General features: G+C 47.3%; 1 long non-coding RNA gene across 1 annotated transcript; it reads right to left on the reverse strand.

The window, feature by feature from the left end:
• Positions 1 to 25,395: 25,395 nt before the first annotated feature.
• On the reverse strand, positions 25,396 to 50,024 carry LOC119628062 (uncharacterized). Its single transcript, XR_005244355.1, has 3 exons — positions 49,849 to 50,024; positions 35,857 to 36,107; positions 25,396 to 25,685 (listed from the first exon to the last, which is right to left on the reverse strand). It is a non-coding gene; the product is annotated as an uncharacterized lncRNA (long non-coding RNA).
• Between the last annotated feature and the right edge of the window lie 22,065 nt (positions 50,025 to 72,089).

Here is a 72,089-nt window from a genome sequence, read left to right on the forward strand (position 1 = left end):
GTTTTAAAGAAAGGTACAAGACATAGCAGATAGACAGCGTCAAGCACAGTGCTGAGAACTTAGGTGTTCCATGGATGTTCCTTTTCTTCCTTCCTCTCCAGTCCTTTCTCAATTATTGACTTAGATCATCTTCTCCCAGTTTTCTTCTCTCCAGGCTGCCAGGTGCAGATTTGGGTGCTGATCTTAGCAACAGTGGCTCCACTTTTGATTATTTCATGTCAGTTTCTGGGTCCCCGTGTATAGCTCAGACTCATCCTTCTCACTCCTCCCTATCCAGAGTGTGACTGGGCATGGGGGGTTGAAACCACCCCTCCCAGAGCCAATTCCAAGGCCAGGCAAGCCAAGTGCTCTCTACTGTACTCTTTCTTCTGGGTGCAGACTCTGTGAGGGGAGTTTTGGTTTTGCCAGCCACCACCAGGCCAGCCCCTCCCTTGTCTGGCTTTTGTTAGATTGTGTTACAACCTTACTGTTACTTAACTGTAGAGGACTTTGGGGTGTGCGTGCTGTGCGTGTGTGAGAGTCTGTGTGTTAATAGTAACTTGTGATAGATGCCTTTGGCGCCCACACATTCAATAACACCCACACTCACAAAAAAAGAAGGGGGGAGGGGAGTCGTTTTTATGGGAGATAACATAACTGCTTGCAATTTGGCTATTCATTGTATCTTTGGCATTTTATGTACTGCATTAGCGGAGGCAATTTCATGCATATGGATATAATGCATTAAGTGGAGGCATTTAAATATAGTGAAACTAATTTTATGATGATTAGTTGAAGGAAAACATTGCATTCGTATCATCTATATAGAAGCCAATTTGCATGAAAATGCCCAAAGTTGCTATGCCAACATTTTCTGTGCTGCTGGTCGGGGTCGTCTCCGAGTCAAGACTTTGTATTAAAAATCGGTCTCCAGTGCCCATGTCTTTTAATTCATTGCAAGCTGTAGGCCATTTGCTCACAAAGCGCTCGCAGTAAAACAAATGAATAGCTAAAATACTCATTTGCATGATTCCCATTTGAAAACGATTCCCCTGAAATTAAAAAAGCGTGTTACTCGGTTGTGAAGATGGATGGGCCAGTGAGGCGGGCAATTAATATTTTCAGCGTTCTCTTTAAAGCCCTCCCAAGACTGAGAACAGCACATGCTAGACAAATTGGGCCCCACAACAGTTTCAGGGCCTCGGCGGCAGCAGCTTGCTTCCACTGTCTCTCCTTTATTGTCTCACTTACATTATGCAGTAATTAAAACTATTTACCATTCCTACTTATCCGCCATCTGCCACCACGGAAGGTTCCTCTTCTTTAGAAAGCCTTCTTAAAGAGCAGCAAGAACAGGGGAAGGCTTGGCGCTGACTGTGGAAGGGGTCTCCGGGGTGTTTTCCTGCCCCTGCCATGCCCACCCATCCCTCCATGAAGCGAAGGTGTCAGGAGGTCATGGTGTGTGAAGCTGAGTTTCTGAGTGAGTTGGTTGTATGTGGGGTGGGGGTGTTAGAACACAGCTTCCTCCACCTTTGGGAAGGAATCTTGGCTTAGATCTGGGGTTATCTTTATGTCAAGGGAGAGCCTAGGCCTGGATCCTCCCACAGGTGACAGCTGAAAGGGGTCTGGGAGCTGTGGCCATGCAGCTGGCCATCAAAGCCACCAATTACAGTTGTACAGGTTGTTCACTGTACAAGCATAACCAACCCAGGGCATTGTGAAGGCTGAAGTCCATCCTGTGATCTGTTCATCCATCTGAGGTCCTTGTGGAGTAGGTCTGCCCCAAGGGGCCACCTTCAAATGCACATAAAAGGCGTCCTATGACCTAGCTGGAGCCTTGTTTGAGGGATGCCATTTTGAAAGCAAACAAGTCTCTGCCACCTTTTCTGTGACAAATGGTATCTCCCAGAGTGGTCATTCTACAGTGGGACCTAGCTTTGCACAGGCTTAGCATTTGCTTGCAGAGGCTGAGCCAGGCTGTCCAAAGAGCAGCCTCCTCTGTGGCCTTTTCTACTACCTCCTGCACCCAGCCCCCAAAGCCAGCACAGACCGTGTAAGAAGCCAAACGCAGTCAGAAATGGGAACTAGCTCTCACCAGGACGCAGTTGCCAGCCTGGAGCTCGCAGACTTGTAGCAGCTGGCAGGCTCTGGGAGGACAGGGCCTGTTTCGAGAGTGGTTTCTGCTTCCTCTTCTTTTCAGAGCCCACCCCAGTGCTGGGCACACAGCACGTTTCTCAAAGTAATTGTTGAATTAAGTGGGCAGCGAAGTTTGCAGCCTTCCCTTCACTGTCCAGCTTTGAAGCCTCCTCTGAAACTTTATCCAGTAGACACTCTCAGCTCACATCTTCCCATTTTAGTGATCCTTTCCTGGTACAGAGCCAAAGGGTTTGTATTTGCCTAGAACTGATCCTCTTAGCTGTGACCTTTCTGGCTGCATTCCTCAGCCCATGCCTCAAAGCCATGCATAGCTGTGTTTGCCGTGTCTGCCCAAGGTGCTATGTCTGCCCAAGGCCTGGAACGCCCCTTCCCTGTCTTCTCATCTCTGACACTTCATTTCTGTTTCTCCATCCTCCTGGGAAATGGGACCTTGCTTGCCCAGGCCCACAGACTCAGCTCTCTTGGCCTCAGCTAACTTATGTGGGTTTGAGTTGGTACTTGGTATGACTGGCGCACCCTCCATCACCAGGGGGCTCTGGAACCTCCTGGCCTTGGGCAGTTCGGGGATGATGTCTGGCCATTCATAATGAAGTGATAATGCTTTATTGAAGATATTGGCTTGGGTTCCACACCGGGATAGACAAATTTCAAACAAGAGCTTTGTCCGTCAATGGTGAGGACCCCATCTCTGGAGTGAGTTAGTGAGTCCCATGTTGTTGTCACTAAGGATGTGGTGGCATTTGAGAGTCACACAGAAGATTCTCCACCCCTAACTAACACAAAGGCCCCTGCTGAGCACTGAGGGCTATCCTGCTGCCTAGGCGAACCGGAAACTTATTCTCACTAATGGGTCAGAGAAGGAACATTCTTGGACCATGCGGGTCATAGAAGTAAAACAGATAAACACATATGTGGGGAAGAGGCAAGACTTAACTTAAAGAACAGTCCTCTCTAAGGCCTGGCCATGGGCACAGAGGGCTCGGGGGTACTTGTATAGCATTTCAAACGATGTCACATCAGCAGCTGCTTATACCATCACCAGGAAACACACTTCCCACACAAGACTCACCACCGTCCACCCAAGCTCCTGCAGACTGGCTAGGGCACCAGAGGCTACCAGTTCACTGGAAAGTACACTGACCTTGGAGTCCACAGCCCTGGGTTGGAATCTCCCCTCTGCCATCGACTATCCATCTGATTCTAGGTCAGTCATTGAAACTCTGTGCTACTCTCAGTTTTCTCATTCATGAAATGGGCTTCCATGCCTGCCCATCTTGAGACAGGTTGTCATGTGTCCATGAGTAAATAAATAAGATTCCAGGGCCCACCCTGTATCCCTAGAGCAGGTGTATGTCCTCCCGGAGCAGATGGAAACACGTTTGTATGCTGAGAGAGTCTCTGTCTGCAGATCTAAGATGACAGTTGCTCTTAGCTTGCACCTGAGTATAGTCCAGTTCTGCAATTCAGAGTCGGGCACTTGAAAAGCTAGGCCTGCCCCTGCTGAGGAGGGACAAGACAACTAAGGTCATCCCCAACATTGCTTAACAGCCACTCTATACCTAGCCCTGTGCTAAACTCCCAGCAGCAACTCTTAAGGTCGTTGTTCTACTGATGAGAAAATTGGGTCTCAGAGGATCCCAGAGGAGGAAAACGGGGGCTTAGAGAATCCCAGAGGATCTTAGAGGAGTCCTGGAGTCCAGTGCACTTCCTAACTCACTGTGTGACCTCAGGCAAGTCGTTTGCCCTCTCTGAGTTTCCATCTCCTCATTTCCACCCCACATCTGCTGCGGTTCCCCAACCCACACTGCCTTTCAAATCCTCTCCTGGCTGTTAAGCTTGCCTCTCCTGGCAAAGCATGACAATAATTATTATGAAGCTTTGTTATTAAGATGTGAGTGAGAGAGAAACATTCCTGGTTGCTGAGGAAGACATTAGTAAAAGTAAACCAGGAAGCAGGAATCTGAAATGGAAGGGAAAGAATGAGCAGAAAATTCAAAATCAACCCCACGAAAACCTGCACCTGTTTGTATTGGGAAGGAACTGGCTACAGGAAAAGAAGGGGGAAAAAGCTAACAACCCACTTAGCAACTACCACTAAAGATCAAAATAGAATCCCATGTAGGAAGCGATCTAGCTTCACAGCTCTGGAAAGAAAAAGCAAAAAAAAAAAAAAAAAAAAGTTAACATAGAGAAGCCATTTAAAGCAGAAAAAATATTTGTATGTAAAAGGAAATATTTAGGTAGGAGTTGAATACCAAATGATTTTGGGTCTCTGTGGGGAGTAATGAGGCATGGCAAACACACAATTCTATATGCATGTAATATTATCATCGCACGCCTCGGAAAGCTTTTAAATCACAGAAATGCAGTTAGGGACCATTGTACAAAATAAACATCCCACTTGGTGTCTTGCTTGCCCTAAGTTCCTTGATCTAGAGCAGCACTGCCAGATTTTTACAGCCCCGTAAATTAACGTGGTGCTGATTTGATTGAGCTAAATTAATAAGACTTGTGCTTTGTTGCAAAATAACTATTACAGTATGTTGTGGGGACGTACTGCCGATAAGGAAATTGCCGCCTTTAACAATCCCACTGAAGTTTCATGGAGGATTTCAAAACCAATTTTAATTAAAACAAAAGCCGATGTGTGGCAATAATGTGGGTGTTAAGGAGAGAAAATGCAAAATGTCTTTTTAAATCCATTTTAATATGTCTTAAGGACTGGATGATCGATGTGGTAAGAGCCAGCGGCTGACACTGAGCTGGGAGGCTGCCCGTGCGCCTCGCTCCAGTGACAATGGCACCGTGGGCTTGCCCGGTGGGCCTCTGCGCTGGCTCTCAACTTCCAGACCTGAGGTCATCTCCCAAGTTGAAGCTCCGGGGAAGGACCCCTTTTCTCAGTCCAGGGGACTGTGGCAGAAGCTGAACTTCATCCTGCCGGCCACACAGGCTGGAGCAGAGGTAGACAGAGCCTCGGCCTCCGGGCCTGGCTCCAGCTTCAATGACAGGTTCTCCCCAACTCCCCACCCACCTGTGACCAGCTCCCTGGCTGCTGCCAGCACTTAAGGCACCTTCTGGAAAGCCTGGGGGTGGGGAGGATTTTGAATGAGAAACATCTGGAGTGCACTAGCAAGAGGAAGGGCTGGTGCCCTGAGGACAGCGGGGCAGAGCAGTGAGGATGGAAAACCTGCAGACCGGGCAGAAGAGACCCTAGACCCACAGTGAGGGAGGGCCCCGGAGGCTTGAAGCTGGAGCTACTGGGGGCCTAGGGGGCAGAGAAGACCCCAGAGCGGGGCAGGAGTGTGAGTTTGGTTGAGACTTAAGAAACTCTCTCTTAAGTCTCAACCTCCCTCACCTCAGTTTCCTCAGCTGTAAAATGGAAACAGTAATAGAATTTATATCACATAGCTGCTATGAGGATTAAATGAGGTTGACACACAAATGCCTAAAAATGATAGTCATTGATATAAAAAGAACAGCAACAACAATATGACCTTCTTTTTACCTGTCATGTTTTCAATCAGGGACAGCTCTTATTTGAGGTCCTGCCGTATGATATGGACAATGATAACATGAACAGGTACCAATATTTAGAGGTCCTAGGATGTCTCAGGTGCTGTTCTGAGCAACTTGTTCACAAGTACTGTCTCATCAGTTCTCACAGCAGCCTGTGAGGGGAAGGAAGTGTCACACGATGTAGGAAGTGATGGAGCTGGGATTTGAACCAAACATGCGTGACTTCAAATGCTTGCTCTTGACCATTTGGAAGGTCAGTGGCCTTCAAAATTCTTTGAACACAACCCACAGTAAAAAAACAAAACACAAACAAACAAACAAAACAACAACAACAAAAAATTTTTCCACAAGACCCAGGATCATACACATACACACCACACACACACACACACACACACACAGAGTTATTAGTAGGTTCCACAAAATGATACTCTTATTACCTATGATGCATATAATGTTTTATTCTGTTCTATTTCCTTTTTCAAAGAAATTATTCATGACCCACTCCATTGTAATCCAGCTTTGAGACTCCCATTTTGGAAAATGCTGCCTGCACCCACCGCCGTGTGAGAAAGTCTCTGTGTGCCTTCTCATTTGACCATCCCCCCTACCCCGGAAGGCGGGTAGCGGTGTGCCAAGGTACAGGTGAGGAACTGAGATTCAGGGTGGGGCAGTGATTTGGCCCTGGCCCCCGCACATCCCCATGCTAGCACTGACCACGCAGCTCGTGAGTGCTCAGGTCTCAGCTGTCCCTCTGCCCCCATAAGCTCCATGAGGGGAAGCCCCACATTGGCCTTGGCTCTCCGTGACGGGGTGACCTTAGGCAAGTTATTTCAGTGTTCTGAGTCTTAGCTTACCTGTCTATAAATCGTGATAATTCAGGTTGTCCCCTTCTTCTTGCTGCAGCCCAGAGGGGTCCGGAGGGCGGAGAGGGGAGTGCCTTGCAAGGGGCTCTCACTCCCTGCAGGAGCCCTCCAGACTCTTCTCTGTGGTCTGATGTTGACTGGATTTTCCCTCTTTGTTCCCTAATTTTGTCTTAAAGTCACCTCTCTCTTTCCATCCTCCTTTTTTTTTTTTTGAGACGGAGTCTTGCAGTGTCGCCCAGGCTGGCGTGCAGTGGCATGATCTCAGCTCACTGCAACCTCCGCCTCCCTGGTTCAAGCAATTCTCCTGCCTCAGCCTCCCAAGTAGCTGGGACTACAGGCACGCGCCACCACACCCAGCTAATTTTTTGTATTTTTAGTAGAGATGGGGTTTCACTACGTTGGCCAGGCTGGTCTCAAACTCCTGACCTCGTGATCTGCCCACCTTGACCTCCCAAAGTGCTAGGATTACAGGCGTGAGCCACTGCGCCCGGCCTCTTCCTCTTATTTTTAGGTTTGTATTATCTACCTATTTTTTTTTTTTATCTCACATTCCTATTTGGATCCCTTTTAATCAATCATCACATTTTTTATACTTTAAAAAAGTATTTTATTATCATTTTAACATTTTGAATGGGAGAAACCCTTTTAGTTGCTTCAAGTGAATCCTTCTCACTTTACGTATTTTTATGTAAAACCAGCATGGGGATGTTTGGGGACTGGGGCCAAATCACTACTTCAATTCCTCACCTGTACAGTGGCACACCACTACCCGCCTTCCGGGGCAGGGAGGATGGTCAAATGAGAAGGCACACAGAGGCTTTCTCACATGGTGGTGTGAGCAGGCAGTGTTTTCCAAAACAGAGACTGAGTCTCAAAAATGGGTTACAATTTAGTGGGTCATGAATAACTTCTTTTAAAAAGGAAGTAGAACAGAATAAAAATATTATAGGCCAGGCATGGTGGCTCATGCCTGTAATCCTGGCACTTTGGGAGGCCGAGGCAGGTGGATCACTTGAGTCCAGGAGTTCGAGACCAGCCTGGGCAACATGGTGAAACCCTGTCTTTGCTAAAAATACAAAAATTAGCCAGGCATGGTGGCACATGCCTGTAATTCCAGCTACTTGGGAGCCTGAGGCGTAAGAATCACTTAAACCCGGGAGGCAGACGTTGCAGTGAGCTGAGATTGTGCCACTGTACTCCAGCTTGGGTGACAGAGCGAGACTGTGTCTCAGAAAAAAAAAATGAATAAAAATATATGCATCATATATAAGGGTGTTATTTTATGAAACCTACTAATAACTGTGTATTTTTATTTCACAGGTTCTTTTTTTAGATTAAATGGAGTTTATTATTTATAAACTCACTATTTTCTACTCTTGAATTATTTGTAACGTGTTTTTGGAAAATTTTTCATCTTATTCTCATTCTTTATTTTGACCTTTTACAATTCTCTTATCCTATCTTTGTCATCTGACTCTGCTGTCTTTTTTTCAGAGATGGTGTCTTGCTGTGTTGCCCAGGCTGAAGTGTCATGGCACAATCATGGTTCACTGCAGCCTTGAACCCCTGGGCTCAAGTGATCCTGTGCCTCAGCCTCCCAAGCAGCTGGGAATACAGGTGCATGCCACTATGCCCAGCCATCTGACTCTGTTCCTTGTTTTCCCCTTCTCTTATTCCCTTTTTGTGATTCTTTCCACCTGGGAGTGGGCATTTACCACAAGAAACAGGATGAAAGGATGCAAAGGAAGTCATAAGAAGGGCCCCATTCATACCTCAGGATAATGGGGCACCTTGGCCCCCTATATTTGTAGTTGTCAATCTGGCATGCCCATTTAAGGAAAGGGCTTCAAATCCCTCACCCAGGCAGTCTCACAGTGAGCTCTCCCCAAGCCACAGTTCTCAGTGTGGCCACAGGATTGATCCATTGAACTGGAGTTACCTCCTGGCCATTTATGTCAACTGAGCCTCAAGAAGACCTGACCTCTTAAACCTGCAGTCTTCACTGTATCAAGTTCATGGGGAATGATCGTGTCAACAGGGTGATGCTTGTTGGTGTCACCTCCTAATGTTACTCAATTTGCCCACTTCTTTCCCCCTCCCAGTTTCCAGTTCAAGTTCACCTTGATTGAGATTCAGGTTGGAATGGTGATTTGGCCCCAGCCCTGAGACATTGCCATGCTAGCGCTGACTATGCCAACTTGTGAAGGCTTGTATCTCAGCTGACTTGAGCAACAGCTTCTGGACTTTTCCACCCAAGTCCACTGTCTTCAATTTCTCTTCACTCAGCAGCTGAAGCCATCTTTTTTGGAGCTCCATCTGATTTCATTTGCCTGCTTAAAAGCCTCCAAACTTTGGCCTTAAGCCCTTCTCCCCTCCTCCCTCCAACTTCACGCTGTTTCCTCCCATTATGTCTCCTGCTGTGTCTCTCTCAGGACCCTCTGAGTGCCTGGCACTGGGCTGGGCATTGGAAATGCAATGAACACTCAAGGAGACTGCTCAGAGCCAAGCCCAGAGTTGGCCACTGCAAGGCCAGAGAGGAATCAGACTGAAGCTACACCTTCAAGGGGCCCCACAGTCCCAGGGAAAGATGTACCCTCCTCCATAGCCTCCAGGGACAAGGAGAAGAGATGAGGGACATCCTGCTACCAACAGGCAGCTCCATGGTGCTGAGGACTTTCAAGGTGCTAAGGGCTCAGGGCCAGCAGAAGAACTCTAACTAGAGATGGAGACCTGAGGCCAGACATGTGCTGGAAGCTGACGTCAGAGTACAGGGTAGGAATAGGGGCCAGGAAGAGGAATGAGGATGGAGAAAAGTGAGGCAAGTGGCCACTAAGCCAAGGTGAGTGAGGCCAGGCAAAACAACTGGAGGTCAGGACAGTCAGGACCATCCTCCCTGGAGAATGCGAACCAACTACATAGGTGCATGGGCGAGGCTCATGTACACTGGGTAAGGCCCCACCATCCTCAGCAGGAGGGTTTGCCCAACAACCACCTCTCCATTGCTCACTCTATCCAAGACACTGGACTGTACCACCTCCTGTTTTAGTTTCTGCAACAGAGGAACACACTTACCTAGGATTATGGAAAAAGCATTCAGCAGACTGCCATTTCCAGTAATATGGCAAATTGGGTTACTTAGACCAACCTTCATGGTAGAGACAACAGAAATGGTGAATAAAATTTAAAATGTCTTCTTAAAAGCATTTAGGGGCTACAAGATAGTAAGACGTTACCAGGCCGAAAGCTAAGTGAAAGTAGGGACTCTGAGAGCACCGAAGCTACTTGTGCCCTGTGGGCATTTGTTTAACCAGCAAACCTGAGCTTCAGTTTTGATACCATGGAGGGCTTTGGGGAAGAGAAGATAAAACCCAGTACTCAGCAAAGATGAGGAATCTAATAGGACATCCTCCTTCATAAAGGTGGGACTGCAAAGGGAAAGTCTCAGGTAAGTGTGAACCAGAAAGAAGACTACCTCACCCCTCCCACACCCAGGGGCTTCAAGAAAAGTTATCAGAAGAACAGGAAGGAAAATAGCCATTCATGAAAATTAGATTTACAGCCCAAATTTACATCACCTCAGTGGTCAGAATAACCATTATGATTAATTTAATTTAAAGTAGTCTTGGACTGTCTTTAGGGTACATGGCAGAAGGTACTCAGATCTTTTCAACCCAAACCTCAAAGAAGTACCAAAAATAATTTTCCTGAGGAAAATTAACAAACAACTCGGGCCAAAAGTAACCAAGAACTTGAGTACACAAGGAAACAAGGCTCCAAGTGAGAACAGCAGAAATAACAGCAGAAACATCTGCAAGATTTAAGATATTGGAATTATCAGGTACAGAATATAAAGCAATGATGCTTACTATTCAGAAGGAGGAAAAAGACAAGATTGATAATATCTACAGGGAACAGAAAAGTGTTTAAGAGAGAGAGAGAGACTTAGCAGATTCTAAAAAGAAGGAAATATCACATCTAGAAATGATAAATAATCAAAGGAAACACTCAATGGATAAGTAAAACAGCATATTAGATATAGCTAAAGAGAGAATCAGTGGACTAGATGAATCCAACAAAGAAAGAAAATGAGATAGGGAATGTGAAAAAAAGTTAAGAGATATGGGAGATAAAAATGAAAAGATATAATATACATCAAATTAGAACTCCAGAAGAAGAAGAAGAGTGAGAGAACTGGACAGAGTTAATAATTCAGAAAATAATGGCTAAGAATTTCCAGATCTGAAGAAAGAAACCAATTTATAATTTTAAGATCAATAAATCCTGTAAAGGTTAAATAAATGAAATACACATGTAGATTTGTCAGAGTGAAACTGGAGAACACCAAACACAAACAGAAATGTTGTTTTCTACAAGAAATTGATTTATTTCTACAGGATATATAACAGTGCATATAGGGCTCACATTTTTTTTCTTAATATATAGGACTAAGAAGATTCAAATATTTTTAAAACTGTCAGTGAAAGGGAAAAGCTAGATTACAACATATTCAAAAGATAAAAGCTAGATTAGCAGGTTACTTTCAAAAGCAACAGTTGGGAGCCAGAAGACAAAATTTTAGCATGTGTTGAGCAAAAATAACCACTGACCTAGAATTCTGTAGCTAGTGATAGTGTCTTTCAAGAACGAAGTAAAATTAAGGCTCTCAGATAAAAAGGAAGAAGAAAATTTTCACCAGAAGTGCCTCAGGAAAGGCAATGCCAAAGTTTGGACTAAAGGGAGAAGGAAAATGATTCCAGGATGAGGAGCTGAAGTATAAAAGCAAACAAAGAACAGGAGAACTGGGAACTACGTAGAAAAGACTAAGTAAGCATTAACTGCTTTAAACACTACTAATAATGTTATGTGGAATTAAAAGAAAAGATAGAATCTAAAATATGAAAACATCAACACATAAGTCAGGGGTTAAATGGATTTAAAGTGCTCTAAGTCCTTTTTATAGTTTAGGAGAAAGAGAAGGGTATTGATTTATATTAGCTATTGATAAGTTTTGAATACATGTGTTGTAATTTCTAGGTGAACTATTAAAATAATAGAAATAGAAAATATATCTTTCAAATTGAGGAAGTCATTCTGAATGGTCAAAAATATTTCATTAATATAAAAAAGGCAAAAAAAGAGAGCAAAAGAAACATAGGCAAGGTGAGTCATGTAGAAAGCACAAAATAATGTAGAAGAAATAAATGCAAATATACCAAGAATTACATTAAATGTAACTGGATTAAATGTTCCTGTTTAAAACATCCAGATTGTCGAACTGGGGGTTGAGGATCTTTTTCCAGGGAAATTCACCCTCTTAGCTATTGGCTGAAGGCCTAAGTTCTTCACCCCATGAGCCTCTCCACTGGCCAACTGAGTGTCCTCAAGACATGGCTTCCCTCAGAGCAAGAGATCAAGATAAAAGAATGAGGAAGTCACAGTGCCTTTTACAGATGTTGGCATTGCCTCTCTGGGTCTCAGTTTTCTCACCTGCATAGCAGATAAGTTGGACAGATTATGAATGGCAAGTGGGCTTCATCTTGTCATAGAAATACATTGGTGCAGTTAGAAGGGTTCTTAGACTGAACCTAAAGTCAGAGTTATAAAGTGCAGCAATTGATTAGCAGGGGAGCAGGAGCCTGGCAGCTTACTTCCCATGTGTATTTTACCCAGACTGAAGGAAGGATCATGAAACCCAGGGGAAAGCATCTCAGTTTCCCTCCTTGACTAGACAGAATTCTTTTGTCAACCCAAGCTCCTTACCTCATCAGTGGCAAAAGCAGCCACTCTCCTTCTAACACAGGGGCCTTGTCGTCCCAAGCCCTCATGTTTGACATCACTTAACTAAGGAGCATTGACCAGGGCTCTGGGGATAAACCTGGGTTCAGATCTTGTTTCTCACTTCACATCTGTGTGACCTCCTGCAATTTATTTCATCTGTAAGCCTCAGCTTTCTCAGCTATAAAATGGAGATTTCTCCAACTGAATGAAACATGGCAACTAGCCAACCAGTGCATCAAGAGTCACTGGCTCACACACCATGAGCCTGCCCTTGAGCTAGTGGTGTTTTGGAGGATAGAAAGAAATGGCCTAGAGTCCCTGCCTTTGGGGAACTTGCTGTCTATTTCAGGAGACAAGCTATATGACACTATCAGAGAACATTTCAAGCAAGTACAAGTAACAAGCACAGTGCCTAACGATCTGGGGCAACTGGATATGCTCTAGGGATTCTGAAAGGGGGGTCCCCAGATCAGCCTCACCTGGGAACAGGTGAGATATGCAAATTTTCAGGCCTTCCCTGAGACCTCTGAATCTACCACTCTAGGACCGTGTCATAACATGCCCTCTCAGAGACTCTCATGCATGCTCAAGTTTGGGAAGCACTACGCTGGGAATTTAGGACACAGAGGGACCAGGAAAGGCCTACTGGAGGATCTGGAATTTGATTCATAAAGAATGCCTGGTTGGATGGACAGAAGAAAGAGCAAAGGCAATTTCAGGGAAAAGCAACAGCCTGAGCAGCGGTAAGGAGGCAGGACAACTCGGCATGCGCTGGGCACAGCGAGGGAACCAGCTGTATGGAACAGAAAACAAATGTCAGGAAAAGTAGCAGCTCACACTGAATAGGGAGGCCCTCAAATGCCCAGGAAGGAGCTTGGCCTTGACAGGGCAGACCATGAGGAGTCAGGACAGGTTTTTCAGGAGAAGAGTGACAATAATCTAGTACCTCTTCAACAGCCAGCAGCCACAGTCCTTTCCCAGGTCTTACTGCAATCCTAACTCAGACAAATACCTCTATTCACTGGCATCCTCCCAAGAGACCTCAGCCACTCGGCAACGAGACCGCGAGTCAGGGAGGCCGGTTTAGCCCTCCTCCCTCCCGCAGAGGGCCTCCGAAGCCCCAGCCCAGCACAGGCCTGAGCTGCTCCAGCAACCACCGGCCGTGAGCAGGTATTGAATTATGAATGGATGTTGCCCAGAAATAATTGCAAACATTATTGCCCCCCACACATGTGTGTCCTCCGCGGGGCTACAGCAATAGATTTTGTTGCTTTAACACTCCAGGGTCATTATAAATTAGAGCTAACACATTAGCAGTGGGTCAGGGGACATGGGGAGAGGGAATCCCGTCTGCAAGCTCTAAAAGGGACAGATCCCTCAACGGCGTACGTTGGTTACTCTCAACTGTTCCTTTCTTTTGATCTATGCCACCCATCCCTATTAAATAACTAATTATTTAACATCTTTTAAAGCTTTGTTATATATTAGAACAGGCAGGACACAAATGAGTGCTTTTAATAATATAAAAGCCCATTAGCTTCATTTACTGTTAATGTTAAAATAAACATGAGGCAATTTAGATATACTATTCCAATTTCACGGAAACTTTGATGTTTTTCTTCTCTAGTCACATAATTAAGGGAAAAACTACTAATGATATTAAGTTTGTACAGTGTTAATGACAGAAACAGGCACAAGCTGAAATTGCAGCCATTAATATGAAAAAATAAAATATTTAACAGGGTAGATAGATGAGTGCAATTTTAATAAGCCAAAATGAAGAAAATTAATTTTAGAGAGTTCCACAGTCTTTCACATGCTACCATTACACCAGTTGTCTAATGTATTATTTTTGTGGTCTGGATTATTTATTGATGGTCCGGAGGAATGCCCTGGTTTTTGCACATTGTTTTGTGGATGGTGAAGATTTTGCCTTTATTTGTTTAATTCTCTTCCTATTTCCTTCACTCTACCACCAGTCCCCAAACTGCAGTGGTTCTCTTACAGTGTGTGCTTTGACAGTGGGCCCTTGCCAATAACATGTAGGTGAGACACAAGGGATGGGGCAAAGTAACCTCCTGAGGGGGCCCAACAGGGGCTGGGTGGTCACAGGGGCTGAAATGTTGGGGTTGCCTCAGAGGTGACAGTGGCTACCCTGAGTCCAAATGGGGACAGCCACTGCTTTGTCTTCAGCTTGTCTTTACGGATCATCAAGGAGTCTCTTGGGAGGCAGGGTCCTGCTCTCCAACTTGCCACGTGTTATGTGTTAACAGTGTTTGCCGAAAATGTATGTCCACTCAGGACCTCAGAAAGCGACCTTATTTAGACACAAGGTCTTTGCAGGTACAATGCAGGTAAGAATTGAGGTGTGATCATACTGGATGAGAGTGGGCCCTAAGTCCAATGAGAGTGTCCTCGTCGGAGACAGAAAGGACACCCAGTGACACAGAGAGAAGATGGAGCCAGAGATTGAAGTGATGCTGCCACAAGCCAAGGAACTTTCCCGAGGCCGCCAGACGCTGGCACAGGCAAGGAAACATTCTTCCCTAGAGCCTTCAGAGGGAGCACGGCCCTGCTGACACCTTGATGCCAGACTTCTGGCCTCCAGAACCATGAGACAGTACATTTGTGTTGTTTTAAGCCATCAAGTCTGCTGCAGAGTAGCCCCACAGAAATGAGCATCCCTGGCCGTCTCATGAAGGCCATGAAAAGGCTCAAGGAGCAGAAAGAGGAACAAAACTGTTGAAAAGAGAGAGAATGCAGAAGCAGAACTAGAGCCAGCTTTAAGAAGAGGAAGTCCAGCTGGCGGCAGGACATGGCACCCGTAGCACGCACAGCATGAGGCTACAAAGCCGTAGCAACAGGAAATTACTCAGGCAACCTGAAGACATCAAGAACGACCAACCCAGAGAAACAGGGAGGAGCTGTGGGGCCCAGGAGTAGGTACTAAGCAGGTTATCGAGCTGGTGGTTTGAGCCCAGGGAGGTAAGGTGCAGAGCCTGGCTCTCTCTGTGAGGCACAGGGTGCAACTGGGTTTTTTTGGGTGGAGCATTCAAAGCCTGTTTGTCAGAAAAGCAGCATGCAAGTTGATGGCCAATAACGGTAGCTAAAAGAATACTTACTGTGTGTGAAGCAGGCCTAGCATCAGCACAACCTAAAGAGACAACTGGTTTTTTGTTTGTTTGTTTGTTTTTCAAGACAGGGTCTCACTCTACTAAGGCTGGAGTGCGGTGGCATGATCTTGGCTCACTGCAGCCTCAAACTCCTGGGCTCAAGAGATTCTCCTGCCTTGGCCTCCTGAGAAGCTGGAACTACAGGCACATGCCACCATGCCCAACTAATTTTTTTATTTTTATTTTTTGTAGAGACGAGGTCTCCCTGTTTCACCCAGGGTGGTCTTGAAATCCTGGACTCAAACGATCCTTCTGCCTCAACCTCCCAAGGTGCTGGAATTACAGGCGTGAGTCACTGTGTCTCTGGCCCAGATAACTGGTTTTGATACCCTTACATTGTAGATGAAGAAACGGAGGATAGGAGAAGTGAAAACTGGCCTGAATTAGTATGCTGAGGCAGGGAGCAGATACTTACGCCCAGGAATCTGAGCCAGGGTCCCAGTCCCTCAAGACCACACTAGCTGTGAGGGGGGCTTCAGTTCAATCTGATTAATGTTGACCAATGTAGCAGCCCTGTGCACGACACTGTGGGGGACAAGAGCTGAATATGATAAGGCTGTGTCAGTACAGAGGCTGGTTCATAAAAGAAAAGCAGACCAGGAACAAGCAGCTCACACAGGGAGATATCTACTTTCTCCCATGCCAAGAAACCAAAGTCAGGCAGCTCCATGCGTTTTTAGTTCAATGCTTAGTGATGACTTCCATGATTCAGGCACTCTCCATCTGTGTCAGTTACTGGGCTGTTATCTCAGTTCCAAACTCACCCTTCAACACTGCTTTGTGACACAAGGACTGGGACTCCACAAACCACATTTTTGCTTTGCCAGCTGCTCCATGTTAAATCCTGGCAATATGGGGAGCTGGATCCCTCCAGCACGGCTGGAGGAGGGAGAGGGACTTCCTGTGCCTTCCTAAGGGTTTTACTCTTCCTGTCAGCATTGCTCCAGCAATGCTTCTTCACCTCGGCAGAGGCAATTCCTCCTGATAGAAGGCTAAATCTAATCTGTTGCTTTTTCAACACACAGCCTCATTGCACACTGCCTCAGAGTCTGGGTCTGCCCTGCTGGGCTCATCCTCTAAGCTCAGGGACACCTACACCAACCGTGCAGCACCTCCTTCTCAGAGGTCTCCTTCTCTAAGTAAGTGTTAGTGACTCCCACCCTTTTCTTGTTTCTCCCAGCCCTACAAGTAGCATCTGCTTCTTGCAGTTGCTACCTCCCTTTTCACCCAGCCAGTTACCTAGTTGACATGCTTTGTCCCTAGTTAACGTGATTCATAATAAATTCTCCTTGTTAACATAACTGGTACGGCTTCTGACCCCTGCCTGGTTCTGCCCTCCCCAATAAGCTGGTGACATCACACCTCATGGTCACATGGTGGCTGCAGCAATCCCAATGGACCAACGTTGAACAGGTCCAGAGGCAGAATATTACCTCTTTCCTCTTGCCCCATGTCTTTTTAAGCACAAAAGAAACACTCCTGCAAGTTATCCTAGCAAATTTCCCCTCACATTTCACCTGCCAGAATCAGATCTCATGCCCTCTCCTCAGTCAATCCCTAGCAAGGGGAATGAGAAACTGTGATCAGCTTAGACAAATCAGGATCCATCTCCCTGGGGCTGGGGCTGTGGTCACTCCCATGGCCAGGCAGAAGGGGACCAGCTGAACAGGCTGGTCAGGCTCTGCAAGAAAGGAAGAAAGATCGAGGATGGGGACGGGTCTGATCTGCTGTGACTGCTCCACCATCCCGCCCTCTAGTGGGAGACGTTGGCACCTACAGATCCTGGTGTTAGGTGCTAGGATGGGCTAGGAGCAGAGGACCGGGCATGAGCTCTGCAGGAGATTCAGGAAGGTCTCACAGATCAGGTGGGGTGTGAACTGACACTCCAAGCCTGGGTAGACTTTCCCAGGCAACAGGTGAGGTAAGACTTTCCAGATAAAAGATAAGGCCTGTGTGAAGTCACAGGTGGGTGGTGAGAATGTGACACAACTGGGAACAGAAGGTGGTTGAGTGTGATTTGAGCAGAGTGGGACACAGGGGATGTGGCCTTCCGAGTCAGCAGGGATGGAACAAGGAAGGCCCGGTAGGGCATATGGAGGCCTTGGTGGGTGGCTACAGCTCCTGCTTCAGGTCTGTAGAGGATGGAGCCAGGGTTGTGGATCTGGAATAAGGGCCTATGGGAGTTGAGCACCTTGGGGGCAGAGAACATAAGGACCCCATAGCCCCCATCTCTGATCCTATCCCTTCCTTCCTCCCTCCCTCCCCTTCTCTTCACACAGGCATTGCCTTTGTTGATATCACCAAACAGAAACCAAAGACGTAGGAAGTATAGGCTCTGCCCACAAGGAGCTTAATGCCTTTTTCTCCTTCATTTTTTTTTTATTATGGTAAAAAATACATATGATGCATCATCATAATCATTTTTAAGTATACATTTCATTGACATTAAGCATATTCACATTATTATGCAACCGTCACCTCCATACATCTCCAGAACTTTTTCATCCTCCCAGACTGAAACTCAGTACCCATTAAGTACAAACTCCCCAACCCCTCTTCCGCCATCCTCTGGCAACCACTACCATCCTACTTTCTGCTCTGTGAGTTTGACTACTTTGTGGACCTAATATGAGTGGAACCATACCATATTTATCCCCTTGTGTTTGGCTCATTTCCCTTAGTGTAATGCCCCCAAGGTTCACCCTTGTTGCAGCCTGTGTCAGAATTTCCTCCTTTTTAAGGCTGAATAATATTCCACTGTATGGATATGCCACATCTTGTTCATTAATCCGTCTATGGACACGGGTTGCTTCTGTCTTTTGACTGCTGTGAATAATGCTGCTATGAACATGGGTGCACATATACCTGTTTGAGTCCCTGCTTTCCATTCTTTTGTATATATACTAAGAAGTGGAGTTGCTGGATTGTATGGAAATTCCATGTTTAATTTCTTGAGGAACCAACATCCTGTTCTCCACAGCAGCCACACCATTTCACATTCCTATTGGCAATGCACAAGCGTTCCAATTTCTCCACATCCTCATCAACATTTATCTTCTGTTGTTTTGATAATAGCCATCCTAATGGGCATGCGCGGTACAGTTTAGCTTTTGCGCCAAGGCAAAGCCATGGGAAAATGAACCAATAATAAAGCAGTTAAAATATCAGCAACCATGAGGGGGAGACAGGGACTGAGCAGATAATGGAAAAGAGGCGTGTGGGAGGGGTGAAGGATGCCTCAGATCCTGGAGGACATGGTATCCCATAGCAACCTTGGGGGAAAGCTCAACTTTGGTCACTGCCTGGTAGAAGGGGGCATGTGGCCAAGAAAGGGGAGGGCAGGTCATGGGTGTTGTGTGCCGGTGGGGAAGGCCATGAATTCACAGACGAAGCCTGGCCCCAGGGCTTGTCAAAACAGATCAATATTCCCAACCAACTCTTGCCCAACCTGCAGACCCTTTCCAAGGTCTTGCTTTCTAGGGCCTCTTCCACATCCTCCTTTCTCTCTCTTCCTCAGTTACAGTCCCAGGGCCTCCATCAGAGTCTGGCACACATCAGGACCTTAGGGAATCATTATTAATGGAAGGAAGAAAAGATACGTGAAAGATGGTGTTAGCCCCCATTTCACAGACAGGGAAACTGAGGGTGGAGCTGATCTCATTCCACGGAATTGCCGCCCAGCCTGGGTTTTCGTGATGCTCCCTGAGCTCTGAGCTCACTGCTGGCTACAAGGAGAGGAAGCATCCCCTTCAGACGTCTGTTGCACAAATGCTGCTCACAGGTAGTGCCCCAAACCATTCTACTTCCCTCTCTGCCCACTCTCTCCCTGGGCCATGCCAACTGGTTGCAACATTTCAAATGAAACTCCCCATGCAGAGACAGGATGCTATGATTTTCCACCTACCCACCCATTACAGAATATACTTACAGAATTAATTAAATAATTACAGGAATTAATAGAATAAATTCCTTTCACTTGTATGGAACCACTTGTTTTGGGGCTCCACATATGCATGCGTGTGTGAGAGTGTGAGAGAGAGCCCCCCACAGCTCAAACGGTGGACATAGTCATCTGTTGGCTTCCTCGACTCTGCTGGCCAGGAATCAAGCCTTCACCTGGAGAGCAGGATTCCACTGGCCTCACCCAGGCATTTAGGCTGTAATGTATGACAGGCCATGCGTGATATCCCCGATCTCCACTGAGATGGATCCACAGGCCAAAGGGAAATGCATGAACTACTTTAACTGTCTGGGAATCCAGCATAATGAACATCCAAAAGTGTTTTATTCCTAGCTCACTGTTGCTTGCCTTTTCTTATTTGACATTTAATTTTTTCTTACATTAATTCTTGCGTGGGAATGTTTCCATAATTTCAGGTCCGAGGAAAGGGCTAAGTCTCTCTGTCAGCAAAGGGCTCAAAGTTTCACAGATTTGAGCCAGGCACAGTGGCTCACACCTGTAATCCTAGCGCTTTGGGAGTCTGAGGCAGGAGGATCACTTGAGCCCACAAGTTTGAGGCTGCAGTGAAGCACGATCATGCCACAGCACTCCAGCCTGCGGTGACAGACCAAGACTCTATCACCAAAAAAAAAAAAAAAAAAGTAGATTGAAACCATTTGGTATTTTTCATGACATGTTCACTTCTGCTTATTAAACCATGTCAAGGAGGATGGGCAAGGATAATTTTGAGATTTGACAACCTGGGTGATGAGGTATGAGGGGCATAGTGGCAGAAAGAGCCCGAGTTGATGAGTCCAGCTTCTCTTTTCCAGCTGTTGTTAATTCTTGGTGTGACCCAGACAGAGTCACTTCACCCACTGATACGGATTGGCTGTGTCCTCACCCAAATCTCACCTTGAATTGTAGCTCCCATAATTCCTACATGTTGCGGGAGGGATCTGGTAGAGATAACTGAATCACGGAGGTGGTTCCCACATATTGTTTTCGTGGTAGCGAATAAGTCACATGAGATTTGATGGTTTTATAAGGGGAAATGCCTTTCACTTTGCTCTCATTTTCTCTCATCTGCTGCCATGTAAGACACGCCTTTTGCCTTCCGCCATGATTGTGAGGCCTCCCCAGCCACGTGGAACTGGGAGTTTATTAAACCCCTTTTTCTCTACAAATTACCCAGTCTCAGGTATGTCTTTATCAGCAGTGTGAAAATGGATTAATACACCCACTTTGGGTCCTGGTTTTTGTAGCAGACGTTATCAGTGCCCCATGAATATCCCCTGTGTTTCTCAACCAGGCACTATTGACACCAGGGGCCGAATAATCCTTTGCTGTGGCCCTTTCTTGTAAACTGGAGGATATTTAGCAGCATCTGTGGCCGTCAGATGCCAGCCAGACCCCTGTCCATGCCATGTCCTCAACTTAGCTCCACGGCAAGGCTAAAACTACTTAAGTACAATTGAGTGCTATTGCCCTCTCAATGCATGGCCACAGCCAAGCTCAGCAAGGGTTTGTTCACTCACCAATTGCCTCAACAGGGAAAGCAAAGCAACAGGGGCAGGGAGTATCTAACCCAGTGACCCAGGGGAGCACCCAGTGGGTATAGCAAAGTGGAGAATGGAAACCAACACTTACTGAGCATTAAACTTACATTAGGCACATAACATATATCATCCAACTTCATCCTCAGGATAATTTTTTGGGACCTCTGTTTATAATCTCATCTGACAAATAGGCAGTAGCGACTCAGAGATATTAAGCGACTTATACAAGGTCACACAGATAGTAAGGCACTGAGCTGGGATTTGAACATTCATCCGTCTGGCTTCAAGATTCATGTTTGTTCAACTATGCCATCAATCAGTCTCAGAAAATCTGTACTTGTGGTTGTGTGATATAAGTCAACGTGAGGTTAAGATTTATCAAGCTAAAGATAATTTCAAAGTCATCTAGTCCAGCTACTCATTTTTACTGCTAGTAAACTGAAGCCCACAGCAGAAAAATGACTTGCCCAAGGTTGTGGTGGAGCCAAGACCAGCCCTTGGCTCTGGGTGACATCAAGGCCCAACCCCTTTCCTCTGTACCATACTCCAGGGAGAAGAGAGGTCGTGGACTTGGGAAATCAGGGGAGCTCATCCAGAAGGGAAGAACTCTGGCCTAGTTAGGGAAGGGAAGGGAAGGGAAGTCTCCAGGATACAAACTTTGTTGGGGCACAGAGAACAATTCCACAAAGCATGACTTTTTGGCACGCTGAGCACTTTGCAGTAAGAAAAATAGGAAGGCCTTAATAGCTGCCTAACTTTCTAACCTTCTCTTGTTTCTCTTCCCACAACCCCAGTGCAGAGGGAGGCTGTTTCTGAAATTTTCTTATCTGACTAAGGAAACTTCTTTCCAAAAGAAATGCAATTGTCTTAAGACCCCCTCCCCAGGAATCTCATCAAATAACCAGGAAAGATTAACCACTGGAGAAGAAACCAAAAGTTATCACCAGGCCCAAACAGGCTTTTCATCTGTTCTTCTGAAGGCACCTCCAAAAGGCTACCTGGGAGTCTTTATCTGCATGATGAGACAATCTCTGCTCACAGTGAAGTCATGCCCCTCACTTTCCTGCCACCTCCCCCAGAGCTCAGATGAACTGTGTCTCAGGCCATTGTCCTTTGGGCTCATCCATTTCCCCCTGAAAATCATTTACCATCCCTCACAATCACCTACATTCCCCCCATTTCTTTCTCCCCTATCAAGAGGGTGTTGAAGCCTCAACCATCTGGGTCTTCTTTGAATCTCACATTTTCAGGACTGCTATGTTCACATACATGTAAATAAATTGTTAAGCCTTTTTTTTCCTATTTGTCTGCTGTCAGAAAGTTCAGCAAAACATCAGAAAAGACAGAAAGAAGCTTTCCCTCTGCCCCATGACTTCATGCCAGGTAACAAATATATGCTATCTCATTTAACCCTCTCACAGGCTCTTCAGATTGCCCCTATTGTAAAATTGTAGGAAAAGATATGACGGTTTTTGAAATGAGAAAGAAGAAAAGAAAGAAAGAAAGAGACAGAGAGAGAGACAAGAAAGAAAGAAAGAAAGGAAAGAAAGAAAGAAAGAAAGAAAGAAAGAAAGAAAGAAAGAAAGAAAGAAAGAAAAGAAAAGAAAGAGGAAGGAAGAAAGGAAGAAGAAAGAAAGAAAGAAAGAAAGAAAGAAAGAAAGAAAGAAAGAAAGAAAGAAAGAAAGAAAGAAAGAAAGAAAAGAAAGAAAGAGGAAGAAAGAAAGGAAGAAGAAAGAAAGAACGAAAGAAAGAAAGAAAGAAAGAAAGAAAAGAAAGAAAGAAAGAGGAAGGAAGAAAGGAAGAAAAAAGAAAGAAGGAAAGAAAGAAAGAAAGAAAGAAAGAAAGAAAGAAAAGAAAGGAAGGAAGGAAGGAGGAAAGAAAGAAGAAAGAAAAAGAAAAGAAAGAGGGAGAAAAGAAAGATTACTGGATGTCTTGAATAGTAGACTTTTCTGGGTTATCTGTACCTTTTTGTCTCTGAGCCATTTTACAACTCTATACATTGTAGAAAACTAATGATAATAAAAATGTTCTTGTCCATAAAGAAGCAAATAAATGTTGTTTGTTGGAATGCAATTGATTATCGCCCTAAGGATACTGGCCAATTTTGCAACTATTTATGGATTCATTTCAAATTTCCTATATGTGTGTATGTGTGCTCTTTTGTATTCTCCTTTGGACTAGTTTTTAACACCTTACTGGTTCCTTCATTAATTAGTGAGTTAAATAAAATCTTTTTGACACTTATTCATCTTTATATTTGTATTAAAGTGACTTCTTTACCATATTAGTCTATTCTCATGCTGCTATAAAGGACTGGCTGAGACTGGGTAATTTATGAAGGAGAGAAGTTTGATTGACTCACAGTGCTGCATGGCTGGGGAGGCCTCAGGAAAATTACAATCATGGTGGAAGGGGAAGCAAGCACGTACTTCTTCACATGGCAGCAGCAAGGAGAAATGCTGAGCAAAAGGGAGAAAAGTTCCTTATAAAACCATCAGATCGCATGAGAACTAATTGATTATCATGAGAAGAGGATGGGAGAAACTGTCCCCATGATTCAATTATCTCCACGTGGTCCCTCCCACAACATGTGGGGATTATGGGAACTACAGTCAAGATATTTGGGTGGGGACACAATTATCCTTTAACATAGATGCCAAAACTTAAAATTTAAACCAGGTGCAGTGGCTCATGCCTATACTCCCAGCTACTCAAGAAGCTGAGGCAAGAGGACTCCTTGAGCCCAGAAGTTTGAGGTCAACCTGGACAACATAGCGAGACTCCATTTAAAAGACAAACAAACAAACAAACCTTAAAGTTTAAGTACCTTGCCCAGAGTCATAGCTTGTAAAAGCTACAGACTAAGTCCCAACATCCTGTTCTTTCTGCTCTCTGCCCCATACCCAGCTTTACAGCCTTCCTTCTTATAGCTTCTGATTCGCAAGGGTTATGACTGTGTGGTCATAACTCACTAATTAGTGAAGGAACCAGTAAGGTGTTAAAAGCTAATTCAAAGGAGAATTTAAAAGAGTTTTGGTTTCCTAAGTTTTTAACTGAGGACTCAAAACCTAACCCTGCTCAGCTCAGTTATTCATGTAGAGTCCTGTATATGGACGTACTTTGAGAAGAGTGAAAGCCCCATGCATGACTAAGTGTATTGTGATAAAGGAGACCCACGGGGCTGTGGACTTGGAATTAGAAGATCTGAGGGCAAATTCTAGCCCCACCACTTAGCAGCCCTGTGACCTTCATGAAATCACTCAATCCTGTCTTGGACTCTCAGTCGCCTTTGCTGTCAAACGGGGACCCCATCTGACAGTTATGCTGCCAATATCCCAGAGATATTTTAAGGACGGAGCAAGATAATGGATGTGCAAGTGCATTATAGACTGTAGAACGCAATAGTGAGGTTAAGCATTAGTGTGATTATTACTGTTGTTAATGTCCTCACTCCAACTACTGCAGAGGGGAGGGGTAAGGAAGTTTGAATGCAGGAGCTCCTGGCCCCTCTCCCTGTGGCCTACTTCTCTGGGGACAAACCAGGGCTGCTAAGAGCAGGGGCTCCCACCTTGGACTCCCTGCCCCTCACCCTCCTCTCCACAGCCCTCAGCCAAGCCAGCAGCAGTGGTCAAGTCCACCTTCATCTGGAGGTGCTTTCCCAGTGAAACCTGGGCCAGGGATACATTTTCCCAGGTCCCGCAGACACTGCTAAGCCAGTCCAGATGTTCAATGAGAAGACCATTCACAAAACCCTCGCATCAGCTCATCCATGCTTCCCAGTTACTCACAGCTGCATGATTTCTGAGCCCTGTCCACCTGGATATTTCCCTGAGATGACTTTTCCAGGTGTGAGCTCACTCAAGCCCAGCCAGCCGGGCAGGTGTGGAGTTCCTACCCAGTGCTGGTAAGAAGAGAGGGAGGAGGCCTGGCCTCCCACCCTCACCCTCCACCAGGAGAGAGCATCACAGAACTTCAGGGGCAAAGACAGGCAGAGGTGATCAAGGCCAAAGGACTCCAGCTCCAGCTGCTAGGTATCAAAATTACCTGCAAGAGCTTTCAAAAATTCAGATTAGGCCAGGCATGGTGACTCATGTCTGTAACCCAGCACTCTGAGAGGCCGAGGTGGACGGATCACTTGAGCTCAGGAGTTCATGACCAGCTAAACCCATACGGTGAAACCCCGTCTCTACTAAAAATACAAAAATTAGTTAGGCATGGTGGCGCACGCCTGTAATTCCAGCTACTCAGGAGGCTGAGGCAGGAGAATCGCTTGAACCCAGAGGTGGAGGTTGCAGTGAGCCGAGATTGCGCCACTACACTCCAACCTGGGCGAAAGAGTAAGACTCTGTCTCAAAACAAAAACAAAAACAAACAAACAAACAAAAAACACAATCAGATTAGAGAGCCCACACCCTGTAAGTCAGAAAGTGAAATGGTGAGGCCAATAAGATTTATTTTTCAAATCTTCCCAAGGCTTCTAGTGCCCAGCAGGCTGGTTTGCAAACCAGCCTTCTAAAGCAATCTTCTTTCTATTATTAAGAAGGAGCCCATGACACAGAGGTGTTAAGTTCAAGGTCTCTTGGGTCAGCTTTTGGATCCACTGTTCCAAAGGGACAGGTTCTTAGGGGGCTGGCATTTTCTCGGAGTGAAGCAGGAGCTGCTGCAGGGGCTGAGAAAGCGGGAAGGAGCTTTTTGCTGCATTCCAGAGCAAATCTGGCTGTGAACAAACGAGAAAGAGCTTTAGTGTAAGCCGGGCTGAATGGATAATTAAACAGATAGCAAAATGGAATGCAGTTGCACACACCTCCCGGGAGCTGGCTGGGGGGAGATAATATGCTTTCCTGTCGTCAGAAGGCACAGGAGGAAAAACAACTGGGCCTGGCCGTTGGCCATTTAACAATATTGCTTTTGTAAACAAGTTGAAAAATCCAATAACTGTAAAACTTATGGCATGTCCTTAAAAGCCTGTTGCTGTTTTCCCTATAAACGGATGAGCATTTCCGACTGAAGGTGTTCTAATTAAACAGTTCGCATCCCCAGGAGCTGCGAGGTCATCCTAGGGAAGGAGGATCTGATCCCTCCTCGTGGCCTCAGGACCACAGGTGGGTGTGGCCAGCTCGGGTTGCAGCCAGGCAGCGTTTTGTTTGCTTTGTTAGTCACTGTGCTGGATTGTAGCTGAACAGCTCTCTTCCTTCCTGTTGTCTACAAGGACTCCAAAGAGCAATCCAGCACAAACTCAAAGAAACAAACTCTTACGATAGAAGCAGGGCAGTGAGTGTCCACCAAAGAGGCAGTCCTTCAGGCTGGGAAGAGAGAGAAGTCTGGATCCGTTCATCAGGAAACACTTTGGTGGTGCAAGTAACAGAAAGGTAGAAAGTCTGGTTCTAGGCCTAGAGGAGCTCACAGTCCTGATGGGAAGAGAATGCACTCACACATGCACACTCACGCACACTCTCACACATACACCTTCACACATGCACTCACACACGCTCATACATGCAGACTCAAGCACATGCTCACATATGTTCTCACACACATGCACAGGTTCACACGCTCTCACACATACTCATGCACATGCTTGCACGTGGTCACACTCACACTTAGGCACAGGCTCACACACACTCTTCCACATGCACACTCATGCACATGCTCACACGATCACACTCATGCACATGCTTCAAACTCATGCCTATGTTCACATGCTCTCACACACATGCACACTCATGCACACACTCACACATGCTTATGCACATGCATATGCTCACACACGCTCACACACAAACTCACACATTCACACACACTCACAATGCTCACACACGCATATGCTCACACATGTTCACAAACTCACACATGCACACTCATGCACACACTCGCACATGCTCACACACATGTATTTACACTCATACACATGGTCACACACTCACACATGCACACTCATGTACATGGTCACACACATGCTCACATATACACACACACAGAGTCACACACGCTCCCACTCACACATTCATGTTCACTCACACACTCATGCTCACTCACACACACACACTCACACATTCATTCATACACACACACATCCTAAAAAGGGAATCAAGGGGAAGGAGCCCAGCACTGGTAAGTGGAACAGATAGGTGGTGGTGGGCAGGGGGCAGGGCTCCAGAGCTGGGGGGTCTTTGTAAAGGAATGACAGAAACTCAGGGCTGGGTGGGATTCCAAAGGCCACTTGGTGCAAAAGTCAGCTCTCACTTTCTTCCTCCCCTTTTCTTATCTACGTGGAGCATGGCCACACTTCACAGGTAATGGGCACAGTCCTCTACAAGACTGTCCTCACTCCAGACATCAGCTGCAAGCTCACAGGTTCCCCAGGCCACCCACGCTCTAACCAGTTGGCTACAAATTTAGGGGTTCCCATGATTACCCTCAGGTTTGATCATTAGCTAGAAAGACTCACAGGACTCAGAAAGGCACTATATTTAAGATTATAATTTTTTAAATTGTAGTAACATACACATAGCACAAAATTTACCATCTTAGCCATTTTTAAGTGTCCAGTTCAGCAGTGCTAAGCACACTTGCATTGTTGTGCAACCAATCTTCGGAACGCTTGTCACTTTCCAAAACCAAAACTCTGTACCCATCAAACAACCATTCCCCATCCCTCCTTCCAGCTCCTGGCAACCACCCTGGAACAAGCAGTTTCAGTGTCTATAAATTTGACCCTCTCAGTGCCTCGTATAAGTGGAATCCTACAGCATTTGTCTTTTTGGCCATTGTAGTGTTATTATAGCAGAAGGTTACAAATCAGAGCCAACCAGAGAGAGAGACATGTACGCAAGGTATGGGTGGATTTCAAATGCAAAGCACCCACCACACACTCAGGGACACATCACCCTCTCAACTTTGAATGTGACCAACTCAGAAGACTGCTGACCAGGGCAGCTCACCCAAGCTTCAGTGTCCAGAGTTTTTACTGGAGTTTCACATACCATAATTGATGGAATCACTGCCCATATGATGGAATTCAGTCTCTAGCACACTTCCCCTCCCCAGAGGTCAGGCTGATATGCTATGACTCAAAGCCCCAGCTCTCTAATGCCATGACTGCTTTTCCTGATAGAGCTAATCCTTATCCTGAATTATCTCATTAGTGTAAATGATGGAGGGGTCCACCGTGAGTCACCTCATCAGCAGAAGCTATCAAGTGTGGTCTAAGAGGTTCACAGTGAATAGAAACAATAGGGCCCTATAAACCTCATGGGGGATCAGGGATGTTTTTCTAACAGCCCATCGGCCCTACTGCCTTGGTCGAAGGGTGACCCCCAAATATATTCCCACATCCAGGAATCTGTGAATGTGAGTTTATTTGGAACAAAAGATCTTCTCAGATGTAATTAAGTTGAGGATCATGCACGCACTCACACATATGCTCGCACACATGCACAGGCTCACATGCTCACACACACCCTTATGCACAGGCTCACCCACTCTCACACATGCAGACTCATGCACATGCTCACACATGCTCACACTCGCACACACGCACAGGCTCACATGCTCACACCATGGGAAGACAGAGACAGGAGTGATGCTGCCACAAGCCAAGATGCCTAGGGCCACCGGAAGCTGGGGGAGTGAAGGAAGGATTCTCCTCTAGAGCCTTCAGAGGGATTCCAGCCCTGCCAGCCTTGATTTGGGGCTTCTGGCCTCCAGAACCATGAGAGAATCAATTTCTGTGCTTTAAGCCACCCAGTTTGTGGCGATTTGTTACAGCAGCCACAGGAAATGAACACAGAGAGCCTAAATGATACCCCACACGTGCCATGGCCTCCCCTCAAGACAGACCAAAAGAGGGACTAAAGGGACACTGAGGCAGGCACCCAGGCAGAAGGGGCGTGAGAGGCTGGGGCAGATGGTGGCAGCGCAGCCCACAGGCTTCTCCATCTTCTCCTTGGCAAGAGAAGCCCCCGGCCTGTGTTGCAGACTCTCCTCTGCACAGCCACCCACTGTGGGAAGGGCTCCATTCTGGTTAGTGAAAGCTATTCATGGTAAACCTGCCTCCTTTGCCAGTGATGAGTTAAGGGATGGCATATGTCCTGGTCAGTGAAATGTGAGAGGAAAGATTTCCTGGTTTTTACAAAGGGGTGTTGGGGAGGAGACAGTTCCTTCTTCTCTCCTGGACCTGTCAGGGTGGATGGAGCCACAGCAGCCACGTTGTGACCATGAGGGCAGAAAGCTGGCTCACTGAGGAGGGCCGAGGGCAAAACAGGAAAGAACTTGACTCCCTGATGATGCTGTCCAGCCCCTGATTCACCAGCCCCGCCCCCCGGACTTCTTGTAGTAGAGATAATTCATTCCTTCTTTTGGGGCCTTTTGGGCCCTGGACTTCTTGTAATGATGATAATTAATTCCTTCTTTGGGGTCCTTTTGGGTCAGACTTTTCCGCTACTTGTGGCCAAAGCACCTTTACTCAATGGTTTTCAAACATTTTCAACCAAATCTCATTGTGCAAATATTTTACCTTGGAATCCAGGTCCATACAGAGAACTGAAACAAATAATTCACAAAAAAGTATATACAACACATTCGGATATTTTGTATCTATTTTTTTTTTCCTTTTTTTAGTTACTGGTCACAACCTAGCATTTGTTGATTGATTTCATGATCCACAAGTAGTCATGACACACAACTTGAAAAGCACAATCTGGAAAAAAAACCAGAAATATTTGCCAGTGAGAGAGAGAAGTAAGTTGCCCCAGTGCAGGCAAAATCATACAGATCCTGCCCCAGACACTGAGATGGTGTTTTCGGGCACTGGTTAGGCACAAAGAAAGACAAAAGTAGAGAGGGACACAGGGGGTGAGTCAGAGAAACAGGGAGACGGAGATGGAGGAAGAGCCCTGCTTAGCCGGAGCTGCACACCCACAGATGCTGACATGGTCCCCCAAGAAGGGCAGAGTGGAAGGCAGGCAGAATCAAGTGGAAAACACAGAAACCCAGGGTTGGGAAGGAAAAGACAACGAGATACAGGAAATTAAAAGTGAAATGCAGAGACAGAAGAGCAAGCAGGCTGGAAAAGTGGAGATTCTAAGGCCAAGACCCAAAGGAGACACATCCCATTCTAAGCCGGAGCATGAGGGGCCAGTGCATGGGCCAGAGTCTTAGTGACCAGAGTCCAGCTGCAGGACTGGGCTCAGCCACTGATGAGCCTGTGGCCTTGGTCAAGTCACTTCACCTTTCAGCCTCTGCTTCCTTCTCTGGGACACCCAGCTAGCAGTCCCTCCTTCGCACGAGTGTGGAGAAAGTCAGGCTGCAATGCGAGCCCCAGGACTTGACAGCCTGTAAAGGATGGATGGATGTCCGTCAGGAAGGGCGGTCCACACAGACCCCTGCCCTTGGCCGGACAGAGAGTCTTTCGCTGCCACCCACCCACGGCGTCCCCAGTGTCCCTCTCCCGACCGTCCCCTCCCCCGCTTCTCTGCCCAAAGGAGGGAAACCCATTTCCCTGGGAACAGCTGTGTTTCCTCAACAAACAAATGTTCCCTTAAAACGTTTCTGAGGAAGAGCGGATGGTAATGAGCGAACATCTGGCCGAGCGGCACACTTTCGTTTTTGGCAGCTCCGGAGCCCGCCAAGTGACTATTCCCTAATGTTCACCACATCCCAGCCCCTGCTATTCCCAATCAGGCTTGTACCACTACGCCTCAATTAAGAGCAGATGTGGGGCTGAGTGAACGAGGAGGAAAAAACACCCTTCCCCAGCATCCCTCTGCGCTGCTCAAAATCCAGGGAAGTGGTCTGAGAACTCACAGCGCCTCCAGCTTCTGTCTTTCTAATTCATCCATCCATCCATCTGTCCATCTGTCTGTCCGTCCATCCATCCATCCAGCTTCCCCTGCCGTGGCCTTTGGAGATACAGATCTGAACGTAAGATCCTTGCCCCGTCTCCTAGATAGACATTCTTCTTCCCTATAATACAGGCATTGGCACACAGGCTCTATGAAGGGCCAGATAAAAAAATATCTGGCTTTGCAGGCCACATGGTCTTTGTCACAACTCTTCAACTCCACTGTTGCAGTGTGAAAGCAGCCATGGACAATATATAAATGAATTGGCATAGCTGTGCTCCAATAAAGCCTTATTTACCAAAATGGTGGCAGGCCGGATTTAGCCCATGGATCATCATCTGCGGACCCCTGCTATATGACAATATCTGAAGTTGAGGTAGTCACATCTTGGGGTATCTGCTTTAACTGTCCCTCACCCACTGCACTTCATGAGCCCTACTATCTCTTCCCCACCCTACTCTGGTGGACTCAGTTGATTGACCCACACTGGGAAGACACAGGTGGTGATACCCAATCCAAGCTGGGCTACTCAGAGTCTTTCCCCAGGCTTAGGAATTGGACCAAGTGGGTCAGTTGGGTCTGCAGCTGATTTACACTGGGAACCGAGGGACTGCCATCTTCTTCCTGCCTCCTAGACAGAGATGCAGAGAAAAGTGGGCTGTAGACAGTGCAAAACTGCTTTGGTCTGAATATTTGCCTGTCCCCTAAATTCATGTGTTGAAACCCTCACCTGCAAAGTGATGGTATTAGGAGGTGGGGCCTGTGGCTAGATCATGAGGGTGGAGCCTTCATAAATTGGATTAGTGCCCTTATAAAAGAGACCCCAGAGAGACTCTTGCCCCTTTCATCATGTGAGGACACAGTGAGAAGGCACCATCTCTGAATCAGAAAGCAGGCCATCACCAGATACTGAATCTGCTAGCAGCTTGGTCTTGGACTTCCCAGCCTCCAGAACCATGAGGAATAGCTCTCTGTTGCTTATAAGCTCCCCGGTTTATGGTATTTTGTTAGAGCAGCCCTATGGTTCTAAGACAGGAATGAAATAACCCATGTGGAAAGAGGCTGCCTGGCATCCTAATGCCCTTTCAGACTGTCCCATCCTGTCCTGAGCCCTGCCTAGGTTCTGGCCCTGTGTTCCCCAAAGCCCTCTGGATCCTCCTTGAAGAGTCTACTTTTCTGTTTATACTGGCTTAGGTTGGTGCTTGCTTCAATTAACCAAGCAAGGCATTCTGAACCACTTTCTGCCTCTGCACTCCATTCATACAATTAATTGGCTTTTGTGCCAGGACTTGCCCTGCAGTAGATACCTATGCAACTAAGATATGTCCTTGCCCTCCAGCAGCAAATAGGTAACAAAATAGGGAAGATGGACATCCATGTTCCTCACTCTTGCACAACCCACAATGTACTGATAAGGAGTGCATAAACCGCCAAGGAGGAAGGGGTATGGATTAGGAGGTGAAGGAAATCTGAGAGTCTTGGCAGAGGAGGGACCATCTGTAGGCCTTGGAGAGTGAGTTGACTTTGGGCAGAAAAATGAAGGGGAGAAGGTGGTGCTTGAGTATAGAGAAACATTTTCCAAATTAGGTTCATAGAACACTAATCCCAGGAGGGGTTTTGTGGTATCCATCTTCCCCTTCTTTCTTACCCATAGACTTCTGATTCCATCCAACTGATAATGTGCTCCTTAGAAATACTCGCATTCCCAGGCTCCTTTGCAGCTAGAGTGATCATGTGACATACTTTTGGCTAATGAGATGTAAGCAGAAGTTAGCTGGAGGATGATTCCAGGATATAAAGGTTCAAACTCACCTTTGCACCTTGCCTTCTCCTTCTTCCTGCCTGGAATGTAGCTGTGGTGCCTGAAAGGGCTGAGACCATTTTGCAACCATCAGGATGAAGGCTACATGTTAAGGAAGGCAGAGCAGGAAACTGGAAGGAGTCTGGGTTCCCAGTGCCATGTCTGAGCCACCACATCAGCCCTGGACTGCTTATTTCTGTACAGGTTCCTGGCCACTACTGAGGGAGGTGATTCTTTTATTTGCAACTCAACAAAATCATTTCTAACAAATGCAATGTTTAATGATAAAAGAGTTCTAAGGACCAAATCAGTTTGTGTATATGAATTTCCACTGTCAGAGAGTCATAAAATAGGTTATTACAGGTTCTGAGAAACCTTAACGTGAAGATCACTGTCTAACCCAATGTTTCCCAAAATATTTGTTCACCAACACCTCCACTGCCGGGATGCCAATGGGCATCCCATGGAACACACTTCAGGAAACAAGCTATAGAGGAAGGAGTATGGGCTTCTGAGTCAAGAAAAATCTGGGTTGTAATGCTGCATGGCTTCAGGCATCTCACATAACCTCTCTGAGCCTGAGGTTCCTACTACATAAAATGAGGGAGGGACATTACAGTTCACAAGTAATCCAGGTAAAGGACTTGGCACTGTCTGTGGCTCCCAGTCAGTCGTCAACGATTCTCATTAGCTGCTAGGATCATGTTTTGGAAGGAACATAGCATCAGAGACAGAAGACCCTGGTTTGAGTGATGGTTTGCCGCTTTCTTTCTCCGTGACCTTGGGCCAGTGACTGCACTTCTCCGAACCTCCGTGTTCTGAATGGCAGAGGAGGAATTATAATGTCTACTTGGGCCAGAGGAGATATGTGGAAAAGCCTGGCCCAGGGAGGACATTCCTCCAGCGCGGGAGCCCAGAACTCTGCCACCAGACCCTGCCTCCAGTCCCTGAAGGCCAGCCCTCTGCCCCAAAAAGCCTACAACATTTGGCTTTTGCATTTTCATTTGTAAGGCGTCTGCCTCGCCTCCCCTGCCCACTTGTCTATCTTCCCTCAGGGATCGCTACTGAACCCTTCTGGGAGCTCCCCAGTGCTGAGCCTCCACTTCAGCCAGCTCTGTCTCCTCATCAGTCTGCAGCGCCCAGTGCAGCGCCCAGTGCAGCCTCCCAGCCTTGGCTCAGGCCAGGGTCCCCTCCAGCCCTCCCAGGCAGCCACATCACGAGGCTCAAACAAAAGCACAGGTGCGTGGCCTGAAGACCCAAACTGCATCTTCACGCTGTGTGTGAGGCCTTGGGGAAATGGCTTCCCCTCTGAGCCTCAGTTTTCTCCTCTATAAAAGGAAGCGGTTGCAACATATGGAATTGAAAATGAAGATGATGAGACTTCCTTCACAGAGTTGTGAGGAAGATTAAATGAAGAGAAAAGCATATCTGTACGTGCATTGATGACAACATGCAATATTCATTGGTTACTATTATTTACATTTTATTTTCTCAGCCGTACTTTTGAGGCCTTTCATTCTTCTTAGTTCCCCTCTCGCCTCTTCAGAGTGAGTTTGACTTTTTATTTGACATGTGCTGAGTGTTAACTGTGTGCTGGGTACCCTGTTTGTATCATCTTATTTCATCTGCCCCCACATTCTCTGAGGTAAATCCTCTTTTTATTCCTATGCTCCAGTTAAGGAAACAAGCTCGGAGAGGCTAAGTCATTGGCTTGGGTCAGAGGATATATATATAGCAGATCTGAGGCTCAAATCCAGGTATTCTGATGTTAAGGCTTATGCTTCTCACTACAGCACTATCCTGCTTCCCTCCTGGCTGTCAAAACCTGTCTATCAATCCTGACCCCAGGTGAATGAGGCCGATATTAACTTGCTCATCTGTCTCAGGAACAGATCTCATGCCTTATTAGTCATTGACATGTTAGTGTGAACTGAAACCTACTTTCTGAAGTTCTTTTCTGACTCGTCTCAGGCAGAGGTCCCTGCTGCCTCCTTTGTGCCCCCAAAGCTCGTCTAATTCCCCAGCATAGCCTTGCCACGCTGCATTGCAATGGTACCTGTCTGTCCCTCTGAACTGAATTTGTGGATTGGTCAAGGATTATATGTATTCATCTCAGTGTCCCCAGTGACCAACACAGCACCCGCCACTGAGCAGACACCCAATTAAATCTGATGAATGAACAAATGAAGCGAGTTAATCATACCTCCTAATGAAAGCCGTATGCATAAATGAATCTTGAGGCAGTTTTCATTTTAGTGAAATGACAGTGATAGGTACTTAGAGTCGGGGCTGGTCCTACCAGGAAGGGACTATAAATTAGGGAGCCCCAAAGTTCCCTTCTATTCCCAGAAATGCTCCCTCACCTCATTGCCGCTCACTGTTCGAGCTTTCCTTTCACTGTGGGCAGATTTTCCTTCCCCTGGAAAGCCCTCTCCCTTCCTTTAAACTTCTGTTCAAGTCCCACCTCCTTCCAGAAGTCCTCCACCCAAATCCTGATCCATCCCCCTTGCCTCTGAACTCCTGGGTTCGACTGCAGCTCATTTTGCAGCCAGACACTAACAGAAACCAACCATGTATTAAACAGGGAACACATCAAAAGGCTCTTGAGCAGTGCTCAGGGCTGATGTGAAGGTGGGAGACTCAAGCATAGGAAATGAACAGGGGTGAGGGAAGCCAGGCGTTCCATCCCCAGCTGGACCCACACTGCAGGGATTACCTGGTGAGGTGGCCACCACTGGCCTTGGGCCTTGCTGCGAGGATGAGCACAGAACTGCCTTACTTCTTCTCATCACTCACTTACAAGCCACCTCCAGCTTGGAAGAAGCAAAGGGGCCAAGCTTAGATCAGATGCCCGCGTCCTCGGCACAGCAAAGTGGGGCTCTGCTCCGTCCCCGGCCACACACCAGGGTGTGTTCCACAAATGCAGCAAGGGCTCGGGACCACGGGAGTCCACCCCTCTGGCTGCCCAGCCTTCACGCCCATCCCTCTCCTGTTCTTATGATTTGCCAAGGCGTGAGTAATGACCACATGCAAGAGGTTTTTAGGAAGCAAACTCAGCAAGGCTTGCAGATGAATTGGATATGGGATGAGGGGAAGTACTAAAGCCGCCTCCTGGGTTTCTGGCCTGCAGAGCTAAGGGGATGGAGACGTCATCACAGAGGTGGGACCACTCAAAGGGGACTTGGTGTTGGAAACAGGTCAATAGCTCACTCTCCATACACCCGCTCCAAAGCTCCCAGGCTCACCTCTTCACCCAGAGCAGTTTATCCTGGCTCTGCTCCATGCTGTCCTTTGGCCACACCACTTTACCAGGCCGGTATTTCCCATTTATGTTCCCTCTTCCTCAGCAAGCTCTCTCTAGCCTCAGCCATTAGTGCTTTTTCTTTCTTTAGCAATACATAGCCTGTAATCCCAGCACTTTGGGAGGCCAGGGCAGGCAGATCACTTGAGTCCAGGAGTTCAAGACCAGCATGGGCAACCTGGCGAAACTCCATCTCTACAATAACAACAACAAAAAATTATCCAGGCATGGTGGCATGAACCTATAGTCCCAGCTACTTGGTGAGGCTGAAGTAGGAGGATCGCTTGAGCCTGGGAGGTCAAGGCTGCAGTGAGCCAAGATCGCATCACTGCATTCCAGCCTGGGTGACAGAGCGAGACCATGTCCCAAACAAACAAGCAAACAAAAAACAATACATGTAGGCCGGGCACAGTGGCTCACACCTGTAATTCCAGAGCTTTGGGAGGCTGAGGTGGAAGGATTGCTTGAAGTCAGGGGTTGGAGGCTGCAGTGAGTTGCAATCGTGCCACTGCACTCCAGCCTGGGCAACAGAGTGATACCCTGTCTCAAAAAAAGAAAAAAAAAAAAAAAAAAAAGGCTGGGCGCAGTGGCTCAAGCCTGTAATCCCAGCACTTTGGAAGGCCCAGGCGGGTGGATCACGAGGTCAAGAGTTCGAGAGCAGCCTGGACAGCATGGTGAAACCCCGTCTCTACTGAAAATACAAAAATTAGCTGGGAGTGGTGGTGTGTGCCTGTAATCCCAGCTACCCGGGAGGCTGAGGAAGAAGAATCACTTGAACCCAGGAGGTGGAGGTTGCAGTAAGCTGAGATTGTGCCACTGCACTCCAGCCTGGGCGACAGAGCAAGACTCTGTCTCGGGGGGGAAAAAAGTCCCACATTGTACTTCATTGCGTGTCTACCATGCACCTGGCACTGTGCTGGGGGCTGAACTCACCTCCCACACATCCTGCCTATGGGCTGGGGAGGCAGGGGCGAGCTTGCTCATCACAGGCAGAAACTCAGGTCCAAAGCTTAGAAAGAAACTCACCCAAAGGTTTACAGCCGCCCCACAGCAGGGGCTGGACTCAGACTAGCATCTTTGTCCCTTGTCCCAGCACAGCCCACCCCATTTGGGGCTGCCTCTCTACAGTCGCTGGGAAGAGAAACTTTTTCTAATTGGCTAATTCTGTGGGGAAAGTTGAGGGGGTGTTTGGGGGCAGGTAGGGATTGGCATGAGAGAGGGGTGATGGAGTTTGGCTTCATTCTGGGATCCCCAGGCCAGGCTTCCTTCTGGTGGTGCTTCCCTGCAGGAAGAGAAGGCGTGGGGCCACTTGCACAGAACCCTCTGTGAAAGCAACTGCCCAGGCTACCAGAGCCTGCTCTGGAGGGAGGCGCCTGAACCCCCAGCAGGGCCAGCTCCGCGGGGCAGGGAAAGGGCCCTGTTCTCCCTCTCTCGTCCCCACATCTTAATGCCAGAGCAGGGGCCATAGGGAGAAAAGAGGGACTCTGTAACCTGTACAGCACTGAGGGCCCCTTAGGATGGTCAGAGAGGAGAGGGAAGATGGGGAGAGGAAACCAGAAAGGGATGGAAAAGGCTCCCCACCTCTCTGTCCTGTCTCCCTCCCCTCCATCTTCTTTCCCTTTAAAATGTAGGAGCCCAGGGCCCCCTGCAAGGCCGCAGTGCTGAGCCACACTACCTGGCTCCAGGCTGCGGCAGGGGGTCCTGGTCTGTGTCCATGTCCAGTGGGTGTCAGGGGCAGGGGCCACTGCCAAGCCGTCTTCCCAACTGCAGCTTCCCCCAGAGCCCCCAGCTGCCCTGAGAGGCCTGACGGTTCCCTCAGGACACTGAGGAGCCTGAAGACGCAGCTGCTACCTTGATACGAAGCTCTCCCAGCCCACAGCGTCACCACGCGTTCTCCGTAAGTTATGTTTTAACATAAGACCTTCTATTTGGACTCAGCGATGTGTGCTGAGCACAAAGCAGCTGCCAGGCTCCCTGAACACACGCGTTTGTGGAGTCTCCCAAGGAGGCCAGGGCTGGCGAAGGATCTTCTCTTACAAAGGAGGACTCGGCACCCGGAGTGGCGAGGCCAGGCCCTAGGGGCACTGTGCTGGGCCAGGGTGTCACTTGGCACCTTTGCTCTCCCCTGAGGTTCAGAACTGCTTTTCCCAGAACCCTCTTCTCTGTAGGGTTCAAGTTGGCAAGATTTGCAAGGTGGAAATGAAGTGTAGGGCTTGGGGCCAGGCCAGGGACAGGCACAGAGGTGTCCCGGGGCCCTGGCTTGTCCCTGCCTAGCCCCCAAAGAGCTCCTGTTTCTGACTGCTGACCCTGACGCCCATCAGCGACCCCCAGGCCACCACCAGGTGCTTCTCCAGGGTCGCGGTCTTCCAGGCCTCCTCACGAACTCTCCCTCCACAGCTCCAAAGGCCAGGGCCTGAAACCCAAAGAGGTCCAGGGAATGAGCACCCTACGACGGTGCAGGCAGGTTGTAGGGCGTAGTGGCCACAACACAGACAGACAAATCCCAGCCCCATCGCTTACCTGCCTGTAAGAGCTCAGCGGGGTCATGGCTCCCCATGGAGCCTCAGTTTCCCCGTCTGAAAAATGAGGGTAATCGTCTCTATCTACAGAGTGGATGTGAGGGTTCGAGATCATGTCCTAAAGCACCTGGCCATGGAAGGCGCCCCACTCAGTGGCACACTTCACAATGACCTCCTGTCCTAGAAACACTCATATTACCTGTTTTCTAGAACATATGCCCTTTGCACAGGAATGTACATTTAAAAAATAATAATGAGAAAAAATGAAACTTGAACTCCAAGTCTCTGCTGCACCCCTAGCCCAGCTCCCTGACAGCCTGGTCCCTCTCAGAGGAACCCACTGAGTTCCTGCAGCTCGTCTGAAACCTTCTTCACACTTGGGTCTAAGAAACGTCCCAGTCCTTCAGTTTTCTAAATCTAGCTCATCTGTATCCCCATGCCTTCCATATCCCCTTTACAAGGGCCAGTTTCTTTCTTCTTCTTCTTCTTTTTTTTTTTTTTTTTTTTTTTTTTTGGAGACGGGTCTCTCTCTGTCGCCCAGGCTGGAGTGCGGTGGCACGATCCTGGCTCACTGCAACCTCCGCCTCCCAGGTTCAAGCGATTCTCCTGCCTCAGCCTCCGGAGTAGCTGGGATTACAGACACCCGCCACCACGCCCGGCTAATTTTTGTATTTTCAGTAGAGGTGGGATTTCACCATGTTGGTCAGGCTGATCTCGAACTCCTGACCTCAAGTGATTTGCCTGCCTCAGCCTCCCAAAGTGCTAGGATTACAGGTGTGAGCCACCACGCCTGACCCACAAGGGCCAATTTCTAGAGCATTTCTGCAGCACTCTATATCTCCACCCCTTCTTCAATCCTACAAGAGGCTGTGCATGGACTTGGTGTCCCAGGACACGGGGTAGGGCCGGGCCCACAGCCCAGGCTGTGACACTGACGTGGATGCTGCCCTTTCCTCTGCAAATGTCTGCTGCAGGACCTGTTCTTTGTCCTCTGGCCCCTGCTTCATGGAGCCAGCTACTGAGATGTTCCACTCTGCTGGCTGTGCACAGAGCCACCAAAGACCCCTGTCCAGTCCCCTGACCCCCAACACCAGCCCAACAAGGGCCTGCCTGCACTGGGGAGCAGGCACAGGACCCCATCTCAGGAACTCACAGCCTCCTCATCTCCTCTCTCAGCAGAATATCCAGAGCTACCATCTTCTTCCAGGTACCTTGTCACCCTCTCCCTGATCCTGAAGGCACCCTATCCTCCCAGGCCTGCCCCCACCCCAGGAAAACCAGATCCATCCCAGGATGACCAAATCTGGTGGCAGCCCCCAAAACACACAAACACTGTAATCCTTGTTCACCCCTCACTCACCTCTGCCCCACCCTAACACTCAAAGCCTTGGATCCCCCTTTCCAGAAAGAGGGACTGAGATGCTGCTTCATTTTCCTCCATCACAAAACTAAACTATGATCTTAAATATCCTTTTCAACAATTCACTTTGTAACCTACACACTCAGGCCCCTGGGGCCCAGCTGCCTGCCCAGGATGCTGGAATTCCAGAGAAAGAGCTGCTGCCCTGCTAGCTGGCCACCAAATGCCCAGCCCCCAGAGGTGGATATAACTCCCCTCGCAGACGGGACTCACTCTGTGATTTGTCAGTGGCGGCACTAACATGAGTTTGCATTCATTGCTCTGACAAGGGTCATGTCCAGAGTGGAATGGGTGGGAATAAACCATTGAAAAATCCATTAGGAAGTGAGTCCACAGGTGGCAGGGTGACTGTGTGATTTATCATTCACCCGGGATATCATCTATACTTGGTAGGGGGACCAGATGATGTATTTTCCAAACAGAGACACTTGTGAGCGAGAACGAGGGGTCAGTAGTAATCACGCCGGGCTGCAGATGTAAATCAGGCTTTCCTCAGGCGGCTTGGACATGTAGTCACCCATTAACTGGAAACTGGGACCCATTTTTTTTCCTCTCATTAGCTCCCATGAAAGTCTGGGCAAGTTTCATGGTTTCCAATGTAGAAATGAAGAAACTGAAGTTACGAGCAGGGAGGTGATGTGCCCAAGGCTGGGCAGAGGTTAGGAGCCCTCCCGCTGGGCTCTGTCCTCTGCAGCCCTTGTGACTGGCCCTGTCCCTCATCACACTGGCTCACAGCTTACTTCATGTCCAGAGAACCTACCAGGGCAGTTCTCAGCGGCAGGGCCAGAAAGGGATTCTGGAACTCTGGAGGTTGAAGACACAGGTATCTTTTTGATCAGGTGAGGAGAAACCCTGGCCAGAGACAAGGGGTTGGATGAGATGACCTCTGAGGACATCTACAGCTGTAGAGGAGGAACCGAGTGTCAAACCCCACTTGGGGCAGCGTGCTGCATTGTGCCTTAACAAGCACAAGAGGGCGTCCTCGCACCAACAAAGAAACATGTCTTGACACGCTCTCCCAAAGCTAAAGCAAAGGCCCTTTCACTTTTTGTTACGTTAAGTTTTAATTATTTTTCATTTTGAAACAATGTCATACATGCAAAAAAGTTGCAAGTACAGTACAAGTCATTCTCCCCCAGCCCCCAACCATTAATAGTAACTTGCTGAAATCACTCCCCAGGTTCACCAAATTCTTTTCTTTTCTTTTTTTTTTTAGATGGAGTCTTGCTCTGTCACCTAGGCTGGAGTGCAATGGCACGGTCCCTGCTCACTGCAACCTCTGCCTCCTGGGTTCAAGTAATTCTCCTGCCTCAGCCTCCCGAGTAGCTGGGATTACAGGTGCACACCACCATGCCTGGCTAATTTTTGTATTTTTAGTAGAGACGAGGTTTTGGTCTCGAACTCCTGACCCCAAAGTGCTGGGATTACAGGCGTGAGCCACCATGCCTGGCCACCAAATACTTTAGTGCCTGTTTCCTGTAAACAAAGTCATCTTCTAACTAACCTTGCTGTAGCCATCAAAATCAGCAAGTAAACAGTGAAACATCACTGCCACGTAATCTCCAGCCACTGCACTGTTTTGCCATTTTCCCCATGATGTTCTTTGTAGCAAAGAATGCAGGTCAGAATCATGCTTCTTGTAGTTGTCAAGTCCCCAGTCGGCTTCCGTTTACAACAGCTCCTTGGCATTTCCTCGGCATTCCCACCACCGCACTATTGTGGGAAGTCCCTCAGTTTGGGATTGTCTAATGTTTCTCACGGCTAGATTCAGGTCCTGCATCTCTGGCGGGAATTCCACAGGGCGGTTCTGTGACGCTGTGTCCTTGCTGCAGTCCACAGGCGGGGCAGGGTTTCCATCTGTTCCATTCCTGTTGATGTCCATTCTGATCACTCGATGAGGGTGGCATCTGCCAGACTTCTCCCTGCGACTTATTCTTTTGCTCTTTGTAATTGGTATGTATTTTTGTGGGAGGCCCTTTGATGCCATGTAACTGTCCTGTTCAATTTACTCCTTTATTTATTCATGTGACTATGGACTCATGGTTTCTTATTTTACTCAATGGATTATAGCCTGTTACCGACATTACATATTTTGGTGCTACCAATGGGAACCCCTTTGGGGTGGTGTCTGTGCCCTTTTGACATGTCCCCATCATTCCGTGAGCACTTCCTTGCTTTCTGGCCCCACAAGATGCTCCACATTCATCTTGCACTTTCTCTGCCCCAGTTCTGAATCAGCCATTTCTCCAGGGAGTCCTGGTCTACAAGGCATTTCAGAGATCTTCAAGGGAAGCTCAGACCTAGACGCCGAAGTATCCAGAGAGGCGCCTGTGGGACCTCTGCACTTGCTGCCCAGGGCTACCTCAGGACTCCGCTCCTTGTATTCTGGTGCAGTGCCCCTTGGCTGCCCCGGCAATGACTCACCCAGGCCCAGTGGCAGCTCGTGCTGCAGCTCTGAAAGGCACAGTAATCCTTGGAAGCAACCACATCATGCTGACTCTACAGACATAGGAAGTGCATGAGCTGTGGGGCCATAGTGGCCTCCATCTAGATTTCAGAAGATGTCATGTGATAACCTGAGGGCCTAGATAGAAACCTGCCACGGGGGCAGAGCTGCCACAGCTGCCACAGAAAGTCCCACTGGTGCAATGCCTCCTGGAGCCATGAGGGTGGAACAACTCCTGAGACCCCAGAATGATGGCGCTACCAGTGTGCACCACATTCCCAGGAAGGATGCAGGCACAAGACTCCAATCCATAGAGCCGCATTGTAGGCTGAGCCCAGCAAAGCATAGGAGTGGAGCTGCCCAACCCTACTCCAGTATGCTCAGAAGGTGGGACATGGAGTCCCAGATTATTTTCCACTTTAAGATCTAACATGAGCCCTGTTGGGTTGTGGACTTATTTGGGACCAGATACCTCTCTTTTCTTGCCTATTTCTCCCTTTTGGAATGGGAATGTCCAGCCTATGTCTATCCTACCATCGTATTTTCAAAGCACATAACTTGTCTAATCTCATACGCTCACAGCTGGAGAAGAACTTGTTTCAGGATTCATCATGTCTTGAGTCTTACCCGTATCTGATTTAGATGAGACTTTGGACTTTTGGGGCCATTGTGATGGAATGAATTTTGTATGTGAGGACATGAATTTTGGAGGCCAGGAGCAGAATTATATGGTTAATCCCCAATGCAACGGCGTTAAGAGGTGAGACCCTTAAGAGGTGATGCGGCCATGAGGGCTCTGTTGTCGTGAATGGATTAGTATTGTTATCATGGGATTGGGTTTATTATCATAGGAGCAGTATCCTCATCAAAATGAGCTCAGCCCCCTTCCTTCTCTTTCTTGAGTGCTCTCTCACCCATGTGCTGCCTCCTGCCATATAATATCAAGGCAAGAAACCCCTGACCAGATGCACACCCTTGATTTTAGATCTCCCAGCTTCCAGAACCATGAGTCAAATAAATTTTTATTCATTATGAATTACCCAGTCTCAGGTATTCTGTTAAAGCAATAAAACATGGACTCAGACACTGGACCACCCCAGACCCCCCCTTCCAAGAGCACACCCACATTATGCTGCTCCACCTAATGGACCATTGAAAGGAAGAGAGAAAGTGAAAAGGAAGAGCTATTTTTATAATTTTTTCATAGGATCCCATTCTTGTTTCATGATTATAATCTCATCTGTTAAATTAAGTGTATCTTAAAGGTATCTTCTCACATATTTTAAGTTTGACCTACAGATTTCTCTGTTCATAGTAAACTGCAGCCTAATTGGATGTGTAAACAGACTATAACCTACTCTTATGCCAATCACCAAGTTTTGGCCAATTAAAGATGGCCAACTGTTCAAACCATGTTTATATAAGGCAAATGCCAAGCTGAAACCAATCCAACTGTTTCTGTATCTCACTTCCGTTTGTGTATCACTTTCCTTTTTCTGTCCATAAATCTTCTTTGACCAAAAGACGATGCTGGAGTCTCTCTAAACCTATTCTGGTTCCAGGGCTGCCTGATTCATGAATTGTTCCTTGCTCAGTTGACCTCTGTTAAGTTTAATTTGTTGAAGATTTTTCTCATAGCACATCTCATATATTTCTGGAGTAATGACAAGTATTCTTTGTTTATTTTGCAATTTCTTCCCTTGCAGAGTCTTACTCCCAAATTGCTTTTTTGTTTGTTTGGTAGATACACAGCGATCTTCCATGTGAGAGGCTCTCTTCAGCTGCCTGTGAATCTCTGGCTGTGGGCTCATGTGTGGTGATGAGGAACGAGTCAGCTAGCTAGAAGTGAGTTGTCAACTGCAGGTGCCCCTGTAAGGAGGTCTGCCAGGTCACTTAGTTGGGGAGCCCCTAATGTCAGCATCCCCGTCTTTTTGAGGTGCTCAGTTTCTTCAGGAAGGACTATTCCAGTCTCCTGACTGAAAGGAGAAGCCTGGCTGCCAGGGCTTGGGTAGAGATTAGGGGTGGAGGGCTAGGACGCAGGTGGTGTCAGCACCAACACGATACACTCACTTAATTCTCCAGCAGGTGATATGGGACCTCTGCTCTCAACTTTTGCTGGTACCCATCTGTCAAGAGACCCTCGTATATTACCCCTTCAAGAAAATAACCTCCAATCTTTGCGGGGAGTGAGAGAGCTAGCTGTAGACATCAAATTATTTAGAGGTAGAGAGAGAATCTGAGGTCTGTCTTTTTCTTAAACAGACTTTCAGTCAGTTCCCTTATTTAGCCCCTCTTCATTTCCACTTCCAGAGGCATCTGGAGCCTCCAGTTTCTGGACCTTCTAAAAATTCTGAATGTAAGCCTGGTTGACTCTTGCTTTTCCCACTACTGGGTAAGTATTCAATTTTCTTGGGTTTCATATACAGTGGCCCATCTGCTTTCCATCTTCCAATATTTTGTTGCTGTTGTTTCTTCTGCTTCCTAATCTTTACAGATATACAGATATATTTTAAGCCACTATTTACTGTTTTTCTAGTGAGTTCTGAGAGGCAGCAAAAGTAGATGTGGTTGTCCAATCATCTACTTTTCTAGTCCTAAGGACAGACTGACTCTTCTAAAATTTTTTTTCCTTTTATTTTTACTTGACACATAATAACTGTATATATCTATGGGATACAGAATATTTCAACACATATATCCAATGTGTAATGATCAAATCAGAGTAATTAGCATATGTATCACTTTAAACATTTAGTCTTTCTTTGTGTTGTGAACATTCAAAATCCTCTCTTCTAGTTTTTTGAAAATATACCCTAAATTATTGTTAACTGTATTCACCCTACAGTGCTACAGAACCCTAGAAGGTATTCCTCTCTAGTAGTTGTAACTTCATATCCATTAACCAACCTCTCCTCTACTGTTCCCAGCCTCTAGTAACCACAATTCTACTCTCGACTTCTACCAGCTCATTTTTAAACTCCCACATATGAATGAGAAGTTGCAGTATTTATTTTTCCATGCATGACTTATTTCACATAATGTAATGTCCTCCAGGTTAATCCATGCTGCGGCAACGGACAGGATTCCATTCTTTTGTAGTTCAATATATTCCACTGTGTGCACTACATTTATCCATGTATCTGTCTATGGACATTTAGGTTGATCCCGTATCTTTGCTATGGCGAAAAGTGCTTCAATCCAATAAACATGAGGATGCAGATATCTCTTCAATATACTGATTTATTTTCCTTTGGATAAATGCCCACTAGTGAGATTGCTGGATCATATGGTAGTTCTATTCGTAGGTTTTTGAGGAAGCTCCATACTGTTCTCCATTGTGGCTTTACTAATTTACATTCCCACCAACAGTGTGTAACAGTTCCCTTTTCTCCACATCCTTGCCCGTATTCATTATTTTTGGTCTTTTTTTAGCATGATAGTCATTCTAACTTGCTGAGGTAGTATCTCATCGTGGTTTTGATTTACATTTCCCGGAGGATTAGTGATGCTGAGCATATTTTCATATACTTCTTGGCCATTCGCCTATCTTCTTTTGAGAAATATCTATGCAGGTTCTCTGATCATTTTAAAATCAGATTGTTTTTTGCCGTTGTATTGTTTGAGTGCCTTGTGTATTCGGTATATGAGTCCCTTATTGGATGAATAGTTTGCAAATGTTTTCTCCCATTCTACAGGTTGTCTCTTCACTGTGGATTATTTCCTTTGCTCTACAGAAGCTTTTTTGTTGGATATAGTCCCTCTTGTCAATTTTTGTTTTTGTTGCCTGTGCTTTTGAAATCTTACTCATACAATCTCTGCCTGGACCAATGTCCTAAAGCATTTCTTCCATGTTTTATTCTAGTAGTTTTGTGGTTGCAGGTCTTACATCTAAGTCTTTAATCCATTTTGATTTGATTTTTGTGTATGGTGAGGTAAGGGCCTAGTTTCCTTCTCCTGCATATGGCTATCCAGTTTTCCCAGCACCATTTCTTGAAGAGGGTGTTCTTTCCCCAGTGTGTGTTCTTGGTGCCTTTCAGACTGACTTTTTGATTGCCATTTGTGTTCATCCCAGCTCCTCAGCTGGACTGTGAGGCTTTGACTAGACATCTGAGAGAAACTTGGTACCTCTTTGTTGAACAGAGGTGTCCTTTCTACAAAGGATTTGGCCAAGAAGGGTCCTCCCAGCTCAGTGCCACCTCCTCCAGGAAGGCTTCCCTGACCACCCTACCTGGAAACACTTTCTCATTTAATCATTCCTTTAACATGCCACAAATTAAAGCGGCCCTAGCCAGGACATCCATCCCAAAGGCCTGCTGACCTCATCCTGTCCCTGGAGACCCTATAACCATCCCCAGGCTGCTCCTGAGCCCTGGGCAGCCTTCTTCAGGGTCAGGATGGTACCAAAGAATGGGCTCAGGTTTGGGGCAACCATGACTGCATTAGCTCCCAGCGTGGCTACTCCCTTGTGTGCCCCTGGGCAGGCTTCCAACTGCCATGCCCACAAATATAAGATGGGAATAATTAATGCTGTTCTTCCCCTGCTCCTGTTCCCCAGTGTTTCTCAGCACCTGAGTGATTGCATGAGACTCATTTTGGCCAATGGCTTTTAAGCAAAAATGATGTATGTCATTTCTGGGCTGGCTCGTGTCATCACTGATGCAAGGCCCGCCAAGCCTTTTCTCTGCCATGGGGACCAGCCGTGTTTCTGATGGTAGCTGCTCTGCCAGTCTGGGTTGCAGAGTCAGAACAAAGAGGACATGGAACAGAAGTCCCTACCAGCCTTCAAAAGTCATAAGTGAGAGACAAACCTGGTAGAGGCCATGGCAATGAGAGGTTGCTGGAGGATAACTTAGCTTCCTTCACTGACACACCTCGTGGAGCTGTAAGGAGTCAGTGGCGGCCTATGTGAACCCGCACAGGGCTCTGCCTGGCACTACACGGGTATTTAAGAAATGGGATCTTTTTGGTGGCTCCAGGAGACCTGAGAGGCAGAGACTGTGTGACTCAGGCAGATGTTCCACATCCAGACACAAGAGTCAAAGGTCACCGAGGGGTTCCACAGGGGCCCCTCAGGGACAAATAAATACACACTTATTCTGCTCCCAGCTCCAGGCTGGGCTCAATCAATGGGTACTGTGCAACTGCCTCTCCGAGGAAGAGAGACTCTCACTGAGTCGGTTGATGGGCAGGGGAAAGGCGTGTGACGGGAAGAGAGGGTATGTGACGGCACAGGGGAGTTTATGGGGACTGCAGGCTTGCCCCATCCCCACAGCAGAAGGGCAGTGGCAGAGACCTGGCTGAGTGGCGGTCCCCTTTCTGGCTTTTCAACACTTGACTGGAGCTCTCAGACAGGGTGTCCCCCCCACTCCCTCACCCAACATACTGAGCACAGGCACCTGAAATTAGGCCCAGCTTCACCGTTAACTGGCACTTTGACCCTGGGCCTCAATTTCCTCTTCTGTAAAATGAGGATCATGCACACGCTTGCCCTGTGTACCTCACAGGAGCCCTGTGAGACTCAAATATGAAAATGGGTATGACAGAACTTTCAAAACACAGCAGTTCTTTGAGAATGCAAGTTGATTTCAGAGAGTTAAATCTTACACTTCCCACGGAGCTGAGCAGAGCAGATCATTTTATCCCCATTTCAGAGATAAGGAAACAGAAGCACAGAGGTTAGGTGACTTGCTGAAGGTCCCATAGCCGGTGGGTGGCAGAGTTGGGGTCACGATCTGGGTCCTGTGAGTCTGAATCTAGTCTCTGCTTCAGCAAGTCATCTCCCTACAAAAACCCCCATGGAAAGAAAATCCCTGTGGATCCGAGCCCACTGGAAAGGTCTTCCCCAGCCCTCAGGATCCACTGTTCTGGAAGCAGGTAAGGAGACACGACCCACAGGTATGGATAGGAGTCCTGCCTGTGGCTAACCTGATGCCGTGGTGTTCAGGGGACAGAGTGAAGCCCATGGTGGCCCGAAGGCTGGAGTTGAACAATATGGGGCAGAAACAGCTCACTGGCTGCACCTTCTCACAGTGTCAGACTCTTTCTGATCATGAAAGTGGCCTTGCCCTCAATTCCATGTGCCGAGGAGCTGGGTGACTCACGGAGCCCTCAATCTGCAGTTGTTAAAATATGTCAGGCCTCCATCTGCTCCCCAGTCTCAGCCCCTGGGCAGCCACCTGTGACTACACCTTCCTTAGTCAACAACCAAGTCAATATACTGGGGACATTTGGTGGGTAAAAGGTGTTGAGGATGTTGGGGGGCTGTGTGCTTTTTCTGGCACCAGGATCAAGGCGGCTACCACAGGCATGCATCATTGTGGGAACAACCCCTCCTACTTAGGCAGCCTTGCTAGCCTTTAAACATTTTTGTACACATGATCTTGTTGATCCCTGCAAGTACTTTATAAGCTGGGGAAGACAGAAATATTCACCCTGGGGCGCAGAGAGGCTTACCCGGGCAGAGACAACAAACAGGTGGAGCTCAAGCCATTCCGCAATTCCTTTGCTAGTGGCAGACATCATTAATCCATCATGCCACTCCTTCCAGTTCATCTGGGATGAGGCCTCAGAACAGCTCAATAGAACCCTTCAGGCAGCCACTACCAATCGATTAAGGATTGCCTAGGTGTAGTAGACGTCAACCACCTAATCAGCTGGGTGACCTTGGGCAATTCTTACTGGTCTTCCCAATGGAAAAACAGGAAGATGGACTAGAAGTCCTCTGTTTCTGTGGGATGGCCTGTTGGTAAGTCCTGTCTCATCCTTCTTTGCTCCTTTCCACACAGTGGTAGCTCAGTATCTTGTTACCTCTTGCATGGGACCCCTTGGTGATCTCCTTTCTGGGCTCTAGTGCATTGTGGAAACCGTTGCCTGTTTACCCTTCCTAACATTGTCTGCTCAAGAACTTCCACAGGGAGGGGAACATCACGTACTGGGGCCTGTCACAGGCCTGTCAAGGGGAGGGAGAGCATTAGGACAAATAGCTAATGCATGAGGGGCTTAAAACCTAGATGACGGGTTGATGGGTACAGCAAACCACCATGGCACATGCATGCCTATGTAACAAACCTGCAAGTTCTGCGCATGTATCCCAGAACTTAAAGTTAAATAAATAAATACATAAAAGAACCTCCAAAGGCTCTCCATGCCCTTCCCAAGAGAGTCCCACTGCAGAGTGGCCATGCTCTGGCCTTTCTCTTCATCTCCAAACTCAATGCCAAGACTCCTCTTTACCCATCTCGGCTTTCAGCCAAAGGGCACGTCCATTTGTTCCTGTGTGTGGCCCACACTATCCCCATCCCACCCTGGGCCTTTGCCCATGCTGTTCCCTGTGCCTGGGGGTGCCTGCTCTCACCACCATTCCTCGTATCTGCTTCTTAAAACCTCCTCCGTCTTAAAGGTCATCTTAGTCAATGCTACCACCTGCTTGACAACTTCATGAATTCTCCATAACAGGGGGTGCCCACTCCTTCCTCTGAAATATTAGTGCTTTTTTTTTTCTCTTTCCACCTGCCTGTTCCTGCCCCTCCCTCAACCTTCTGACTTACTCACCTAGGAAACTCCAGGTGACTCACAGCCAGCACTCTGGGCAACAAACAGGAGACTTGCCTTCCTTTCCAGTAGCAGCCATGATGGAGGCATTTCCCGAGACCTACTATGCACAAGATGCCAGGGTGGTGGGGAGGAGCATCTGGCAGGGGCTCTTGGCAGCCACTGGAGTTCTTTCTTCCTAGGGTGGGATGCAGCCATCAGAGGGGCGGCTTTAGTTCTGAAGGGAGATGGGCTTTGCAATGTCTGCACTTCTAAGGGGTATGAAGAGAGGGAAGAGAAAGACTGAGGCCAATGAGGGAACACAGCTCCTTTCTTCTCTCTAGAAAGCCCATGTCTCCCTCCTCCCCAGGATCCCTCACTAACCCTGCACTCTTACAGAGAACTTGCTGGAGAGAGTGAGGACCCAGACTCTGCCTTAACCATAGTAACAAAAGTGACAGACACAGGCCTTAGTGCTCCTGCTCAGGCTGTTCCTACTATGGGAGCTATACTTCCACTCCCTCTCCTCAACCCCCCTCTAGGTCCTCCCACCTCAGTGCCACCTCCTCCAGGAAGGCTTCCCTGACCACCCCACCTGGAAATGGCCTGTGCACGTGGACTTCCTTAACCCTTTCACTCAGCCTCTGATAGAGTATTCAGCCAGTCCCACCTCCCTGTGGTCACTTATGTTCAAGTGACACTGCCATCACCTAGTTCCATAAGGTCTTTGAGGCTAAGGTCTGTTTCTGAGCCTCCCTGACTCCCCTGGGCTTAGACATGCTGACACATTGGGCAACCAGAAAGATCTGTCGTGGAAAATGAGCAATGAGAACCAGGTGTGAGGCAGAGGCTCTGGAGGATGTCTCACGGTGTCCTTTCTGGGAAGTTGTCTAACCCTTGCCCTGCCTTCCAGGGGAAAGGGCCTGGAAAAGCCAGCTGGGCCTCAGAGAGCAGGAGAAAAAGACTTTGGCACCCTCCGCTGCTCCTCCTGGCTGAACACCTTCATGCCGAATTCAAGGGAGTGATCATAAAAACCAAAGCCTCCTTGACTTATTTCTAGGGCCAAAGCCAGGTGTCTGGGCTTCCCCTCATCCCTGCTCTCACACCTGCCTCAGGCTATTTCACCTGGAGTAGGGAGGACCCATGAAGATGCCAGCTAACTCAGAAGGGCTGTGTGGCAGCCCTGGGTTAAATCCTAGCTGGCACTAACCAGCTGGTGACTGTGGGCAAGGGGCTTAGTCTTTCTGAGCCTCCATTTCCTTCCTTTACTTTTTAATTTTAATTTTTGAGACAGGGTTTGGCTGTGTCACCCAGGCTGGAGTGCAGTGGCACAGTCACGGCTCATTGCAGCCTTGACCTGCTGGGCTCAAGCAATCCTCCCGCCTCAGCCTCCGAAGAAGCTGGGACTACAGGTGTGCACACCACCTCTGTCTAAATTTTGTATTTTTTGTAGATATGAGGTCTCACTATGTTGCCCAGGCTGGTCTCAAAATCCTGAGCTGAAATGATCCACCCACTTCAGCCTCCCAAAGTGCTGGGATTACAGGCATGAGCCACCGTGCCCAGCCCCATTTCCTTCCTTTCTTCCTTTATTTATTTACTTTATATTTATATTTATTTTATTTTATTTTTGAGACAGTCTCACACTGTCGCCCAGGCTGGAGTGCAGCAGTGCGATCTCTGCTCACTGCAACCTCTGCCCTCCCAGGTTCAAGTGATTTTCCTGCCTCAGCCTCCCGAGTAGCTGGGATTACAAGTGCCCGCCACCACACCTGGCTAATTTTTTCTATTTTTAGTAGAGACGGAGTTTCACCATGTTGGCCAGGCTGGTCTTGAACTTGTGACTTCGTGATCCACCTGCTTCGGTCTCCCAAAGGGCTGGGATTACAGGCATGAGCCACCGCGCCTGGCCTCCTTCCTTTAAAATGGAGCTAATAATCACAAGAAGACAAACATTGTAGGATTCCACCCATGTGAGGTTCCCAGAGTAGTAAATTCACAGAGACAGAAAGTAGAATAGTTACTAGGCGCTGGCGGAGGAGAGGATGGGGAGTTGGTGTTTAGTGGACCCTGAGTTTCAGTTTGCGCTGATGGACAGTTCTGCAGATGGAGGGTGGTCATGGTAGCACACCAATGCGAATGTTCTTTCTACTGAACTGTACACTTAGAAATGGTTATGAAGGGCTGGGCGTGGTGACTTACGCCTGTAATCCCAGCACTTTGGGAGGCCGAGGCGGGTGGATCACGAGGTCAGGAGATCAAGACCATCCTGGCCAACATAGTGAAACCCTATCTCTACTAAAAATACAAAAACTTAGCCGGGCATGGTGGTGGGCATCTATAATCCCAGCTACTCGGGAGACTGAGGCAGGAGAATTGCTTGAACCGGAGAGGCGGAGGTTACAGTGAGCTGAAATCACGCCATTGCACTCCAGGCTAGGCTAAAGAGTGAGACTTTGTCTCAAAAAAAAAAGAAAAGAAAAAGAAATGGATATGAAGATGAATTTTCGGTTACATGTATTTTATCCCAATTAAACATTGTCAAAAATCTTTTAAAAAATGGAGCCAGTGAGAGCGCTTATCTTTACCTCAGGGGGTTGTGGTGGGAATTGATGAGCAGATCCCCCCATCACTGGGTCTGGTGTCTGGAATGGAAAGGACACTTAATAAGTCCTGTCCCCTGTCCCCTGCTTCCCGGTCTCTCTCCCGGGAGGGGAGGCCAGGGTCCCTGTGGCTGAGGCTGCAGTGTGTCAGGAGGTGGTGGCCCAGCTGCTCACAGTGGAGGCAGTGAGCTCCCTGACAGAGGCAGTGTGTGAGTGGCAGAGGCCAGGCCAGGCAACTACACGTGGCGGTGGATATGGGCCCTGAGCTCCCTTCTCTCCTGAGGATTCAAACAGTTTCTCAGCTCGACCTGTCTTGCCCTACCCTGCCACCATCTTCAGTGGCTGCACTAGGGTGTCCTGGTCATTCTGTCCTTTGCCAACCAGACCACGTCTGGGAGCACCCGCCACACGCCTCCCTGGGCCAGGCAGGCTGTAGGGACTATGGCCAGCCTCCAGGAGCCTATGGTCAGGTGGAGGTGAGCGAGGGAGGGAACAGTGGCAGAAGCAGTAAGACAGGTGGTACCTCCTGGGTCCTGCGTTGGGGGCAGAGCAGGGACAGGAGGAGCAAGGTGAAAAGAATGGTAAAAACTGCAGGGCAGGTAGGCATGGGCTCCGTCTAGCCCTCCTGTCTCTGAACCAGTCTCCTCCTCTGGAAAGGGGCTGATCATAGCGCCTCTTCCATAGGGCTGTGACAATATGACACTATGCAGAAAGCGCTCGGAGCACAGCGGACCCTCAACAAATGGTGATGGATGTCGGTTGTTAGTTTTTGAGTGCTGAGTGATGTGTGTGTGTGTGTCTGTGTGTGTGTGTGTGTCTGTGTGTGTGTGTGTGTGTGTGTGTGTGTGTGTGTGAGATTTGTTTTTGACAGAGAGTCAGAGAGAAGAGCCCAGTCCTCACCTCAGGAAGCTGGCATCCCTCCTGGGGCAAGATGTCTTCCAAATTGCCCTCCCCACCGCTCAGACACCACCACTGTCGCCTCCCTTCTTCAGAGCAGGATAAGAAGCCCAGAGACCCAGATCCTCAGAACTTCTGTGAGCCCCTAAAGAAGTTCCCATTTCAATAGTCCTCCTTCCCTGTACAGTCCTCCTTCCCTCTTCTCAGCCCAAGAAGAGCCCCGTCCCTGCCCACTCACCACAGAGGGTCTTTGGCTCTGCTGACCTGACAGATGTAAATGGAAAGCACACTCCATTTTCTTTGTCCCAGGGGAATTTACTCAAGCATAGAAAACTCTCAGTCAAGAGGAAACCTCTGCTGCTTGTCAGAAAGCAATTCAGAAGTGACAAATTCCCAGGAGGAGTATTGGAAACCCACCCCAGGACAGCCCCTGGAAGGTAACAGTGGAGAGTACGGTGGTAATCAATTCTCTGTTTAACTTTCTGTGAGCACCCCCCAGTTCCCAGTCAGAAGCCAGGAGGGTATGGTTTAGGTGAGGTTAGGGTTCAAATGAGACTGAAAGCCAGGACCAGCCCCTATAGTTTCCCACTGGCATGGTGACAATAATCATCACAACGATTGTACAGTAACACTGACAATAAGAAAGTTTATATCTTTCACCCACTTTTTGATGAGATGGTTTGTCTTCTTGTTACTGAGTTGTAAGAGTTCATTGTAAATTCTGAATGTAAGTACTTTCCTGGGCATATGTTTCACCAACAAACAAACAAACAAACAAACAAAGCCTAACACATATTGTGTGCTTGTTGTGGGTTGAAACAGTGTTCTTAGTGCTTTGTCCTCAGTTAGTTCCCTCAATCTTTACCAGGACCAATGTAATTGACACTATTATTACTCCCATTTTACAGAGGAGGAAACTGAAGCTCAGAGGAGGGAAATCCAAGCCACATAGCTGGCACGTGGAGAGTGAGGTTCCAGAGCCCACCTCACAGCCCCCCAAGTGCAATGGATAAAGGAGACAAACCCCTTGCCTCAGATACCCGTGAGAATCAAATGAACCAGTGTGTACAATGGCACTTGGTAAACTGTGAGTGTGAGTTAGGAATAAAATAATGGGTTCCTGGATGGGCGTGGTGGCTCACGCCTGTAATCCCAGCACTTAGGGAGGCCAAGGCGGGCAGATCACGAGGTCAGGAGTTCAAGACCAGCCTGACCACTATGGTGAAACTCCGTCTCTATTAAAATTACAAAAATTAGCCAGGCATGGTGGCACACACCTGTAATCCCAGCTACTCGAGAAGCTGAAGCAGGAGAATCACTTGAACCTGGTATGTGGAAGTTACAGTGAGCCGAGATCATGCCACTACACTCCAGCCTGGGTAACAGAACAAGACTCTGTCTCAAAAATAAATAAATAAAAATTTTTAAAAATGGAATCTCTCTCTAGAGGTCTCCCCCAAACCAAACACATAATCCACCTTTTTCTTCATGAACAGTCAGCAAGGTCAAACCTTCTCAGAGGAGGCCAAGAAAGGAGTGGGCTGAGTGGGAACTGGGCTGGACTCATTAAAACCAGTCAGCATTGCTTTGATCTGAACAGAACTGGTTTGATCCAGTTAGATTTATCCAGAATCCCTTAGAACCAGTCAGAATTTGTTTTAAAAGGTCCAAATTGGTATGATCCAGTCATATCATGTTAGAACCAGTTTACATCCTGAGATGATCGACATTGGAACTGGCTTGGACTGGTTAGAAGCAGATTGAACTGCTTCTGTGACTGGCTGGAAGCAGCCACTGGCTCTGGTTTTACACCAGCACGCTTCGGTAATGTGTTTATTCAAAGCTGGGTTGCAGTGGGATGAGATGTGAGTAGGAAGAGGGAAGTGGCTTTGGACGGTCAGGGAGTTACAGCCAAGCTTGGCTCTGCCTGGGGAGGGCCCTGAATGCCGAGCTGAAGTGCATATGATGTCACGTCTATTTTCAAGCCATACATAACCCTGTGGGGTGCTACACAGGCCGCTTGCTGTAAATCAATTCGCCTCTCACCCAGTGATTAATGGGAGGGAAGCTTTCATCACTTGTTCTGGGTAAGTTATTGCATGTGGAAACACATCTTTGATTTTATAAGTTCTTGCTAGAGCATGAAATTTCTTGGAGGAGGTTCCCTGAGGAATGTGGAGCCCCGACAGTCCCGTTCCCTGTCCCCTCCCCGCTCACAGATTCCACTCCCCACTTCCTCCTTGCCCACTCCTCCTCCTGCCCAGTTTTGTCTCTCCAGGAGCCTCTGCCGCACCTCCCCAGGCCAAAGGGCTCACCAGGGCTCGGAGGAAGGGCTGAGGGAGGCGGAGTTCACTGCCACCTTCCGCTTAGGAGAGCAAGGACTTTGTAGACAACAGGTGTGAGGAAGGAGGGAGGAATGGCACAGGACAGAGACCAACTTGCTTCTCTCCTGGACCAGATATAATCCAGATAGTCCAGGCCAACCTACTGAGGGCAGGGAACCTAGGAGTGGAGCGGGGCCAGGCTGCCCAAGGGGCTTCCTGCATTCACTGCTCTACAACGCCATGGTGGCTCCAGATGTGAGTTCAGTTAGAAATCCAGACAGTTAGAAACTCTAGAGAAGATCCTTTGAAATGCACATAGTTCAAACCCTCATTTTTGCCAGGGTCCCTGAGTGGGAGGGACTTGCCAGGCTACACGACCCAGATGAGAAGCTGCTCCAACCCCCAGTCCAGAGGGCTGCCTCCCTAAGGAGATGATGTCTGTCTTTTGGGCTCTTCCATCCACCCTGTCTGCACCTGTAGCACTAGCCTGACACTTCTCAAAGCCCGTTGGGGACCTTGTGAGCTCAGATCACCATGACATTGAAGCACACGGGCCCTACGGGCTCTGGAGCCAGACAGACCTGAGTTTATGACCCTGCTTTACTAGCTGGAGAGTCTTTGCCTCTCTGAGCCTTCGCTTACTCGGCCACAAAATGGGATAATACTAGAAGTCAGCTCATGGCATGGTTGGGAAGTTTAAATGAACTCATATGCACAGTTGATGATATTGCATGTTCACCTAATGGTGGAATCAATAATATGTACTGTTAGCATTTGTGATAATAATTATAACTATCATTGAGCCTTTGTCCTTGGTCGTGGAGGCACTAGATGAGGACTCTGAGGACTTGTGTTAGAGTCCCTGCTCAGGCACTGTGTCGCGCGCTATGTGGCCTCAGTTTCCCCATCTTTAAAGTGGGGGTAAGTCCTTCTGCTCTGACTGCCAAAGTAGTTATGAGAATCCAGAGATGTGAATGGGCTTTGAAAGCTGAAGAGTGTCAAACACACAGTCTGTTCTGCTGGACACAGAGAATGACCGCCCATCCCCCTCCAGGATGCTGCCGGCAGTGCGGTCGGTGGGCGCAGATGGCCCCAGCTGTCAGCTCTTTCAGGGTCTGCCTGAGTTGCAGAGACCCACCTTGCCTGAGGTCATGCCTTCCCTGGGGCAGCCCACAGCTGGGGACTGAGCAAGGCCGGGGATAAAGATTCAGCCATTTGGGTCCACCGTGGGACATTCTGATGGGCGCTCGCTGAGGCCTCGCCAGGCCTGCCTTGAGGTTCAGCTTGTCCCTCTGCCCATCCTCCTTCCCCCCTCTTCCTCATGAATTCATGTGTGTTCATCCCTCATATACATCTTGCACCTCAAACGTCACCTCAGTGTCTGGGGGAACCCAATCTGCCAAAGCTATATAATAAAAGGCTGCCTCTTGCTGGCACAGCTATGCTCACCACACAGAGAAGGCAGCCTCAGGGCCTGAACACCCCTCCTCTAAAGTGGGCTCTGGAACACCTGGCTCAGAATCCTACAAATCTGGAAATACAGTTTGCCAGCGGTTAGTCAGTTTAGATGGAGGCTCTCCAAGTGAGTTTTGTTAGAGTTGCAGGGAAAGCTGAAAGGCAGAGCGGAGGGTGAGGACAGCTGCAGTCCTAACGCACCCCTCTTTCTGGAAGCCCGTACAGAGGGACCCTCAGCAGTGAATGTTCTTTTGCACAGCAATGACCTGATACTCATTGGTCTACCAAGGCCACTGGTCAAACCACTGACCTCTGTGGATGGAAATAGAGTTTGCCAATTCACCATGAAATGAGGGAAGTTGGGATGATATCATGAATTTTAGGGAATTAATTATACTCATCATAAGGTTTTGCTGTTAAGAGAACTGCATAATGCTGATTATAGATTGCAGAGGGCGTTTGTTTTGTTTTGTTTTTAAGGTCCTTACTTGGCAAAAGAACGAAGAAAAGGAGCTCTGCATCTTAGAAATCCAGGTCTGGGATGTACCGAAGAGTTCCGAGGCACCTGGACAAGGCTCCTCATCGAGTTGAGGTGGAGAGCAGGGCTCTTTAGCCATGGAAATTTCTGGGGCAGCCAATGGCTTGTAACTGCTCTTATTGGGGTCTCACCCTGTTCATAGCTTGGACTGTAGGCAGGGTGACCTCAGTGCCCTTCCAACTCCAAGATGTCTGCAGTGAGACTCAGTGCTCTACGTAAGGTGGTGGGCTGTGACAGTAAGCGGGACTTAGGTATCTCCCCCTCCGCCCCCTTCATAGGTCCTCCACACCTGGAAGGGGTCATGAGGGCCAGGATGGGTCAACAGCACCCCTCAGTGAGCTGTGGGCCTTCCCACCATCACTCCTGAGCTAACTGCCGCCTGCTCGCCTGCCAGGTGCCTGCCCGCGTGTCTCCAGCTCTGGGCCGCCATTAACGACATGTTGCGGCAGTTTTACGAAGCGTGGCTCAGAACAATTTTACACCTCATTTGATTTATGTTCTGGGATTCCTTCCTCTCTCAGAGGTTCCCTCCCTCTGGAGAGACCGCGTGTGTCACCCATCCTAGTTCCCCTGTGCTCCGACAGAGCAGACAGGCCCCAGGTCCTGAACAAACAGCACCATGACCTCCCTCCCAGGCTTTCTGTCCAGGTGATGTCCTTGAGCCAGGACATCTGTGACTGAGGCCTCCTCAGGTGGCTCAGTAATGGCCAAGAGAATCCCAGAGCAGGGAATGACCTCAGAGATGGGTAACCAAACCCCAATCTACAGGCGAGGAAACCGAGGGTTGGAAAGAGGCCTCAGGTCCCTTGGGACCCTTCTGAAGGTCACAGAGCCAGTCCGTGGCTGGCACCTGCCTCCTCTCTCCGCAGCAGAGGACAGGGTCTGCACTGGGAGCTGAGGCCAGCCACGAGCTGACCTTCCAGGAAGCAGAACCACTAGACTAGACTCTCCATGGGGCAGTGATCTCGCTGAGGCGGAGGAAGGGCCAAGCTAAAGGATCGCTTGTCCACCTCCCTCATTGCAGAGGAGGGAAGGGAGGCTTAGAGAGGGAGAGTGACTTGCCTCAAGACACACAGCCAGTTAGGGGCAGAGTCAGGACTAGAACCCTGGCTTCCAGAACTCCAGGATTTCATCACTTTCTCCCTAAGAGGCAAGATCATTTCCACTGCTGGATCCTCTCCTTCATTCATTTTTGGTGGCCTCCCAGGAGCCAGGCATGGTGTCAAGCTGGGAGGATACGGTGAGGACATGGCAGGCCCAGTGGCTGCCCTCACAGCCTGCAGCTCTGCAGTGGAGGTCAATAAGCACTTGGGCTATGATGGCGCAGGGCATTGAGGCTGTGAAGACAGAGTGTGGGTCCCAGAAGCAGACCTTTTCCCCTCTACATTTGGGGAACTCCCCTCACAATGACTCCTGGTTGAAGGCCAAGCCCACCTCCCACTATAGAAGTAGGTACGGCCAGAAACTCACCATCTCAGCCTTTCTGAGGTATGTGACCAAGGTTCATCCAACTAAGTACCTGTCCCAGTTTAGACTCAGGAGCTGATGACATGAGGAAAGAGAGGGCAAGGGTGTTCTCTGTGGCCACAGGGCTGGGGCAGTTATGGCGAGGTCGAGGGCCCAGGGACGGAGGCAATGCAGATGGCATTGGTGGTGCAGACCACAGTGTCCTGGGTTCGGCACTGTTCTGGAGGAGACCAGCTGTGGAGCTTGACGTGGATGATGTTCCTGCTGTGTAGCTCTAGGATAACGATGTCCCAGCCCACCTAGAGGACACACGAGGCTCTCGATATCTTTAAAAACTCTACCTTTTGGTCTGGAAACTTTCAAACATGCACCAAAGTAGAATAGTCCAAAGATGGCTACCCACCACAGAGCTTCAACAATCATTATCATCATCCGCCATTATTGTTCATCTTCCCTCTATGCCTCTCTACACACATTTTTTTCTCAAACAAATTTTAATTAATAGACTTCATTTTTCAGAGCAGTTTTACAAAATATGGAGCAGACTGAACCAGAAGTTCCCATATACCGTATCTCCCACCCGGCACATAATTGCCTCTATCATTAATATCTTGCATTGGTAGGGTACATGTGTTACAGGTAATTAACCAATAGCAATACAGTTATTATTATTATTAATTATTATCAACAAAAGTCTGTGCTCTATTCAGATTTCCTTAGCTTTTATTTAATGCTCCTTTGCTCTTCCAAGATTTCATCCAGGATCCCATATTGCGCTGAGTCTCTATGTCACCATAGGCTCCTCTTGACTGTGATAGTTTCACAGACTTCCCTTGTTTTTAATGACCTTGACAGTTTTGAGGTGTACTGCTCAGGTATATTGTGGGATGCCCTCTGCTGGACTTTATTTTTCCTCAAGGTTAAACTGGGGTGATGAGTTTTTGGAAGGAAGATCACAGAGGTAAAGTGCTGTTTTCATCACATCATATTCAAGGTACATACTATCAATCATGATTAATTGCTGTTGATGTTGACCTTGATCCTCTGGATGAAGTAGTGTTTGTTAGCTTTCTCCATGGTAAAGTTACTCTTTTTTCCCTGCTTTCCATATGACTCTTTGGAAGGGTGTCACTATGCATAGCACACACGTAAAGAGTGTGGAGTTGTGCTCCCCTCCTTTAAGAGTGGAATAGCTACATATTTTATTTTTATTTTATTTTATTTTATATTTTATTTTAGACAAGTTCTCACTCTGTCACCCAGGCTGGAGTGTAGTGGCGTGATCTCAGCTCACTGCAGCCTCAAGCAATTCTCCTGCCTCAGCCTCTCAAGTAGCTGGGATTACAGGAACACACCACCATGCCCAGCTAATTTTTATATTTTTTGTACAGATGGGGTTTCACCATGTTGCCCAGGCTGGTTTTGAACTTCTGGGCTCAAACGATCCACCCATCTTGGCCTCCCAAAGTGCTGGGATTATAGGTGTGAGCCACCAAATCCGGTAATAATTTATTTTAAAGTAACTTCCAGACAACCCATCATTTCATCCTTAAATACTCCAGTATACATCTGTAACAGATACAGACTTCCACGCACACAGCTATGTTAGTATTTTCACCCAACACCATTAGCAATAATTCTTTAATATCATTTACTATCCATGTTCAGTTTTCCCTAATTGTCTCTAACATGTATTTCTATGGTTGATTGTTTCATGTCAGGGTTTTCATTTTGATTAGGATCATTTCTCCTAGAGAACTTCAAACATTCTGGTCTTGGCTGGTTGCTGTATTATGGTTTTATTTAACATCTCCTCTGTCCTCTGTATTTCCTGGAAATTGGTAGTTATGTCAGAGGCATGATCAAATTCAGGTTCATTATTTTGGTAAGAATCCATTGTTGTGATGCATTCAACGTGAGATGTCCCTGTTTTCGTGTTGCTATGATTGATCAGGGGTTGAGACTTGTCAACATTTCTCCTCATGGATTTAGCAGCTGCTGATAATTGATGCCTAGACTCATGGCCTCTTAATAAATTCCTTTTCTTCTTAAAGAAAGAAGTTGGCCAGGCATGGTGGCTCACGCCTGTAATCCCAGCACTTTGGGAGGCTGAGGTGGGTGGATCACTTGAGGTCAGGAGTTCAAGACCAGCCCAGCCAACATGGTGAAATCTTGTCTCTACTAATAATACAAAAATTGGCCAGGCATAGTGGCACATGCCTGTAATCCCAGCTACTCAGGAGGCTGAGGTAGGAGAATTGCTGGAACCTGGGAGGTGAAGGTTGCAGTGAGCCTAGATTGCACCACTGCACTTCAGCCTGGGCGACAGAGTGAGACTCCAAAGCAAAAGAAAGAAGAGGAGAGGAGAGGAGGGGAGGGGAGGGGAGGGGAGGGGCAGAGGGGAGGGGAGGGGAGGGGAGGAGAGGAGAGGAGAGGAGAGGAGAGGAGAGGAGAGGAGAGGAGAGAAGAGAAGAGAAGAGATATATATTTCTTGTGACAAAATATCTGATGGATAAATCCTGGATGCCTAGTCTGGTGCTTTTCAAACTCTACCTGGCAGATGCCTGCCTAAGTTCTTGCTCCTGAAACAGGTATAGCATGGAGGTTTAGAGTGAGGACGGTGGAGCCAGAACTGCCTGAATTGAGGTCCCACCTCTACCACTTATTAAATGTATGCTCTGGACAGCTTTCCTTGGTTTCCTCATCTGTAAAATGGAGATGCTGCTGGTAATAGCAATGCCTAGCTAATAAGGTTATAATCAGAATTAAAGTACTTAATATACACAAAGCCCTGTGTAGCACACAATTAAGCACCAATAATTGTTAACTGATAGGATAATAACACTAATAATTTTTTTTTTTTTGAGACAGAGTCATGCCCTGTCAGGCAGGCTGGATGGCACAATCTTGGCTCACTGCAACCTCCATCACCAGGGTTCAAATGATTCTCCTGCCTCAGCCTCCCAAGTAGCTGGGATTACAGGCACCTGCCACCACGCCCAGCTAATTTTTGTATTTTCAGTAGAGACAGGGTTTCACCATGTTGGCCAGGCTTGTATCAAACTCCTGACCTCATGATCTACCTGCCTCGGCCTCTCAAAGTGCTGGGATTAAGGTGTGAGCCACCATGCCCAACCAACAATAGTAATTTTTAATTTTATTTTATTTCCTAGTTCTCCTCTGACTCCACATCTTCTACTTGGGTAATTCCACCCATTCCTGTGACATTGACTATCATCTTCCCTGATCCTCAATGCCAAGAACTGACTTGACTGAAAGATACACCGTCAATATAATAAATTTATTATGAGGGGTGGGGACAGTCTAGCAGACTTTTGGTTGTGGCCTTTCCTAGTCATACGGTTTGATTTGCATACATGCCCTAGGGAGAAGGACATGTGAAGAAAAACTTGGGCCTTGGCCCAAGACCCTGGGTGGTGGAAACTACATTACCAGGACAAGAAAATAGATTTGTCTCTGACACACTTGGTGGGTGGCCCTGGGCAGGCGGAGAAGAACTCACTCTTAGATAAAGGGGTCAGTAGCCATGGTGACCCACAAGGACGAGGCAGAGAAAGTGGTCCAGTGTCTGGGTTATTGAGTGGCTATTCACAGACACAAAGCTAAGGGATCTGGACATTTTCTTTTCCTTTTTTTTTTTTTTTTTTTTTTTTTGCAGTTACAAGATTTAATAGAGTGAAAACAGAGTTCCCATACAAAGGGAGGGGACCCAAAAAGGGTGGCCACTGCTGGCTCGAATGCCTGGGTTTATATCTGGATCATTGTCCCTCCCCCTGTGCTCTCAGGTGATAGATGATTGGCTATTTTTTTACCTCCTCTTTTTGCCTAATTAGCATTTTAGCAAACTCTCTTTACTACCTGATTGGTTGGGTGTGAGCTAAGTTGCAAGCCCCATGTTTAAAGGTGGTTGCGGTCACCTTCCCAGCTAGGCTTAGGGATTCTTAGCCTAGGAAATCCAACTAGTCCTGTCTCTCAGTACCCCCTCTCAACAGGAAAACCCAAGTGCTGTTGGGGAGGTTGGCTGATGACCACTCTAACTGCTTCCTGTTGAATTGGGGCATAGTAGGGGTCATGAAGTTGAGATTTCCTTGGGAGGGGTGCCTTCAATGTCATTAACATCGGAGCAAGGGCTAGTAGGCCAGTCCAGGGGTCCGCAGTAGATCTTAGTCATGGACTGCATCTGGGGCTGCAATTGAAGAACGATTTGTAGTTTTACAGCTTTGATTCTGGAAGAGACAAACCTAACAAGGAGGTTAAAGATACAGGGATTGAAATGTATGGCCTGCAGTGCAGGGGATTATTTCTTTGGCACACTTCACAGGCCCTCACTATCTGCTTGATAGTTTTAAAAAGGCCTGGTCCCGTAAATAATAATTTGGCCATCTGATAGGTGCTATCAATGCCTAAGTGAAAGGTTTGGTGAAGGGTTTTAAGTAATTTCCACTGGTTAGCTGCAGGCAAAAGTATTTTTCCTTCTTCGGTGGCTAGCTATCCTGAGGAGAGGAAACTATGTCCTCGTGAGGTTCCCCATTCTATTTCTTCTGCTGAGTATTGGGACTTGGTTTCCCAGAGGGGATTACCCCATACTAGGGGTCCTTCTATAAGCATTTCTAATGGAGGGTCCCACTTTGTGGCGCTTTTGGCTTCAATATCCGCTTGGCAGTTCCCTTCTATTTCCCTTTCCTTTCCTTTCTGATGACCCCAGAAGTGTAAGACTGCCACCTCTTTAGGTTTCTGTACACCCAATAATAATCTCCTAATGGCTTCCTGATGTTTGATAGGTGTTCCCTCAGAAGTTAGGAATTCCCTTTCTCTCCATGTTGCTGCATGGGCATGGAGGACTAGGTAAGCATACTTAGAGTCCTTATATATATTTACCCTTTTTCCATCTCCTAATTCTAGTGTCTGAGTGAGGGCTATTAGTTTTGCCAGCGGAGCACTAGTTCCTGAAGTGAGGGGATTACTTTCAAGTATGCCATTATCACTGACCACTGCATACCCCACTTTTTGAAGTCCTTTTTCTACAAAGGAACTCCCATCAGTATACAAGTTGAGGTCGGGATCAGTCAACGGAAACTCTAGAAGGTCCCCTTGAGCGGCATAGGTTTGAGCAATCACCTGTTGACAGTTATGTTCTATCTTTTCTTCATTGTCTGGAAGAAATGTGGCTGGGTTAAGAGTTGCACAAGTGTGCAGTCACAGCACTGGCCCTTCAAGTAATAGAGCCTGATATTTAAGCAAATGGTTGTCTGACAGCCACAAGTCTCCTTTAGCAGTGAGTATGCTGTTTACATCATGAGATGTCCACATAGTAAGATCTCTTCCCTGTATTATTTTAACTGCTTCAGATACTAAGACTGCTACTGCCGACACTACCCATAAACAATGAGGCCAACTCTTTGCCACTACATCAATTTCCTTACCTAGGTATGCCACAGGTTGCAAGCTGGTCCCTCGGACCTGTTTAAGGACTCCTAGAGCTATTCCTGTTTTTTCTGTGACATATAAAGAAAAGCCTTGCCCCGTTGGCAAGCTTAACACTGGGGCTTGGGTTAGGGACTGGAAAGCCACTTCTGCTTCAGGTGTCCATCTTACTGAATGGGTATTGGCTTTCTGAGTTTCCTTAATTAGTGTATATAATGGCCTGGCTATTTCACCGTGCCTGTGAATCCATATTCAGCAGAAGCCTGTTATGCCAAGGAACCCTCTTAGTTGTTTTAGGGTTTTGATATGAGGACAAGCCAACACAGGCTGGATACGTTCCTCATTGAGGGCCCTGGTGCCTTTGGATAATTTTAGCCCTACGTATTTAACCGGCTGTGAGCAGAGCTGAGCCTTTTGTTTAGAAATCTTGTAGTCACAAGTGGCGAGGAAATTTAAGAGCGCTTGAGTGGATTGATGGCACAAGGTTTTTGAACAAGTGGCTACATGTAAATCATCCTCATACTGAAGGACAAGAGCATCCAGGTATGAGAACTGGCTCAAATCTTGGGCTAATGCCTGACCAAATAGATGGGGGCTATCCCTAAGCCCTTGGGATGAAACAGTCCAGGTGAGTTGTGATGTTGGGTTTGAAGGATCTTCAGAGGCAAACAAAAATTGATAGTCAGGATGTACAGGGATGCAGAAAAAGACATCTTTAAGGTCCAGGACTGTAAACCACTCTGCTTCCTCTGGTATTTGGGAAAGCAGAGTATAAGGGTTAAGTACAGCTGGTTATAGGGGGACAACGGCCTCATTGATAATCCTGAGATCTTGCACTAACCTCTACTGTCTGTTGGGTTTCTGTACTCCTAAAATTGGAGTATTGCAGGGGCTATTGCCTGGTTTTACCAGGCCTTGGGCTTTTAGGTCCTTAACAATCTTTTGGAGTCCTTGCTGGGCCTCAGGTCTAAGGGGATACTGCTGTTGGTAGGGAAAGGAGGCAGAATCCTTTAACTTGAACAGAACGGGCATTCTTTGCTCATCCCTATTGTTCTTCTGTTGCCCAGACTTCAGGATTAATTTCTTCCTCAAGCAGGGGACAACAAATGGGTGTTCCTTCTCCTATGTTCAGGTGTATAATGGCCCCTGCTTTTGCTACAATGTCTCTCCCTAACAAGGGGTTGGGACTTTCAGGTATAATTAGAAAAGCACGTAAAAAGAATAAAGTTCTCCAGTCACTACTTAGTGGCTGGGAGAAGTATCTAGTGCCTAGGACCCCTCAGATAGTGACAGATCTGGAGGACAGCTGTCTGGGATAGGAGAGTAAGACTGAGAATGCCTCACCAATGTCCAGGAGACAATTAACCTCCTGGCCCTCAATGGTCAAGCATACCTGGGGCTCTGTGAGGGTGATGACATGGGCTGGCTCTTGCCCCGGGTACCCTCAGTCCTGCTGCTGGATCATCTGGTTAGTGGCTTCTGACTCAGAGGATCTTCGTGCCCTGGGGCAGTGGGCCTTCCAGTGATTCCCTTGACATAGGGGAATGGACAAAGGGGTGGATTACTTCTATTCGGACAATTTTTTAAAGTGTCCTTGTAGACCACACTGGAAGCAAGCCCTATTAGGCATTCGATTTGCCCAGCTTTTCCCTTTTCCAGAGCCTCCAAAGTCTGCTTGCCTGAGGGCTGTGACTGAAGTGGTGGCATGTTTTTAATCCCATTTGTCCCGCCTGCTCCTCCTGATCTCTATTATAAAAAACCAAGGTTGCCAAGTTCAATAGGGTTTCTAAGTTTTGCTCTGGGCCTAAGGTGGACTTTTGGTTTTTTTCTAATGTCTGCAGCTGCCTGAGTGATAAACTTATCCTTTAAGATTAGTTGGCCTTCAGTAGAGTCAGGTGACAGGGAGGTAGGCTTCCTCAATGCCTCCCTTAGTCTCTCCAGAAAGGTAGTAGGATTTTCTTCCTTTCCCTGTGTTATAGTGGACATCACTGAGTAATTCACAGGCTTCTTCCGAGTTTTCCTTAGCCCTTCTAGCACGCAAGTTAGCAAATGTCTGTGGCACCAATCTCCATGTTCTGATTCTGCATCCCAGTGAGGATCTATACTGGGAACTGCCTGCTGGCCTGCGGGGAATCGTTCTCTTTCCTCTGTTGTCATCCTATCATTGACCTGACTGAGATACCAGAGATCACCAAATTCTCGGGCTGCAGTTACGGCGGCACTTCTCTCATTTGGGGTTAGTGTTTGATTTAGCAGTAACATTATATCTCTCCATGTCAGATCAAAGGATTGTCCTAACCCTTGTAAAACATCAATATAACCATTAGGGTTATCTGAGAATTTACCTAGGTCTATTTTAATTTGCTTCAAGTCTGAAAGGGAAAAAGGTACATGCACTCTGGCTGGGCCGAATTCTCCTCCTCCCACCGCTTGCAGGCGGCATAATCGGAGAATATCCGCACTCTTTGGTTCGTTGTTTACCCCTTTGTCTATCTCCTTTTGGATCATTTGGGTTGAAGGGGGATCCTTATTAGTTGGGGAAGGAATCGGGGTTGGGGGCTGCCAGGTAGGGAGGTAGACTCTGAGGGCTTCCTGTAGGGCATAAATCACACTTTTTACATAATTGCGAGTTGTCTCTTAATGAAAAGAAAGTTTGTACATATGCACTTCACTCCATTTGCCTTATTCTCTACAAAAGAGGTCTAGCTGTATGATGGTGTTATTAATTTATACTTCCCTCAGGAGGCCAGGTTTCTCCCCCTTGAAGTGGATATCTGGCCTGGCGGTACTGCAGAAGAATAAAAGTCGTTTCTTTCTTAGCGTCTGAGGGTCAAATTGGTCCCAATTCTCCAGAATACATCTTAGGGGCGTTTTTGCCTTGGAGGGAATGTTTCCCATCTGAAGAAAGAGCATAGGGATGCCAGCACCCATAGTCATTTTCTGATGAGCATCTGTTCAGGATTAATTTCTGAACTAATGAACCTACAGTGTCCTCTATGGTCCTAATGCTTATTCCTTTCCAGGGTGCGTCACCACCTATAGACCTCTGCTTATCGGATCGCTCACCGATGTAGCAGTCCTGCACCTGTTTTCCTTCCTTTCTTGACCACAAGGAAAGGGATCCAGGCTGCTATATTCTAGTGGTCCTTTACCAGTGTGCCCAACATCGCCTTTGCGCTCCGAGGTGAGTTCTAGAGCTGGGCTGGATTCCTGAATATTTCATAACAACTCAGCTGCCTCATCAAGATGCATTCCCATAAAACAACAGTTGTTATGCAAACCCATTTCAGAGAGGGTATAAGTAACCTTTTGAGTCAGGATTGAGATAGAGTTTTTTGATTCTGTAAGTACTTTAAGGCTTGGCTGAGTGCAACCAGTTCCCACGTTTGAGCAGACCAATTTTTAGGCAATTCTCCTAACTCTGCTTTCACGAGAGTCTCCCTATCAATTACTGAATACCCATTGTGGTTTTTTTCTCAATCACCTGGGAGGAACCATCTATCGTCCTGTCCTGAAGGGAGTTCCTCCTAGGTCTAGTTGGAGCTTTGTATGGTAATTAAGATTTAAATTCTCTGTTAGGAAATTTGCTGGGTTAAGGGAATTTTCAGTGGTTAATGTTAAATCACTTTTTTCTAACAGAATAACCCCATACTTTAAGATTTGAGTTAGTGAGGTACCTTTTTGTTTTTTTGACTTAGGATAATTCTGAACTGGTGAGGTGTGCTCACAACGAGGTTTCCTCTAAAGGTTATTTTTCTACTTTCTTCTGTTGGCAAAGCAGTTGCCGTTACAGATTGAATGCATTTGGGCCATCCATGGGTTACTGGGTTAAGCATTTCTGATAGGAAGGCTATAGGTTGTCAGTGGTCTCAGTGTTTTCAGGCTACGCCCTTGTTTACACTGACAAGGTAGTATTGGAGTGTTATAGGGTCATGGAGAAGACCTTCAGTTATCAATTATAGGTTTTAAATTTACCCTGGCTTTTAAAGGAATAGGGCACACTGTTTTTTCTTTACTACTTCTATCTTTTTCTTTCTCTCTTTGACTCCCTCTTTATCTCTCTCTCTCTTTCCCCTGTCTCTCTCTCTTTCTTTCTCTTTTCTCCTACCCCTTTACAAACTTGGGGCCCTGGCAAGGGTGGAGGGGAACAGGTCCCACATAACTGCCTCTGTCGAGAGCTGTACACCTAAATTGGGAGGGACACCAGAGACAAGACTCTCTGGGTTCATAGCCTAGGGGCCTAAGGACTCAGAGTAGAACTTCCTTAGATCCCTTTGGAGATAAAACTTGCTAGAGGAAATGAAAGTCTGAACCATTAGTACCTAGGAGGCAGAGATCGGAGGAAGTAGATTCAGAGGTAAGGAGAATTTTGGGGCCACATTTTCAAGAAAGTCGTGGTTGGACCCAGGAGGTATGGGTCAGACGGAAAGGTAGGGGCACACACATGGGCGACTGTTGAGTAGAGACTTCTGGCTGTGCCACGATCTCAACTGGCTAACCCCAGGAGTTTGGGATGACAGCTTTTTACCTCTAGTGGGCCCTCTGCTTCCCCAGGAAAATTGAAAGTGGAAGCTGGTTCCAGGCAGACCAACACTGCCAACCCAGAAGGGCTGGGGGTTGTTAGAAAGCCCTTTCCCAGACAGCCTCACACCTGAGTCTTAAGTCCGGCGGCCACGCTAATCGTTTTTAACCAGCCGACAGGTGCCCGGCATTTTCCTCCAATTCTAAGGAAGGATAGGACAGAATAGCAAGTGAAAGTGGTCCAATATTACTCACTGCTTTGGAGATCCCTTCGTAGTTGCCAAAATGTTACACGGGGGGGTCCTTGCTCCCAGGGCTCCCAAGATGGTGGCGGGCCACTTCAAAGATGGCGGCAGGCCTCTTGTTCTCTGACCTGGGGTTCTTGGCCTCATGGATTCCAAGGAATGGAATCTTGGGCCATGCGGTGAGTGTTATAGCTCTATTAGAAGCCGTGGGTCATGGAACAGAACAGTGGAACCCAGCAACTAGTGTTCAGCTCGATTAGGACGAACCCAGGCTCTTAGCCATGCAGGAGCAATGGCAGGCCTTTAGCCCGATCGGGAGCAACAATGGGCGCCTTGCTGGATCAGGAGCACAGCGGACACCCTGCCGGATCCGGAGGGGTGGAAGTCAGTGGCGGGTCAGCAATGGTGGCTAATAGCAGCAGTGGATGGCAAGCAAAAGTTCAGCTCAAGCCGTAACAAACATGGACCAGAAGAGTGTGCAGTTGCAAGATTTAATAGAGTGAAAACAGAGCTCCCACACAAAGGGAGGGGACCCAAAGAGGCTAGCCTGACATTTTCTTTTAACAGAGTTCTGCAGCAGTATCACTGCTCTTAGGGAGCTCACTAGGAATCCCACTATAAGGGCATGTGGAGAGAGACCTGTGGACAAGGGATGTGAGTTGTGCTGACAGGTAGGCATATCAACACTATTGCTGGAGGCAGCTCTTTGTCACTGTGGTTCCACTCAGGTTGCCCCTGAAGGGCAGGGGGTGAAGGGAAACCCTCCCAGGGGCAAAACTTTGAGCAGGGCACCTGGCTGTTTATCTTGCCTAGAAGAAAAGATGACTGAAGGATTGGATTAGGTCTATATTGATTTATGGACAGAGGCCAATAGTTTGGTCAGGGCCTTGGAGGAAATGCAACTGGAAATTTGATGACAAGGAGGCCTGGAAAGGAGATGTTTAGATGGACCTCTCCAAATGGACTCAAAGGTGAAGATATTTTTATTCCAAGTGAATGCTTAGCAAAGAGCAATCTCAGCAGAGCATGATCTTAATAATCAAGTGGGCAAGATGACCCATTCTGTATATGTCAGCGGACTCATAAACAACATTCTGTTACGTTGTTTAAACCAGACTGGAGCCACTAAACTAAATTCCCAAAGGTAGAATCACTTGATCAAAGAGATGCACATTTTAAGACCTTTGGAATGTATTTTTCTCTAGAAAGAGCATATGAGAAAATCTGTTTATCCTCACCAATATCAACATTAGATATTATTACCATTTAGCATTACAAATGTAAGAAGTGGTATTTATTGTTTTAACTTGCATTTATTTGATTACTTGTGAGTTGATTATTTTTGCACATGTGTCTTACCTATTCATATTTCTCCTTCTGTAAATTCCATGGGAACTAAGACCTCCAAACCAGCATTCTGTTATCAGTGCTGTTTACGGACAACATTCAAAACCTCAATTGATGCTATTGTGCCTACAGCTCATATCCAGTATGGATTGAGGTTTTCCATGGGCTCAGCAACATGGACTTGCATTTATCAAAAGCAATCTGGCTATCATCATTGCTGAATACCCAACCTACTTACCAACAGCAGAGACCAACATGGAGCCCCTAACATAGCACTCCCTAAAGGGACCAGCCAACACCTGGTGGCAGGTTGACTAGGTTGGACCACTTCTATTTTGGAAGCGGTAGCCCTTTTTATCACTGGACTAGGTATGCTTTATGGATATGAGTTTGCCTTCCCTGCCTACAATGCCCCTGCCCCCATCACCATTCATGGACAGAATATCTTACTAATGTCACGGTATTCCACACAGCATTGCTCCTGACCAGGGAACTCATTTCACAGCTAATGAGGTACATCCATGGGCTTGTGCTCATGTATGTCACTGGCCTTAAGCATCCACCTAACAGAACAGAGAAATGGCCATTTGAAGACTTAGTTATGGTGCCAGTTGGGGGGAGCTTTTTGCAGGACTTAGGTAATGTCTTTTGAGATGCAATATGTTCACTGAATCTCAGTATATGGTGCAGTTTCTTCTGTGGTCAAAACTCAGAGGGTACAGACAGACTTCAAGAGGTAGAAATGGCAGTGGCTCCTCTCACTACTATTCCTAATGACCCACATTTTTGTTTCCTCCCCCTGCAACTTTGGGATTCTCTGGTTTGGAGGTCTTAGTTCCCGTGGAATTTACAGAAGGAGAAATACAAATAGGTAAGACACAAGTGCAAAAACAATCAACTCACAAGTAATCAAATAAATGCAAGTTAAAACAATAAATACCACTTCTTACATTTGTAATGCTAAATGGTAATAATATCTAATGTTGATATTGGTGAGGATAAACAGATTTTCTCATATGCTCTTTCTAGAGAAGAATACATTCCAAAGGTCTTAAAATGTGCATCTCTTTGATCAAGTGATTCTACCTTTGGGAATTTAGTTTAGTGGCTCCAGTCTGGTTTAAAGCCCAGTTTTTGGAACCAGACCAACCTGGGTATGAGTTCTGTCTCTGACACATACAGCTGTGTTCATTGGGTAAGCTGGCTCTCTTCCAGATAAAGTAGAATGAATACACACCAAATATATGGTAGCTATTATCATCACTTTTGCAAACAGTTACCAGCGTTTCCAAAGAATTAGCCACATGGATGTTCATCATAGTATTGTTTTTAATAGTAAAAACTTGGAAACCAGTTGGGCACCATGGTTCACACCTGTAATCTCAGCACTTTGGGAAGCCAAGGCAGGCAGATCACTTGA

This window comes from Chlorocebus sabaeus, chromosome 26, assembly GCF_047675955.1.
Source record: "Chlorocebus sabaeus isolate Y175 chromosome 26, mChlSab1.0.hap1, whole genome shotgun sequence".
Taxonomy (NCBI): domain Eukaryota; kingdom Metazoa; phylum Chordata; class Mammalia; order Primates; family Cercopithecidae; genus Chlorocebus; species Chlorocebus sabaeus.